This window comes from Perca flavescens, chromosome 3 (assembly GCF_004354835.1).
Source record: "Perca flavescens isolate YP-PL-M2 chromosome 3, PFLA_1.0, whole genome shotgun sequence".
Classification (NCBI taxonomy): domain Eukaryota; kingdom Metazoa; phylum Chordata; class Actinopteri; order Perciformes; family Percidae; genus Perca; species Perca flavescens.
This window is the reverse complement of record NC_041333.1, coordinates 41,061,464-41,133,552: the sequence shown is the minus strand read 5'-3', so window position 1 is coordinate 41,133,552 and position 72,089 is coordinate 41,061,464. Positions and strand designations below refer to the sequence as shown.

The following is a 72,089-nucleotide window of genomic DNA, read 5'->3' as shown; positions in this document are numbered from 1 at the left end:
AAAAGTATCAAATCAACAGATGAAAACTCATCAACCTAGAATCAGCTCAGCAGAACAAAACACAGATTTCTTTGTGTTTCTGCTCATTTAAACAAAGGAAGGAAAGTATGTTAACACGTTCTATAGTTCATTAAATCTGAGTCTCTCCACATCTGTAAAGAAAACAGACTGTTTAAAACATCAGTGGGGTTAAGATGAAAAACTACTGATCAGGAAACATGAGTCATCAGTTTGATCAAAGCTTTAGAGAAACAGACTAAACCCTCAGACACAGTTTTCATTAAATTAAACAATTAAACAGTTCATCTGAACAAACCACAAGGAAAGACATCAAATATGCTTCAACATTTCACTCTGTGAACCAATCAGAAGCATAAAAACAGTGATGTTGACATGATACAAGACAAAAGGAGATTAAACGTATTACCTACTGCAGCAGCAATTCTTATACGCCTAAAACTGCACACAGACAGGTACACAGCGACAAAGCTGAGGCCTCGCCCCTCCTGATGAACACGTCACACATTCATATTTTCAACAATGGATGTTTAATTGAATAATATTAAGGCAAGAAATCAGCTCACAAGCTGTCAATGTTAGAAATCAACCGTTATGGGTTTTTTAATGGCTTAATGGCCCATGATGATGATGCTATGTTGTTTTTTGCAACAGATGAATGATAAAAATTTTGACACAAAATTACCAAACGTTTCATTTTGGTACTTTTTCGATTATTCCATGTACTGGTGTCTAAGCGTCTAAGGCTGATTACAATCTGTACAACACTTTACACTCTGTCCTTAAGACATATTTTGAATAAACAAAAACTCTGTTTAACAGAAAATTGTGTGAGAAATGTCAGTCAACAGGTGTGGTCTATGAACATCCTGTGTTTCCCATATAAGTGTAAAGGCCAGAAAATATTATGATCTTTTAAATGGAAAGGAGTTTGGGTTCCCCTGATGGAGCAGAGTGTAATTTTTTTATATGTGATTCACAGACGCACAATCTGTGATTTGGGTCTTGGGGCACTCTGTAGTTTGGGGTTTTCGGAAGCCATGCAGCAGTGACATTGTGGATGGCTAGCAGAAACAAAGCTGCTTGAGCAGAAATGGATAAAGAAAAGGCTCTTTTTAATTAAATTCAATTTTATTTATAGTATCAAATCTTAGCAAGAGTTATCGAGACACTTTACAGATAGAGTAGGTCTAGACCACACTCTATAATTTACAAAGCCCCAACAATTCCAGTAATTCCCCCAAGAGCAAGCATTAGCAGTGGCTATTGCGACAGTGGCGAGGAGAAACTCCCTTTTAGGAAGAAACCTCGGCAGACCCAGACTCTTGGTAGGCGGTGTCTGACGGGGCCGGTTGGGGGTGTGATGAACAGTGGCAAATAATAGTCACAATAAAGATAATGGAACAGTGACTTCAAAGGTAGTTGTTGTAGTTCATGTCATAGCAGGGCACATCGTGTCATACTGAGTAGTGCAGTCTCCAATACCGGATCCTGACTACTCTGTGCGTATGAACATCACAGCAGGGCGTTGCGGGATGTAAAGTGGCACTGCAGAGCATGGGTGGATGCGGCGGAGGCAGCAGGACACAGCAGGACGCGGCTGGGCATTGTAGGGAATCGCAGAGCGTAGCTTAAGATCAGTGACCTCAAATAATAGTAGTAGTAGTAGTTCATGTCATATCAGCGCGCTGCGGGGCGTTGCAGGATGTAGCGTGGCCCAGCAGAGCATGGATGGATGTGGCAGGAAGCAGCAGGGTTCAGCAGGAAGCAGCATGACATTGCAGGGCACCGCTGTGCTCAGCAGGGAGTGCAGCAGGACCACGGCGACAGCTGGAACCAGGATCTTGGTGCCAACGTTCTCCAAGGAAATACGCTGGGTGAGAAAAAATAAAAACACAAGGACTCTGGGGAGTAATCTCCTCAGAGCTAGGTTAGTAACAAGCATTTCTGGGACGGGATGCACACAAATGGAAAGGGAGAGGAGAGAGCAGTCAAAGGATGAAGAGGAGAGGAGATCAGTCAAAGGAAGGAAGGAAGGAAGTCCCCCGGCAGTCTCGAACTATAACAGCATAACTAAGAGAGACAGGCAGTTTAAGGAGAGGAGCCTGTTCGGGCTTGGAGCTCTCCCCTGCCGGATCGGGTTGTACTGGCCTGCCTCCCTCTACTGTTGTTATATTATTAATCTGACGACTATGAAGAGAAGCAGGTGGCCGGGCTAGGCGGACGCTGCAACTCCTCACTCCCTAACTATAAGCTTTATCAAAGAGGAGGAAAATATATAAGTATGGGTAAAAAGGGTCAACAACGCCATCTAGGTTTTCTTGAGGCATAGGACCTCTTTAAGACTAACAATTCCAATTAAAAAGTCAAGATTCAACCAGGTCCTTTGTTCTGGGGGAGAGCAGTAAAAATGGTGTATTCAAAACAATGAATAAAAACAAGTTAAGGAACCACATTTATTTTAACAAAAGGATAAAACAATAAACTTAAAAAAAAAAAAAAAAAAAAAAAAAAAGGATTTAAAAAAAACTAAAAACAACTAACTAAAAATCAACTAAAACAGAACGGGAGTCTTGACTTTACAATGTCCACAGGGTTCTGCTGGCAACCAGTTTCCTCTCCTTGTGCGGCCTTCCTCAGGCATAACCTGCAACAGAAAAACTCCGGCCAGTAACACGTCCTCAGCAACGGCTACCACTTCATCACGTTTACCACCACCTAACACCGGTCTCAAAAAGGGACTTACACGGGAGGGAGAGTGTGAAAACTCTCCCTCCAGGTCGGTGTTTGTGTTTCTTCGCTGTAGCTTCAGGCCAGGTTGTTTTTCTTTGCATTTTCGTCTGATCTCCTGTCTGCATCACCGTCTTTTCCGGGTGCTCTGTCGTATCTCAGCATCTTCCTTGATGTGTGTTCTCAGGCCTCCCTCATGTTCACCATGGCCTCTCCTTTTCCCATGTGCCTCTCTCTCCTGTTGCTGTCCTCCCCTTTTATTTGAAAACCAGTCAATCTTATCTGGCTCCCAGGTGCGAGTGATTTAGCCTGATTAGGCCTGCTAAAATGTTCACTGGCGGAAGTGACCGACATTAAAAACACTCACACATTTCAAAATAAAAGCATGCAATAAAAAGATGATAAAACCACAGCAAACAATAAAAACACAGCAAATCCAATAAGAGCATGCTCAAATAAAAACGTCCACTTCCGCCTCGTGACATCGGCGTTAAAGGATATATCCTGATCAAAAATAACTCCTAGATTTCTGAAAGTAGTGCTGGAGGCCAGGGCAATACCATCCAGAGTAGCTATGTCTTTAGATAATGAGGTTTGGAGGTGTTTAGGGCCCAGCACAATAACTTCAGTTTTGTTAGAGTTTAACATCAGAAAATTGTAGGTCATCCAAGATTTTATATCTTTAATGCATGCTTGAAGTTTAGCTAACTGACTGGTTTCATCTGGTTTGATTGACAAGTATAATTGGGTGTCATCTGCATAACAGTGAAAGTTAATTGAGTGATTCCTAATAATATTACCAAGAGGAAGCATATATAAGGAGAATATAATTGGTCCAAGCACTGAGCCTTGTGGAACGTCATGGCTAACTTTAGCGTACTTGGAGGATTTATCATTAACATTAACAAATTGAGATTGATCAGAGAAATAGGACTTAAACCAGCTTAGTGCGATTCCTTTAATGCTAACTAAGTATTCCAAGTATCCCACTAAGGTCTAGTAAAACAAGTATGGAGACAAGTCCTTTGTCTGCAGCAGTTAGAACGTCGTTAGTAATTTTCACCAGTGCCGTCTCTGTGCTATGATGCTTTCTAAATCCTGATTGAAAGTCCTCAAATAAACTATTGCTATGTAGAAAATCACATAATTGATTAGCAACTACCTTCTCAAGGATCTAGGAGAGAAAGGGAAGGTTAGATATAGGTCTACAGTTTGCTAAAATGTCAGGATCGAGGATGGGTTTTTTCAGAAGAGGTTTTATCACAGCTACTTTAAATGACTGCGGTAAATAACCTGTTAATAGAGACATATTGATCATTTCTAGTAATGAAGTGTTAACCACGGGTAATGCTTCTTTGAGTAGCCTCGTTGGGATGGGGTCTAAGAGACAGGTAGAAGGCTTAGCTGAGGATATCTTTAACATTAATTGTTGAAGGTCTATAGGATAAAAGCAGTCTAAGTATATGTCAGGTCTTGTCATTCTTTCTAGCGGTCCTGCATTTAAAGGTGAACCGTTAGAAGTTAAGGGCAAAATCCAGTAATGAGTTGAAGGCAGTACTAAGGCTATCATTGTCAACGTCCACATGGATATTAAAATCACCTACAATAAGTACTTTGTCTGATTTTAGGACTACACATGATAAAAACTCTGAGAATTCTGATAAAAAATGTCTTGTCTTGTTTCAGTAAGACAGAATAAATCAATTTGATTATAGTTTACCAGTACTCTCTTCCTGCTTCTTACAGTGCAGACGCTCTACTGCTTGCTCCTGCTTCTGCTTGCATATTTCTGCTGATAATCTTGCTTTTCCTCTGAGAGAAACTATGAGCAGCGGCTCTTGGATACTTATAAATCACTGGACTATACATTTTTTGTAGGCTATTGTCATATTTGAAAATTTTTCTGCGTGAGCGTGGCCTACCAATAGCTCAAGCCTGTCCTAAAGTGACTGTAGCTAAAGCTAATTAACAGCAAGATGCCACCCTTCTCCATAGAGGACTACTACAAACTCCTTCAGAAGATTGCAGTTCTGGAAACCAAAATGTACCGGTTAGAAGTAAACGTGGAAGTGAACGGATCATGTGGAAATGACACCACTTTAGCACTGAACCAAAACAATCGACAAAAGCATGCTAACACACGGCTAACTAGCACCAGCAAGACCACAAAGAAACAGGAGGGCTGTGGAACGGATAATAAATCTACAAGCGGTAGTCCTCCGTGGAACTCTTTTGGTGCAAAGAGTAAATCATTTTCCTGGGAAATGGGAGGACGACTAACGGGCAGGACACAGCGCCCTGAGATTTGTGATACGACCGGCTGGCCTGCATTACCACCCAGGCAGAGCACCTCTTCAACCCCTGTACTTAGTAGGACACAGCCGTGGACAACTGCAAAAGGGAAAACCACCAACAAAATGCCTCCCCAACAAATGAGTGTTCAGGTGAAGAACAGATTTGCTCCTCTGCTCCAGGACCCTGGACATGACCTGGATTACGTCTCATCGTCACACAGCAGGGTAAGGACTGAGAGCAATTCTAAAAGTAAAAAGCTACAGGGAAAGCTAATGACTGGGCCCCAAACTCTGATTGTGGGTGACTCTGCTGTGAAAGATATAAAAAGCAGTAAAAACACCAAAATACTCTGTTTTCCCAAAGACATGGTGTCTGACTTGGCCCAAAGAATCCCAGATATCATAGCAGCACACCCAACTGTGAAGAACATTATACTGCATATAGGGTCAAATGATGTTGTAAAGCAAGAGTCTGAAGTGCTGAATCGTGACTTTATGAATCTGCTGAACGCAGTCAGCTCCCTAAACGCAAAGGTGTTTGTCAGTGGCCCTGTACCGCCAGTCAGAGGAGGAGCTGAGAGATTCAGCAGACTGCTGGCACAGATGGCTTTCAAATGCATGTACCAACTATTCTCTGCAGTTCATTGACAATTTTAACATTTTCTGGGGGTGCAGACATCTTTTTAAAGCAGATGGACTCTTCCTTAACAAGCCAGGAGTAAAGCTGTTCACCTCTAGCCTACTTTACTTTCTGCGCCACACATCTGCTCCCTTTGCCAAGGACTCGAGACAAGATGAACCAAATCAAGAGGAAGACACAACAAAGTGCGGCAGTGATCCACTACAGCCCCCACCTGAGCAAAGATTTGACCATGGGATACCAAAGAGCGGAGATGAGAAATCTCAACCCCCATTCTCACCCGTCCAACACTCCTCAAACCCCTTTGACAACCACGAAAGCTTTGAGGACCTCTTTAAGGATACGTTGCTCTCCCCTCTGAAAACACACTAACACTAGCACTACTAAACGTTAGGTCTTTGGCGGGAAAATCCTTTTTAATCAATGATTTTATTATTAAGCACAATCTTGATTTTATGTTTTTAACTGAAACCTGGTTGGACCATAATAACAGTGCTGCTGTTCTCATTGAGTCAGCCCCCCCTAACTTCAGTTTTATGAGTGAGAATAGAGTGACTAAGAAAGGAGGTGGAGTCGCCATTTTGTTTAATGACTCATTCCAATGTACGCAATTATCTTATGGAAATTTTGCTTCTTTTGAATATGTGGCTCTTCAGCTAAGATCCTCCCCTCAAGCTATACTTCTAAATATCTACAGGCCACCTAAATACTGTGCAAACTTCTTTGACGATTTTAATGAACTGCTGTCTATGATCTGTATTAACTTTGACCGTGTAATTATTGCTGGTTATTTTAACATTCATGTTGACAACCCCCAGGACCGAGGGACCAAAGAACTGTGTTGTGTTTTTGAGAGTTATGGACTGACTCAGCATGTTACACAGCCCACGCACAATAAGGGGCACACTCTGGACTTGATTATCTCAAAGGGTCTAAACATTTCCAAGGTTGTGGTGACTGATGTTGCTCTCTCTGATCATTCCTGTGTTTTCTTTAACGGCACTATCTCTGTGTCCAAAAGTGTTCAAACAAAGTTAATTAGAAAACTGTATATCACTGAAAACACCAGTGAATCATTCATTCAGCTTTTCTCCTCTACACCCACCCTCACTGGGGCCTCAGTCACTGAGCTTGTAGATAATTTCAACTGTAAAATTACGAATGTTATTGATGCTATTGCTCCCACTAAGGTCAAAGCTGTCTCTGGTAAGAAAAGATCTCCATGGAGAAATTTTATAGTTGTGAGAACAGAAAAAAGAGAGTGTCGAAAAGCTGAACGCAGTTGGCGAAAATCTAATCTCCAGATCCATTATAACACTTATAAAGAGAGACTTCGCATTTATAATCTGGAACTAAGGAATGCAAGGCGGTCCTTTTTCTCTGACATTATTGCCAGAAACAATAATAATTCACGTGCTTTGTTTGCTACTGTTGATAGATTAACCAACCCTCCAGTACCAGTAGCATCTGAACTGTTGTCTACCAAGGCTTGCAATGACTTTGCCTCCTTCTTCACAGACAAAATTCAGAAAATTAGACAAACAGTCAGTGCTTCCATATCAAGTACAGGATATGTGTTGTCACAGTGTGCACGCAAAACAAATTCCAACATGACACAATTTCATACGATCAACCTTAAAAACCTGGAGGACATTATACAACATCTGAAAACCTCCTCCTGTTGCCTTGATATTCTACCAACGGGTGTTTTCAAAAATGTTTTGAATTGTTTGGCTTCTGATCTTCTAAATATTGTAAATACATCTCTGCTCTCAGGTATCTTCCCACAGGCCCTGAAAACTGCAGTCATCAAGCCACTCCTAAAAAAGAACAATCTAGACATGTCACTAATGACCAACTATAGGCCAATATTAAACCTTCCATTTTTAAGTAAAATCATAGAAAAAGTGGTTTTTCAACAACTCAACTTTTTCTTATCGCTAAACAACAGTTTTGATGCCTTCCAGTCAGGTTTTCGACCACACCACAGCACTGAGACGGCTCTTGTCAAAGTATTTAATGGCATCCACTTAAACACAGATAGTGGCAAAATTTCAGTCTTAGTATTACTTGATCTTAGTGCTGCATTTGATACGGTAGACCATGACATATTGCTTGACCGATTGGAAAACTGGGTTGGTCTTTCTGGCTCAGTACTAAAGTGGTTTGAATCCTATTTAAAGAATAGGGACTACTTTGTGTCTATAGGTAATTATACATCTGAGCATACAAATATGACGTGCAGAGTTTCCCAAGGCTCAGTTCTGGGGCTTCTTCTGTTCAACATCTACATGCTTCCACTGGCTCAGATTATGGAAAACAACAAAATAAGTTACCATAGTTATGCGGATGACACACAAGTTTACATAACCTTATCGCCAGGGAACTATAGCCCAATACAACAATTAAATATGTACATTCAACAGATTAATGATTGGATGTGCCAGAACTTTCTTAAATTAAATGAAGAAAAAACAGAGGTTGTCATTTTTGGAGCAAAAGAGGAACGATTGAAAGTCAGTGCTCAGCTTCAAACGACAATGTTAAGAACAACAGACAAAGCCAGAAATCTTGGTGTAGTCGTGGACTCAGACCTGAATTTTAAAAGCCACATTAACATAATTAAAAAATCAGCCTATTATCACCTTCAAAATATTTCAAGGGTTAAAGGACTTATGTCTCAGCAGGATCTGGAAAAACTTCGTCCATGCTTTTATCTTCAGTAGACTTGACTACTGTAACGGTGTCTTTACAGGTCTCCCTAAAAAATCAATCAGACAACTGCAGCTGATTCAGAACGCTGCTGCTCGAGTCCTCACTAAAACCAAGAAAGTGGATCACATCGCTCCAGTACTGAAGTCTCTACACTGGCTTCCAGTGCCTCAAAGAATTGATTTCAAAATACTTATACTGGTTTATAAATCACTAAATGGTTTAGGGCCAAAATACATTTCTGATCTGCTACTACATTATGACCCACCCAGACCTCTCAGGTCATCTGGGACAGGTCTACTTGTTGTCCCCAGAGTCAGAACTAAACAGGGGGAAGCAGCGTTCAGTTTTTATGCTCCACATATCTGGAACAAACTCCCAGAAAACTGCAGGTCCGCTGCAACTCTCAGTTCTTTTAAATCTAAGCTAAAGACCTATCTTTTTGATGTTGCTTTTCTTTAAATAATCTATTTTATTAACTTTAATTTCTTATACTGCACTGTAACTTTTATTCTTATACGGCACTATCAATTTTATTCTTGTCTTTTAATGTTTTTAATTTGTTTATTAATGTTTTTAAATTGTTTTTAATTGTCTTCTAACTGCTTTATGTAAAGTGTGGTGGCAAATTTTATTCTAACCATTTGTTTAATGATATTGACCATTTGTTTAAAGATTGTTTTAAACCTCCACATAATCCTGTTCCTAATTCCTAATCCTGTAGACTTAAAGGCACCAGTGAGAGAGCTGGCCTTGTAGACTGTGAGCAATAGCATAAGTTATTTTCGCTAAAGAAATTGCAGCTCCTCATTTGTTTATTTCTCGCAGATAAAGTGAAGAAGGCTATAACACTGTGTGAACCGTATCTCTTTCTGTCTCCTGAGATAAGCAGGTGTTTAGTCTAATGTAGGAGACACAGGAGCAGAATGGAAGGTTGTAAAATCATCTGACTGTCTATGGTATTTTTTAGAAAAGTGGCAGCATGCTAAAGATATTTGAAGAGGGGTGGCTTAACGAGAGTTTCTTCACTATAAGATGTTTTGATTTTTAGGTTTCTAGTTAGGAAAAGACCTTTTCAGTTGTGTTTTCTCCATTTGCAAATGTAAATAAATACTCAAAGACCAAACTTTGGTTAAATTCTCAAACGGTCGTTATTCGTTTTCATTTGATCATTGATATTTCTAAACGCTGCTGCTTCATAGGAAAACTTCCACCACAATTTGGCGTTGTCGGCAGGATGGATGAGTTAACAGAGAAAAGAGCTCCGTTGGGTCGCTGATGACTGGCTATCCAGGGATCAAAAATCACCTGCCTCATACCTCTAACCTTAAAAAGGTTTTTCAGACAGAAGAGGGTTAGGACCGCGGAGAGCTCTTGACTGTTTTCCACTCCGTCAAAAACGAACAGGAAGAGATTTCAAGCAGCACGGTAAGATAAAATTGATTAATTACAATTGGATTGTGAATTCAAGGTTTTGAACAAACCTTCTAAACAAGCAACCGTTGCTGAATGAATTAAGTAATGAATAATTGGCGAAATCATTCTCTTAACTAAAGAGAATAAATGAAACTAATTCTGACTTTTGGGAAGTAACTGGGTATTTTTTTTGGGTCATTAGATAGGACAAAGATATAACTGAGGTTATGAATGACATCTTTTGGCAGACACGGACAACGTCGGACATATTTATGATTGAATTCTCATATGGTGATAAGACAATTGATTGACGGACATGACCAGTAAGAGAACTGGCAGAACAGTAGGCAAGGCCTAAAGAATTAATCTACGAAACTGATAGCACGTTTTTTGATTAAAGAGGCGGATTGCAGAGTAAAACAAAACAAAAAATAGTTAACTATTTAAGAGATTTTTGACTGCAGGGTCGCACCGGGTTTTTCATACAAGTTTCCCGAGCAAAAAAAAATAGTCTAAACTCTAAACGAGTTCTGGACCCTTTAAGGACAACCTGCAGGATGGTCTGGGTTGTAATGATACTCTAAACAAGTTCTGGACCCTTTAAAGACAACCTGCGGGACGGTCTGGGTTGTAACATTACTCTAAGAGAGCCTCTTGATTATTTAGAGACAGACTGCAACAAGGCAAAACATACTAAATAGGTCGAGTTATTTGACTATTAAGTTGATTTCGTCCGCAGGGCTGTACGCGGGTTTTCACGTAAGTTTCCCGAACAAATAACCTCGCGGTGTGGTGACGATCACATCGACCAAGACATAGTATACTATAAAGTCCAAGAATCAATTATGGGAAATGAAATTTCCCGTTCCAGTGGTGCAACTGGACCCATAGTGGGTGAAATGACTCATAAATATGGACCGGAATGTTTGCGATGTCTGTCATAACTGGTCATAAAGCTTTGGCTTTCCGAGAAACGGATCTTTGTGTACAAAGACACTGAGAATGTTAAAGCAAGATTTTAGAAGAAGTAGAAAGAAAATTAATGGGAAAATCAATAATTAAGACACAGGATTTAAAGCTACTGAGAAGCCTACAGGAAAAACAAAGAATGTTTTAAGAAAACAGTGATCTAGGGAAAGAATGCAAACACACACGCACCAATAACCTCATCAGTTCTAACCAAAGCCTATTTCTGAGCTTTCTCTAAAAATCAGGAAGACAAGCTGGAGAAACGGAGGGACGAAGAGGACATAGACTCAACAATCGGACAGGACCAACAGCACCGTCACACCTGCATCGGGTGGAAAGACCAACGAGTACGTGAGAAAACATGTTTGAAGCGTTTGTCTGCATGTTACAACAGGCTGGTGGGCAACATATGGAGCGCGGACCCGAAGAAAAAAAAGGCCGCTCCCACAAAGGACGTGGTCGAGCCAGAGAGAGGCCGAGGCGGGTACCGTGGGCAAAATGGTGAGCCCTACAACCGAGACCAGTGTTTGTACTGCAAGGACTTTGGACATTGGGTATGTAAATGCCCGAAGAAAAAACAAAAAACACCTCTGACAAAGAACAACACTTGTCCCTCTGTCTGAGTCCAACAGCTGATGAAGAAGGTAGTGCTAACACACACACTCGCTTCATGCAATGAAGAAATGCTTTGCACTGATACACTGTTTTTGTTTTTGCTATTAGGGACAATTGATAGGTTAGAAAGTTCTGACAATAATCTATCAGTTAAACCATTAACCCTTACTTATCTTCTGAAACCTAGAAGAAAATGCCTACTACTGAGTGTAAAGTTAAAGGGGTTCCACTCACATAATTTGATTATTAGAGCTATAGATTTGACACTGAAGTTTATTTGGTCATTCTTTTTGGTCAGTTGGGGTTACAGATCAAACAGTAAGAGAACAATTCTCTGTTCCTCTCTCCTGTACATGGGAAAAACAATTCTTGGTGTATGAAGGTTCCACTTATTTCGTTTAGGTAGTGATTTAATGTGCACTTTTAACATTGGTTTAACCTCAACACCTGACGGATTGAGAATTTCTCCTAATGTTCAACTGACGTAACCACGTTAATTACAGTGTGGCTGAAATGAGCTCACTAAGGCGGCATCTGTAATCAGCCCTGCCTCTGACTGCATGAAACCTGACAACCAATACATCACTCAAGGCTGCATCTGCTTTATATCCCTCATGAAAAGTTTTTTGGTGCAGTGCTGTTTTCATGTAAAATGAACAGAATAGCAGCTTGATCAGTTTAGTGTTAACAATTAGATTTTTACTTGAGCCGGTCACCTAGAATGTCTGTACACGTTCCTGATGTCACTGTAAGACTTTTGCTGCCAAAGCTATTGAAGCGTTCGTGAATATGACACTGGCTCTGCAGTCTTCCCCGATGCTGGGACTGCCAGATCCCTAAAAACAGTTCATACAGACATACACGTACATACACATGCTTGCAATTAAGACATGCTTTTTGCACGCTACAAACACTCCCCACACGATAGACAAATCAAATTAGACGCAAAAACAGCACGACAAACAGAAATAACTTTTGGAAAATATGTCCAAGTATTCAATGTGTTTGTCTGGTGTGTATACAAATTGCCAACCATGGTGTTAATTATACAAGGGAAGAGAATTGGATTTTTAGTTGATTCGGGAGCAACAATTTGGGTTTAGTGAAGTTTTTTTCTTCAAATCAGAAGCTCTCTGGTAAACTAGGGTTTTTTTTCCCTTAGAGAAATGGTTAGAAGAATGGTTATCTCAGAGAAGTTCACCATTCTTATGATTTGAGTATATTCAGACCCTTAGGATCCTGAACTAGATAAGAAAGGAAAATGTTCATTGTTTCTTTCTCCCTTCCATCTGAGTGTCCTGTAAATTTGTTATGCAGATTGCATTTGAAAATGTCTATTTGAAATTGAAGACATTCTTTAACCCACGGGTCTTAGGAATGTTTATTCTTTTGCCCACTGGCTTTAAAGTTGTGCGGTTTGATAAAAATCACTCTTTGGCTGACATATTTTTGTTGCAGCCTAAAAGTACGTATTTGTTTACAAATTTTAACGTAACACGTACCATGTCAGTCTGTTAATCTCCTGATTACGGTAACAAATTGGGACACCTGTAGTTAAGTTTCAGGAATCACAAATATTACATGCATTCCTTTTGTCACCTTTTGACCCTGATGAAGACTACGTTGAAAAGTTCTTTTTTAACAAATCAAAGGACGAGTATGAGTTTTCTTTTGTCTACTGGCATATACGCATGTCCAGTGGCTGTCACCTTGACTGATAAACTACAGAAGTTTTTCAGAAATTCTAACTCAAAAGCTCACATTCATGTTTCTTTGTCTCCAACAGAAGAGGAGACAGACCTAGGACACCTTGTGACTATTTGTAAAAATTGACTGACTGGACTGACATTACTGATAATGTTTTTATTTGTCTCCATCGACAGGAGACTATAGAAAACCTATACGACAGTGTAGGCCTTGTATTCACAGTGTTTTACATATTCAGTGAACCTGTGACTACAATAGATGCATATTCACACGGTAAAAACAACATTTTATCTACTGATGTTTCACCACCTTTTGTCTCAGGTACAGCGTTATCTCTGGGCAAAACACACAAATGTGACGTGGATTGATAGACAAATTGTTAACCTGTAGTCATCAAGCTGCGTTCGGACTACAGGCCCCAGAAACATCAGTACACGCTAAAACAGGAAGTAATCCACAGAAATCCGACCGTGTTTTTAACTCTTTATTGACGGATGGGGTTTATAGTTCCATGTTTAGATTCTCCAACACGTACACTTATTCTCTCAAGTAACATAAATAAGAAGAATCATTTTTATTACAAATGTTAAAGTTTGTTTCATTCAGGACCTTTAAGCAGTAAATGCAGTAGGTCTATGCTCAAGCACCTAATGTCTCCCACAGCTAAACATAACATTCTGCAGGGAATGTTAAAGGTTTTGATTCTCTGTTGTTTCGTCTAACCTTTTTCTTTCCTCGGTGTTCCAGTAGAAAAGACAGTAAATATCGTTTTATAGTTCTGGGTGATGGTAAGCTGTACACCTTGACACACCTTTCAGGAATACATTGAGTTGTTAATTAATGATGCCATAAATTACAGAAAGAATAACAGTGTGTTTATATGTACCCTGGAGAAATCCTTCTTTCTTTGACAGAGGACAGCCAGAGGAGGAGACACACACACACCACACAGATAAGGCACAAGCTAAAACCAAACATGAGTGGTACAAGTGAAATTTTGGTTTAAAGAAAAAATATGTGATATGTTTCCCGTAACAGGTAACGATTTGGATAAATAGATGTTCAAAGTACACGTGATTAGGTGTGCTTTAGAAGGCTAAAAACTTTAATTTGTAATGATTCTTGGAACTAGCAGATAGTAATTAGTGTTACTTTGGTTTGTAAACTGGAGATAAAAAAATGACATAAACAATGTATTTTGGGTAATTCGTCTTAGTTTAATGGTGATATTGAATAAATGAAGGTTTAAATGAGATTTAATCCTAAAAGCAGTACGTTTCATGTCGTACTCTAATGAGTTTTTGAGTTGCTATATCACAAATTGTTTTAACTAAATTAGTTGATGTTGAAAACTTTACTGAGGTGAAAATTCCCCTAAAGAAATTATTCATTGAACTTTGGTTACTGATAAACAGGATTTGCTGTAAAACCTAGAACAATGTTAAGGATTAGAATATTAAACAGATTATCTATATTGCTTTTGAGTCATGAGCTTTGTCATGTCTCAAAAAGGGGGGATATAGTAGCAATGATAAATAAGGGGTTTAATAAAGTAGCAAGGGAAATAAATAGTGTTAAATAATTTTTTTAAAGACGTTTGAAACACTTGTTGTGACATCACTGTAGCTCCAGTTTAAAAGACCTTGAATAACCAAAGTGCTAGAATAGTTAACAACTGTACATTTAAAGAAAAAATCTGCTTAGCTGAGAACAAAATTGACAAAATTGATAGTTCAACTGTAAACAAAAGGATCATCTACCCCATAATTGACACAGTAGTGTAAGGGGATGCAATAGTAATTGTTTTTGTTTTATTGGTTCCGATTTGCTCCAAAGAATTTTGCTCTAAAGATTTTTTTTCTTTATTTATACATAGGTAGGGAGAGGCCCATTATAAAAAACACCTATTTCTTCCACGGCAGTATAAGGGAAATGATAGGTTAGGTTAGGTTATTGCGTGAGAATTTTCTTCTGCTCTTTTGGCCATGAGAATCCAGGTTTCAAGCCTGGGGATTCCATGGTGATAACAACTTCAGGAGGAAGGATTGGCAGATAGACGGTGAAAGAGACCATCGCGATCGTTCCAGTGACACAGGGCAGTGAAAGGTTCCAGGGAGAGTCACCTGGATACACGCATCACTACAAAAGGTTCCGGAGGAGAAGAGGAGGACAGGTTTTTCTACAACCTGCAACAAGTGACGAGCAGATCTTCTGCTGAGTCACCTACGAGGGAAATCGATTCAGAGATCAGCCTGACAGACGGTGTTTCTGTGCTATCTCTGAAATCAATCGGGGAAAACTGGAGTTTTTCTCACTGTTTGCAACACATTGAGAGAGGAGAAAAACAAGGAGCTACAAGGAGGAAGGAGGAAAAACCAGAAGCTACATATTGGTATTGTAGCCTACTGTTTAAAATCTTTTCAGAAGACAGCAGTGATACTGATCTCTTCTCTGACAACCACAGCACATTCTCTGACAGTGACAGCAGAATATACTTCACGATTGTAGAGGACACACCACCTCTCTCTCTCTGAACACACACACACTCACTGCACATTCTTTTGAGGAGCATCTGACATTGCTCTGTGACTCAGAGCAATGTGCTCTGACACACACACACACACACGGAGCAGATGGACAGAAAGGACTGGGACAGGTACCCTTCAAGAAGAACATGGGGGGGGGGTTTCCACATTTGTAGTGTGATTATTATGATTTTCTATTGCATTTATGGTTTTTGCATTTTATTTTGATGAGAGAAAAGTATGATAAATCAGGTGTAACCATTCCTCCCAACATTTGCATACAAAAACACTCTAGGAACAATAGTGAAGAACATGGAAAGAAAGACGAGTGATGCGTACACTACTTTCCATCAATGAGAAAATGGTGGTTGGAATACAATAAGTACGAGTACAGAGCTAATATTACTGTAATGATTAACTTATGTCCACTCTTATGTTCCGATAATAGGCAAAGGGATGTTTGGCATACAAATGCTACTAAATTGTGGCTAATTGGGGTTTTGTACTTTATGTGGTTCCTCATGACCACACAAACTCAACTGATAGATTATTGATAAAGAAAGTAAATTATTCCTAAACAGCAATATTGTTAATATTGAACAAAGTTAAGTATAAAGACCTAGGCCATTTTGTAGTGTGCTTTAGAACTTAGGAAAAGTTCCTTGTGGATCTTTTATTACATTGAAGTAATCTCACCTTCCACATTTTGATGACACATAGACACCACATTTGACTAAGACTCTTGAAAGATTATCTAATAGATACATTTTCTACTAAGGAATGACTTGGGTTTAGTTAGGAAATGTACACGTAATGTAGGTTATGATTTCTGTTTCCAGTGAAACTACACACATAGAATAACTGAATTTTATTTGTGCTGTGACAGCACTTAATGATGTTAGAGACAAGGAGCTGGCAGTGTTATTCTGATTCTTCTCAACTTTCACTCTGTGAGAGCTTTGATAATTGCACTGAGCGTGTTTCAATTGATTTATATTAAAATAACCAAAGGGGGGAAGCATTTGATGGCATTGCATAATTTAATTATCAGCTTTATGGAAAATTTGACTTTGCCTTATGGGTAGATATGAAATTAGTAAATGTTCACACTTCACACCAGGTTATTTTAATGTTTAAATACATAACACATTCTTTACACAAATTATAAGGCAGTAGTCTGATGTGACATTAACCAGTGACATATATGTCCAGGGTTTTTAGCAGATTATGTTTGGTCTTCAGATTTGTTTTGTTTGCTATGTCGTTACCCTAATCAAGAAAAAGAGTTCAATTCATTCTTATGGTAAATATGATTGAGCCTTCTGACGTATTCCGTCTTTCTGAATATGATAATAATGTTTGGACACCGTCTCTGATACTGTGGGAGATTGATTCATTTTGTTTTATTCTTTGATGTGGATGCTTGCTACTATTTAAAAGAGGGTTTTTTGATACCTTTCCATTTAACAGGTAAGAAATAGACATGAATATCCATAGGGTTGAATCTTTAAAAGTAAAATTTATTTTTGTGATTATTTTGTAATCAAAAGGGTGAACTGTGGTGGCAAATTTTATTTTAACCATTTGTTTAATGATATTGACCATTTGTTTAAAGATTGTTTTAAACCTCCACATAATCCTGTTCCTTCCTGTAGACTTAAAGGCACCAGTGAGAGAGCTGGCCTTGTAGACTGTGAGCAATAGCAGAAGTTATTTTCGCTAACTAGCTAATGTGTGGTGAGCGTTCTGGCGTCTGGCGTCGCAAGGCGTTGTATGGCTGCCGTGCATCACCCAGGTGGGTGCTGCACATTAGTGGAGTTAGAGAGCAGTCCCCACCCCCCCTCCCCCCAAAATGCGCTTTGAGTGTCTATGATAAAGCGCTATATAAATGTAATAAATAATAATAATAATAATAATAAAGAAATTGCAGCTCCTCATTTGTTTATTTCTCGCAGATAAAGTGAAGAAGGCTATAACACTTTCTGAACCGTATCTCTTTCTGTCTCCTGAGATAAGCAGGTGTTTAGTCTAATGTAGGAGACACAGGAGCAGAATGGAAGGTTTTAAAATCATCTGACTGTCTATGGTATTTTTTAGAAAAGTGGCAGCATGCTAAAGATATTTGAAGAGGGGTGGCTTAACGAGAGTTTCTTCACTATAAGATGTTGTGATTTTTAGGTTTCTAGTTAGGAAAAGACATTTTCAGTTGTGCTGTGTGTACCTTTGAAATTGTGTTTTCTCCATTTGCAAATGTGAATAAATACTCAAAGACCAAACTTTGGTTTGATTCTCAAACGGTCATTATTCGTTTTCATTTGATCATTGATATTTCTAAACGCTGCTGCTTCATAGGAAAACTTCCTCCACAAAAGCACTTTGAATTGCCCTGTTGCTGAAATGTGCTATACAAATAAAGCTGCCTTGCCTTGCCTTGCCTACCAGTACTGCTTTAGAAGACAGAGATCTAATATTTAATAGTCCACATCTAATTTTCCCTATTTTGTTCTGTTGTTGCAGAGGTTGTTTTAATTCCAATTAGGTTGTTAAGTATAGCCCCTCTTTTGTTTACTTTTGATTTAACCGATCTGAGTCGGGGGAAAGACACCGTGGTTATTAGACTGTGAGTGGGCGACTGATCTAACGGAAGCACAGAGGGGTGCGTATCACTGCACCTCTGATTGCTAATATCAAACTTGGGATGTCATGGTTTATGACCGATAATAGATTCGGTCAGATTTTTAGATATGGGAGCGGCTCCGTCCCAGGTGGGATGAATGCCGTCTCTCTCCATCAGACCAGGCTTTCACCAGAACGCCCCCCAGTTATTCACATAGCCCACATCATTAGCTGGGCACCACCCCGACAACCAGCGGTGGAAGGATGACATGCGGCTGTACATTTGATCACTGATCAGGTTTGGCAGGGGTCCAGAGAAAATTAGTCCAACATTGTCTTTGCATATGCACAAAGTGACTCAAGATTAATTTTAGTGATCTCCAATTTACATAATCGGGTATCATTACCACCTACGTGATGTATGATCTTACTGTAATTACGGTTCTTTTTAGCCAGCAGCTTTAGATTAGATTCTATATCGGCCGCTCTGGCACCGGGGACACATATAGAGTATAGAGCTCCCAATAACCAGAGTTGGCTTCTCAGAAGGTGTATCACACAGCCCTGTTGTCACAGACGATTGTGATCTGTCACATGACATTAGATGTGGCCCGTTCGGTTGGAGAGGTTGTTTTTGAGGAACGTTGTCATTTGGCGGATCCGGACACTACCGCATCCCTCACAAGCTTACGCTGCGAGGCAGAAGTCCTTTTCTGTGGGGACGGCTAGTCAGTCGGCTTTGAAGCGGGGCGGGCCCGGCGAACCACCTCAGCCGCTACCGGTTCTGACTCCGACAGGGCATTGAAATGGTTGTAGAGGCTTAGGGCAGGAGGCAATGGAGCCCTGCTCGGGGCGATCTTTTGGCCGCAAACCACCATAGTCCAGGATGACTTGGTGTCCGGTGTTGATTTTTTATTTTTAATGGCAAGTTGAGTTTGAATTAGGGATACACCGATACCAAGGCCAGTATCCGGTATCGGTCCGATGCCGTGCGCATGATAGCATGCTGTAATCATAAAATTACTCCGACACTACCACACCCGATACCACCTTATAGCAACGCGACATTTACTTGTAAATGTGTATCAGGTATAGGCGTTGGAAGAGGAGCAATCATTGCCAGCTTTTCAGAGATTTTTGGCTGTAAAATTAACAGAGGCCCTTAACCAATACCAGGGGTGAGTCTAGAGGGGGGGACGTGGGTGGCAACCGCCCTACCTGAAATATGATTGGCTCCCCCTGTCTATCCATGAGGATAGAGTGCTGTCAATCTGACAAATGTGATTTCCATTGGATCAGAGTACTGTCACTTTGCTGCCTGTCCTGCAAATAGCTGCCTTTCCATTTGGTTAATGGATATCTACTTTAAACACACATTTAATGGCAACTGTGTACTTTGTTAAAATTTTAAGGCCGATTTAAAAGTATTGAACTCTCTGGAGAGCACTTGTTGCTGTAAGAAATAAACTGTCTAATGCACTTTATTTCTGTTCTGTTTCCTATTATCTGAAAACTGTGGACAGCAAGGTTTTCTTTGTTGAAGTTTTTTGTGACTGTATTGCACTTTATTTTTATACAGTAAAAAAAATCTTCCCAGTCCTTGTCACATGACCTATTATTGTTTCCATGACGACTATCCAAATGTTTGCCATAAGAGCCCATAGAAAATATGTATTGTATTTGGATATGCATTTTGTTGAAAATAAAAACAATTGAAATTAATAGTGAATGTGATGTGTTTTATTTAGCAAAATGACATTGTGTTGTTCTATCATATCCAATATTTCCTAAATTTCCAAGCAGATTTTCTGTTCTGTATTCTGACGAAATCCCCTGGGCCCCCCATGACTGATTATTGCCCCCCTGTGCCACCCCACTTGAAACATCCTGGAATCGCCCCTGCCCAATACATTGTACTTGACGCCATTGTTATTCGTTAATAATACTGTCTTCTCAGTGTACTGGAGCCAAGGTATGAGATTCCCAGCCGTCAACTATGGAGGAAATATTTATTCATAATTCAAATTGAAAGTCCAAAGACAAATTGAAACTCCAAAGAGAAAACAAAGCGAGATCAAATCCATTTGGCTTTGGCTTTTGAATTTAATATTTGGCTTTTGAATTTCAATTTATCATTGGTTTTTAATTTTCATTTAATATTTGGCTTTTGAGTTTCCATTTAACATTGCCTTTTCGTTTGGACTTGACACATGTCAATGTAAATGAGGAGGCGTGGCCCAAAGGCTGGTGGGAGGGTCTGAAACCAAAGGAGTGCAGAGGCACCTTATGAGCAGCAGGGGGAGCTTACTGCTGAGGAGCACACTGTTAAGCATCTGTCTGCAGATTCACCACTAGGCTGGGTCTTGTATCACATGATAGAAAATGATGATGTAAGCTAAACACAAACCACATTTCATGCTACAACAGTGAAACATCGGAGAAAATGTGCAGTTGGCCATCAACGTTTGTAAAACTGCCCATATTCAAACTCTACACAGTTAATTTATTGCATAAAAAAGTCTCAATAGTGAATTCAGTGGTGGAATAGCAGATGAAAATTTTAAAACGTTTCCAGTTGTTTGCTGCTGCTACTACGACAAACTCCCGATCTAGATTATAGAATTGATTGCTTTTTTATAATTTCCATCTGCTATTCCACCACTAAATTCACTATTGAGACTTTGTTATGCGATAAATTAACTGTGTAGAGTTTGAATATGGGCATTTTACAAACGTTGATGGCCAACTGCACATTTTCTCCGATGTTGTCAGAAGCTTCAGTCTGATGGGACAGCCAGCTGGTGGCGGCCGGGATCGCCTCCCTGCTGGTCGGCCAGTGATGCTCACAGACACCGCTGTTAGCTGGAAGTCTGAAAAAGTAGCCTACACGGGCTGTACTAAAGGCCGTCAGTCAGGAGAGATTGTTGTGAGTAGGCTACATGTTGGAGAATAGCGCGGACACGCACCTCACACCGCGCGCACCACCCGGAGAAAAAAGTGAGAGAAAGAAAAAGGAGAGGTCGCAGTTCGGACGATGACTATCCGGTTGAGATTGTGTGTGTGTGTGTGTGTGTGTGCATCCTCGAAATCTGACCACACACAAACACACGTAAGCAGAGCTACCCACACCCATGTTTCTACTGTTGCTTAATTAAATATAACATCAAAAGAGAGAAGTTGTCTGAGTCGTGTTTTAAACAGACACACGTGGGGCGAAGTTGGGAACCAGAATCAGCTTTAAATCCAGTCCTAATCTAGTCCTCACTAACACAGGCCCAATTATAGTAACTACATGAAAACTTCACGGTTGTAGCATGAAATGTGGTTTGTGTTTAGCCTACATCATAATTTTCTATCATGTGAAACCAGAACCAGCCTAGTGGTGAATCTGCAGACAGATGCTTAACAGTGTGCTCCTCAGCAGTAAGCTCCCCCTGCTGCTCATAAGGTGCCTCTGCACCCCTTTGGTTTCAGACCCTCCCACCAGCCTTTGGGCCACGCCTCCTCATTTACATTGACATGTGTCAAGTCCAAACGAAAAGGCAATGTTAAATTGAAATTCAAAAGCCAAATATGAAATGAAAATTAAAATCCAATGTTAAATTGAAATTCAAAAGCCTAAAATTAAAAGCCAAATATGAAATGAAAATTAAAATCCAATGTTAAATTGAAATTCAAAAGCCAAATATTAAATGAAAATTAAAAGCCAATGATAAATAGAAATTCAAAAGCCAAATATTAAATTCAAAAGCCAAAGCCAAATGGAAAATTTAAAAAATAATAATATTTTTAATTTGATCTTGCTTTGTTTTCTCTTTGGACTTTCAATTTGAATTATGAATAAATATTTCCTCCATAGTCAACACGTCACAGAAACCGTGATCCAAAGCTGCATGACAGCAGCCTGCAGGACATTCCTGTCATAAGCTTCACCACTGATATTTGGAGTAGCAGTGTCCGCCCAATGTCTCTCATCAGCTTAATGGGCATTAACATGAAGAAAACATGTTAAAATCTGCTGTGTCTGCAAGTGGTCTCTTCACAACGAAATCTGTCGGTTTGTAGTCTAACTGCTAGTGCAATTAACTTGTGATTATTCACGAGTTAAATATGTACAATGATGCTATTAATAGTGATGGCCAAATGAAGCTTCGTGAAGAATTTTCTTTAGTTCTGAGCCCACTAGATGGCGCTCTTTGTTCAACAAAGGGTTGAAAGCACACTGAGCTGCCATTCCTTCAGTGTTTTACTTTGAACCGAGAGTGTCATGTAGTAGGCTCAGTAAATAAAGAAAATGCCTCACGAAGCTTCATTTGGCCATCACTAGCTATTAATCTTAATTAATTATATATTTTAATGGATTGACAGCCACAGTATTGTTGACTACAACTGAGCAGATGTTTTAAGCAATTTTGTAATTGTATTCACTTTTTCATCTGATATAGTGAGTCATGAAAAAAGTTGTTCCATGTTGTTATGAAGCATAAAACTTAATATTTTATAGAGTAAATAAGTGATATACCGTATACATGATATATATTGACTTCCTGAACACAAACAGACAGCAGGTCAAGTTTAAAACTGTTTTATTTTATTTTTATTTACATAGATGTCCACAAATAACTTCCTGTTTTGTCTCTATTTCTTTTATTTTGTATTGTCTGTTAACAGGCAAGTTCTTCAGCTAAAATGTTCAGATAACCAACTTCTCTGAACGCTGTTTCAACAGGATTTTCTACTCTCGGCTAAGTGTTGCGCAACTCTAAGCCGGTCTTCTATGATTGGTCATCTGCTCCAGGTAGGCAGGACTGAAGTGTTTTTTTTTTTAAGCTACTGCTACATGCTAACAGCAGTAAAATATGAAATCTTGGCTGCTAGTGTTGTTAAATTCTCCCCAGTTCTGGGTCACATTAATCCTGAAACATTACCGGTTATGTAGTATTTGGTTTAAAAGCCTTTATCAGTGATGTTTTACTCTGTATTCTATCAGTGTCCACTGCTAACTAAAGGAGCTACAGGCCATAGGCAGTAAACAATCTCAGCTGGGCTGCCAATGTTGTTAAATTATCCCCAATTTCGTGTCTCGTATTCCTGCTGAAACGTCCGATTGGTAGTGTTTGGTTCAGAAACCTGAAACCTGAAATCTGTGATTTTTGACGGTAGAAAGTGCTGCATCGTTCCACTACAATCTAACGTTAGCATACTGCTAAAAATTAAGTATCTGCATACTAACTGAGATCGCTGTAATGTCAGAGGCCAATGTTGGTAATTTCTCCCCAATTTCGGGTCACTTTACTGCTGGATCATAGCCTGACGTCGTCATACTCAGACTCTAGTCAGAATATGAGTCTGATATTGCTCCATTGGGCTGTGATTATGGGGCGAGTTAAAACTGAACCAGGAAAGAAAATGCCTCTGCACTCATTGGATATACCTACAACCAATCAGAGCAATGGAGTATGTGACATTTGATGTGCCCCATCTTCTTAGTGATCATCGGTGCTATGAGGTGCCGTTTGTAAAGCGGCTCACGATGAAAATAACAGCAGCATGTTGTCACATTTAGCTTCAAACAGTGTTTAAAAAACTGGTACGAATTTTTGAGGGTCACTTTTTTTGCACATTTACAACAATATTTGTCAACTAAGAGATATTTTAAATAGTTAAATCCAAATATTGAATGTTCCACCTAAATGTTAAATGTTAAATCTAAATGTTAAATTTAAATCTAAATGTCAAATTTAAATATAATTGTTAAATGTAAATGTTAAATCTAAATTTAAATGTTACATCTAAATGTTAAATGTAAATGTAAATCTAAATTTAAATGTTAAATCTAAATCTAAATGTTGAAGCTAAATGTTAAATGTTAAATCTAAATGTTTCGATATGCATTTTTAATTTTCTTATTAGTTAAATATTTAGTTTCACCCGAAACATTTAGATTTAACATTTAAATTTAGAATTAGTATTTAGATTTAACATTTAGATTTAGATGTAACACATTTAACATTTAGGTGTAACATTTAATATTTGGATTTAACAATTTAAAATATCTCTAAGTTGAAAAATATTGTTGTAAATGTGGAAAAAAGTGACCCTCAAAATTCATACCAGTTTTTTAAACATTGTTTGAAGCTAAATGTGACAAAACGTTGCTGTTATTTTCAGCGTGAGCCGCTTTACAAACGGCACCCCGAATGGTTCCAGCTGATAAATTCAACTTTTGCCAAATCCCTTAGGAAGGATGGCAAAAACATCTTTCTGATCGACAAATGCCTTGATCGCGGTTGTCTGTTCCTCTTTTAAAATGAATTTGCTGTCGAAATTGTCTATAACAGACACGATGGAGAAATCTACACATCTCAATTCTCCAGCCGCAGCCGTCTTTGTTTTAAACAAATTCAACCCAAGCGCTCTTTGGTGACTTGGTTGATTCCGTTACTGTTGATCATCTGTCCGTCATCGTATAAAGCCCACCCTGACAATTTGATTGGTCCAAACAGCTCTGGTTCGAGCATAGTTGCTCCACAACGGATAAATTCCAGACCGAACTTCCCAGCCTCAAATATTGTGTGCAGGGCTAAGTTCGAAGAAAGAAATGGTACATGTCCTGCTATATGCTTCGTTGCAGTCAGGCTCTGGAATGCAACAACAGCGGCGGCTGCTGAGACTAAGAGTTTCAGAAAAACGCTGGCTGATCAGAGAAGACTGGGCTTTTTTGAGAGGGGGGGCTAAAGAGACAGGCGCTCCTAAATAGCGTCTCATTCAGAGGGTGAATCCAGGTAGAGCAGCCATGGGCGGTATGAGAAAGAAAGTGTTTTTTGAACATTAAAGCATGTAAACGTGTTTTAGTACAAGCACAAAATACAAGTATTAAGCTGAAAAGGCTATACTGTAGTTCCCCTTTAAATCAACATTATAGTATCTGGTTAAACATTAATATTAAGGTTTCTCTTATTAAGTGGACTATTGGTCAATGTAATTTAGTTTTTCATTAATGTTTTTTATGGATCTCTCGTTTGTGGGAGAAGTTGAGGATGATCCTGGACCTGATCTGATGCAAGTTGATGCCGTAGATGATTGGGTTGATGAGGGGCGGGACCACCAGGAACTCTGCGGCCAGCAGGTTCTGCACCACCTGTAGCGTGCCGCTGTCGCCACCATATCGAGCGTAGATGGAATCGAACATCAGTGAGCTTGCAAAGATGATCAGTGTGGCCAGGTGTGGCACACACGTCTGTACGAACTTCTTCCGGTTGGACGCCAACCTGAGCGAGGCTCGGACCAGGTAGATGTAGGACACCAGGATGAGTCCGGTCTGCGAAGAGTGCGAAAAAATTAGCACCAAGCTGTATATACTGTTGACGTTTGTGTTGGCGCACGACAGCTTCACCACCTCCCAGTTGGTGCAGAAGATCTTGTTGATGTGGCGCCTACACAGCGGCAATCTGGTGGTCAGTATGACGCCGATAATCGCCTCCAGCAGCGAGAAGCACCAGGTGAGCAGCAGCAGCAGCGCCACCCTCTGCACCGGCATCAGCATCGGGTACTGCAGCGGCTTACAGATGGCCAAGTAGCGGTCGTATGCCATGACGGTCAGACTGGTGAACTCACAGAAAACGTAACAGTAAACCACAAATATCTGAGTCAAACAGCCGGCATACGTGATGACGTTAGAGTCTGACAAAAGGCCGTGAAGCAGCTTTGGGTAGAAACTCGACGCTCCGCAGATACCGTTAAAACACAGGTTGCACAGGAAGATGTAGATCGGCTCATGGAGCGTTCTCTCCAGGCAGACGGTGACGATGAGCGTCAGGTTGACGAAGATGGTGAAGAGGTACAACATCAGGGCGAAGACGAAGTACATCTGACGGTTTGTCAGAGAGTCATTCAGACCCTGAAGCACAAACACCACCTCAGAGTTATTCTCCATCACAACTGCTGATCACAAAACAAAACAAAATTGGGCATTAATGATTTCCCGAATTCCTATTCACAGGGTCCTGATTACATTTCTGTTTCAGTATAAATTATAATAGGGGAATTTCAGTTACAATACCAGTTTATCTTGGACATAAAATAGATTCTCACATAACTGTGAATTGTATTAAGCAAGAAGCAACCCTCAGATATTTGGATAATGCACCAGATTATTATCTACATTAAGAACTGCCTCTCCCAAAAAAAAAGCTTAAAGTATTTTTTAATGGGAAAAAGGCAAATATTGAAAGATTTATTCCAAGATGTTAGTAATAGATATCAGATCACTTAAACAAAGATGGACTTTTTAATTGATTAATATAAGCCAGCCCTGCTATAAATGTACACCTTCAAATTTCAAACATATTTTAGGATCCAAAACCGAATACAATATCTGAAGCAGCACCAAAAATGTCCATCTTAAGTTCATAGTGATTATTTAAACAGTTCAGAGACACAAACAGGTTCAGTTTGTATTGACATGAAAACAGAAGAGCAGCAAATCCTCACAGTGTAGAGCTGGAATCAGAAATGACTGAACAAGTAGAACATCAGCACTGCAACACAGTTGTTCAGCAGACAGCAATGTAATTTGAGTTATTAATTCTTTCTGATGCTGTTTGTTTAAAAATGTTCATTTAAAATTCAGTTGTTTCTCTGGTGGGAAAAAGAAAAGCATCAAGTCAACAGATGAAAACTCATCAAACTAGAATCAGCTCAGCAGAACAAAACAGAAGATTTCTGCTCATTTAAACAAAGGAAGGAAACTATTGTAACATGTTCAATAGTTCATTCAATCTGAGTCTCTCCACATCTGTAAAGAAAACTGACTGTTTAAAACATCAGTGGGGTTCAAAATGAAAAACAGACATTTAGTAGACAACAATGTCATCTCAGTTATTAATTCTTTCTGATGCTGTTTGTTTAAAAATGTTCATTTAAAATCAGCTGACAAACACAAACATGATTGAGCTTTTTCTTCATCAGATGAACTCAGATATAAATGAACTCAGACTCTTGTGAGGATCAGTTCCAGTTGATTTCAAACCTTAAAGTGACTCATTCTCTGCACATTTCTTAGTATAACAACTTTCAGCTGGATGTATGAGTGAGAAATAGAAAAGTATCAAATCAACAGATGAAAACTCATCAAACAATCATCTGCTCATTTAAACAAAGGAAGGAAACTATTGTAACATGTTCAATAGTTCATTAAATCTGAGTCTCTCCCCATATGTAAAGAAAACAGACTGTTTAAAACATCAGTGGGGTTAAGATGAAAACCTACTGATCAGGAAACATGAGTCATCAGTTTGATCAAAGCTTTAGAGAAACAGACTAAAACCTCAGACACAGTTTTCATTAAATTAAACAATTAAACAGTTCAGCTGAACAAACCACAAGGAAAGACATCAAATATGCTTCAACATTTCACTCTGTGAACTAATCAGAAGCATAAAAACTGAGTCACAGTGAAGTTGACATGATACAAGACAAAAGGAGATTAAAGTTGTTAATGCATGAAGGCCGACACTGACTTCAGTTAACGACATTACCTACTGCAGATTGGAGTCGTCTTTCACTTTGGACCCCTGAATAAATGTAACATCATCAACAGGACAAGTTAAGAAACAATAAGCGATCAGACACATCAACACCAGAGACAAACGAGCAGCTGAAACTCTGCCGAGCTGCTGGAAAACAGAGTCAGTGAGCAGCAGCTCTTATACGCCTAAAAACTGCACACAGACAGGTACACAGCAACAAAGCTGAGGCCTCGCCCCTCCTGATGAACACGTCACGCATTCATATTTTCAACAATGGATGTTTAATTGAATAATATTAGGTAAGAAATCAGCTCACAAGCTGTCAACGACTGTTAGTAATCAACCGTTATGGGTTTTATCAATGGATGATGCTGATATTTAGACAGCAGAGCAGCCGACGATGATGCTACGTTGTTCTTTACAACAGATGAAATTCAACAATTTAACAATAATAAAAATGTTGACACAAAATTGCTAAACTTGTCATTTTGGTACTTTTTCAACCTAGAACCTATTATTTCATGCATTGGTGTCTAAGCGTCTAAGGCTGACTGCAATCTGTACAACACTTTACACTCTGTCATATTTTGAATAAACAAAAACTCTGTTTAACAGAAAATTGTGTGACAAATGTCAGTCAACAGGTGTGATCTATGAACATCCAGTGTTTCCACTATAAGTGTAAAGGCCAGAAAATATGATCTTTTAAATGCAAAAGGAGTGTAGTGGCGAATTGTCCTCAGACTGAACAAAACAAACTAAAAACTCCAAGGTCCAAAAGCCACTGAGGCACCGAAGGAGTGAATCTTACGCAGAGATAAAAACGTTCATTGTCCAGGCAGAGATGGCATTTCTGTGAGGTTCATTAATCCAATTTCTGGTCTTCGTTTGGAGGCACACAGAATGAACCAATGCCTTGCAGTCAGACTTGGTACTCAGAACTCGGCCCATGATCCAGGATCCTCTTGGAGCAGTAGCGTCAGCAATAATGACAATATCACCTGGAGAGAAGCTTCTTCTTGCCTGAGCCCATTTTTGTCTTTCCTGCATCACAAGTAAGTACTCCAATGTCCATCTTTTCCAAAAGCTCTCTGCAATGTACTGTACTTGCTTCCATCTTCTTTTTATGTACAAGTCACTCTTCGCAAAGATTCCTGGTGGAAGAATGGGTTTTCCTTTCAGCAGAATGATATGATTTGGCGTGAGGGCCTCAAGGTCATTTGGATCATCAGAAACCTTTGTGATGGGTCTGTCGTTCAGTATTGCCTCCACCTCACAAAACAACGTCTGCAGATCTTCATCATCCAAAACTTGCTGTCCAAGAACAGAGGTAAGTATGCTTCTCACTGAGCGAATCAGGCGCTCCCAAACTCCGCCTTGATGTGAGGCTGCTGGCATGTTAAAGCTCCACTTAATTCCATCTTGAATCAAAGCACCCTGAATTTTCACATTATTCAAAGCAGCAAGGCTTTGTTTTAACTCCTTGTTCGCTCCAACAAAATTCGTGCCATTGTCAGACCTTAAACTTGACACAGGACCTCTTCTACAAATGAATCTCCGCACAGCATTAATGCAGGAGTCCGTATCGAGAGAGTGTGCCACTTCCAGGTGTACTGCACGACTGGGCAAACAGGTGAAAAGCACTCCATACCTTTTTGGAAGGCTTCTGCCTCTTTTAACCACTAGGGGGCCAAAATAATCAACTCCCACATCTGTGAAAGGAGCCTTGTCTGGCATAACTCTCTCCTCAGGTAAGTCCGCCATCTTTTGCTCTCCAAGTTTTCCTCTGTAACGTTTACACACAATACATTATGTAATTGTCTTCCTTGCGGCAGAGTTGGCATTAATTATCCAATATCTCTGTCGAAGTCTGTTCAACATTTGGTTTCTACCAGCATGTCCTAGTTGTTGATGGATATGACGTAAAATCAGCTGGGAAACATGCAGGTCTTTTGAAAGGATAACAGGATGCTTGGTTTCTGCTGGTAATGCTGACCTTTGCAAGCGACCACCAACTCTGAGAATGCCATCCTCCCGTATAGGATCAAGCTTGTACAGTGGACTGTCCTTGGAGACATTACCTGAGCCATGGTTTAATGAGGCAATTTCACTCTTGAACTTATCTTTCTGGATAAAACAAATTATTGCCTTCTCCGCTTCATCACAATTTTCCAAAGTCAAGCATTTTACTCTGAGTGTTGCTTTGAATCTCTGAATTTTTTGTTCAACGCAATCTTCATCTCCTGTATTCTTGTCACTCTCAAAAGCAAAACAACTTCTTTAAGCTTGAGGAACCAGGCAACAGATGTTTTAAGTTTCCTCCAAGATGAGAAGTAGTTGAGATGAGATGATTTGTGGGATCTTCTGAGTTCTTGACAATGGCATTCACTGATGCTTCTCTTTTGACCTCTGGGTCATCACCTGAAATCACAATTAAATCCATATCAGATACAGGCCACTCCTTCTCTGGCAAATAGATGAAATCTGGGCCTTTTATCCATTTTCCACGTGTAAGAAATTATTTGGATCTCAATCCACGAGATGCTTCGTCTGCAGGATTGACCTTGGAGCCCACATACTTCCACTGGTCAACATCTGTTGCTTCTCTAATAACAGAAACTCTGTTAGCAACAAAAGTATGGAAGCGTTTAGTTTTGTTGCAGATGTACTTGAGGACAGTTGTGCTCAGTCCAAAACCTTGACTTCTCCAGCTGACACTGCATCTCCCTATGAAGCATTCGATCCATCCGAACAGCGAGAACCACTGCTGTCAGCTCCAGCAGAGGAATTGTAATTGGCTTTAGAGGCGTAACTCTGGCTTTTCCCACAAGAAATGAAACATGCACATTATTACAATCTTCCAGTCTCAGGTAAGCCACCGTACCATAACCAACTAGACTGGCATCTGAAAAATGATGGATTTGTGCTGTTACAGATGTACTGAAGGTCTGGGGTTTAATGCAACGATCCACCTTGAATCCACTTATTCTTTGGAGGTCACTTAGCCAATCAGACCATTGTTTGGAGAAGAAAGGGGGAATTTGTTCATCCCACTTCAGCTTTCTCCTGCAGAGCTCCTGCAACATTAACTTGGCTGGCATGATAAAGGGGGCCAAAAATCCTAATGGATCATACAGTGAGCTCACCACTGACAAAATACCTCTCCTGGTCTGAGGTCGTTCCTGCAACAAAGCCCTGAACCCAAATTTGTCAGATTCCGTCCAGTTACGTCCAAGTGCTCTTTCCATAGGAAGCTGGTCCGTGTCCAAATCCAGCTCTTTCATCCCTGTTGCTCGGATGTCATTTGGAATTGACATCAACACGGAACGTCTGTTAGTCACCCATTTCTGAAGGTCAGCCATAACTGCAACAGGTTCTTTCCTAAATCAAATAAGGACCACAATAAGAGAGTTGGTGAGATCTGGGCCTGGTAAAAGCTGGCAGTTCAGTGAGGTTCCTTTATATGTGGCTCCACAGTCAAACACAACTCTTAACTTTCCTTTGATGGAGTGATGTACTCCGTGATGGGGAATATACCACACTTTTCCATCGTCTTGTTCCAACTGATCAGTGGGTACTATTTCAGCATAGCCTTGAGCCAACATATCACTGAGAAATGAGATGTATTCATCCTTGTACTGGACATTTCTTTCAAATTTCCTCTTCAAACCTTGAAGCCTCTGCTTTGCAACACAACGATTGTTTGGCAGGACATGGTCTTTGGCTCTGAAAGGTAAATCAATGAAGTAATGTCCATCTATCAGTTCTGTTGTTCTACTCACGGTTTGCATGAATTTGATGTCCTCTCGACATTTCCAACTGCTCCGCAGATGTTCTTTCATTGAAGTCATGATTATATTGTTTGATGAGCATCTCTTCCAGATGTTCCACAGAAATTCGATTGGTTGTAACAGAGCTGCCAGTCTTGACTCCATTGTTATCTCCACTGCGCAGTGGTCCATTAATTACCCAGCCAACTCTTGTTCTGACTGCATAGGGTCCTTCTCCTTGGCTGTTAATCACCTCCCAAGGTTCCATCACTTTTGCAGCATCAGTTCCAATGAGCAAATCAACATCTGCATCCACATCATGAAGCTTTATCTTCCTCAGGTAGGACCATTTTGCAACATCCTCATGCCGTGGAATGTTCAGCCTTGAAACTGGCATAGTCTTTTGAGTTAGGACGTTCGACAACTCCATAAAATCATCCATATCCATGCCGGAAATTTCCAAACCAGTCAGTACTGTGGTACTCACAATCTTCTTTTGACCCATTGTTCTCAATACAATGTTGGCTGGTTTGCCTCCCAAGCCCAGTCTCTTTGCCAAACTGACAGTACAGAATGTACCTGAACTCCCTGGATCCAAGAGTGCGTATGTATGCACAACTTTATTACTCTTCTGGCCTTTAACCTGAACTGCAACAATGGAGAAAACAGCATTATCCTCATCACCGGCCCCTATATGACCACATGTCTGTGACAGTCCAGGTAAATCTCTTAGTGGAGGGCTCACACCTTTGGCTCCTTTTAAAGGACGTACTTGTATCCTTTTCTTCAATATGAAGGACTGATGGATGCTTCCGGTGACACACACTACAATCCAAACGACTCCTACAGTCTTTGCTTATGTGACCAGGCTTTAAGCAACCAAAACAAATTCCATTTTCCTTTATGAAACTTATCTTGTCAGGTTGCATTTTTACCTTGAAGCGTGAGCATTTATCCAGTGAGTGACAAAATAAACAGCATCCAAGGTTGCTTTCAGAAGACGAAAACTTGATCTTTTATTTCCCTCTTTCACTGCAGTGACACTGGTGGCAAAGGTGCTCCCCTTTCTCCTTTGCTGAGGTCGACTAGCATCAGAAGCTTTAGCGTAGATGGTAGATTTTGAATCCTGAATATTTCCAAAGAGTGGGTCAGAGGCAATTTTAACTTGTTTTTCCACAAAGGTCACAAGGTCAACAAACATAGCTCTGCATCCAATTCGCTCCTGTAAATCACATGCATCATTTCTCCATTTTCCCCTTAACTTATAAGGCAATTTCATTACAATATTTCTGAGGTTAGATGGCATGTTCAACTCATCCATGTAGCTGATTTGCTGTGTTAAGTTGGAGCAACCTTGAAGAAAAAGAGAAAATGATTGCAAGGCAAGGCAAGGCAAAGCAGCTTTATTTATATAGCACATTTCAGCAACAGGGTAATTCAAAGTGCTTTACATAAAACATTAAAGAGCAGTTAGAAAACAATTAAAAAACAATAATAAACAAATTAAAAACATTAAAAGACAAGAATAAAATTGATAGTGCAGTATAAGAATAAAAGTTACAGTGCAGTATAAGAAATTAAAGTTAATAAAATAGATTATTTAAAGAAAAGCAACATCAAAAAGATAGGTCTTTAGCTTAGATTTAAAAGAACTGAGAGTTGCAGCGGACCTACAGGTTCCTGGGAGTTTGTTGCAGATATGTGGAGCATAAAAACTGAATGCTGCTTCCCCCCGTTTAGTTCTGACTCTGGGGACAACAAGCTGACCTGTCCCAGATGACCTGAGAGGTCTGGGTGGGTCATAGTGTAGCAGACCTGTCCCAGACCACCTGAGAGGTCTGGGTGGGTCATAGTGTAGCAGACCTGTCCCAGACCACCTGAGAGGTCTGGGTGGGTCATAGTGTAGTAGCAGATCAGAAATGTATTTTGGCTCTAAACCGTTTAGTGATTTATAAACCAGTAAAAGTATTTTGAAATCAATTCTTTGAGGCCCTGGAAGCCAGTGTAGAGACTTCAGTAGAGGGTAAATGCTGACAACTCTTTACAAGGTCTCTTGGCTGACCCCTAGTGTACTGCTCCAGATAGTGCAAGCAGTCACTAAAGTTGCTGGTTTTTCCTTCCACACCATTTTCAAAAGCTCTAATAAACGATTGAAACTCAAGAGGGTCACCATCAAAAACAGACAGTTTTGTTTCCAGAGCCAACTTTTCCTTTTCCCTTCTTAGTTCCTCCTCTTTGGCTTCCAATGAATGTTTCTTTTTAATGCAGCCATGTGCTCCTCAAGTGCTGCCTTGTTAGCTTCCGTTTTAATTCTTGCAGATGAGGTGGATGATAATCTGGATAATTGAGAGTGTGGCCTGGAATGAATTTCTGTCACATATGAAATGTTTGAAGCACTGTCCTGTTATCAGAAGGTTCAACATCATTGTCCTTTAATTCCACATATGGATGGCCAGCATCAGCACACCAACTCTTTACCTCTTCAAGGAAGTCATAAAACATGGCTCTTTTTTCATGAAAATATTTCTTTTGTTTTTCAACTTCATCCTCTGGTAAATTCAGATTTAATATGGATTCATGCATGTCATTAGCTTCCTCATGACATTTGATGAATTTAACCAGCTGAGATTGCACACATTTTACATTGTCAGGGAATTCCATCAAATCATGCACTTGCTTCATGTACCTCTTGGCTTGTTTGCATTTTAAAGACCTCTTTTCTTGACACATTTTCACATAAAATGCCAAGCCTTTCACTGTAAGCTTGACGCTCCACTTTTCAGAGCGTGCAGACGCTGTTTCGCTCATTGCCTTTGATGCAGTGTCGGACATTATCTCCTTAACTTGGACCTTCAAGGCTCCTATAATGTTATTACTTTATTTGCAATATTTCATAAAACACAGGGAAACATTTTTTGTTTCATGACATGTCTCCACGTCGGAGCTTTATTAATGCATGTGGCTCCGGTGAAGTATTGCGCAATCTGGCTGCGCGTCATCCAAAGTACAACTTTCCTTTCTTTAAAAGTCCCAATATTCATCAATATGCAGTGAAACAATGACTCAAGTACTCCAATAGTAAAGCTGCTTTCCAATACAGCATCCTGAGTTAATCTTTTCACATACCGATGCTGTTGCGTGGCTTTAAGCGTTGTCCGTAGGCCGCTGATTCTCCGTGCACCGACGCATCTTTCCACATACTCCAATAGTTGTGTCTGTTCCTCGTGAGAGATCCAAAACTTCCACAAAGTCCATCAACAAAAATCCACTTCAAGGGCAAGGTTTTTTACTTGTTTAGTGGCGAATTGTCCTCAGACTGAACAAAACAAACTAAAAACTCCAAAGTCCAAAAGCCACTGAGGCACCGAAGGAGTGAATCTTACGCAGAGATAAAAACGTTCATTGTCCAGGCAGAGATGGCATTTCTGTGAGGTTTATTAATCCAATTTCTCAGCAACAAACATTTCACACAAAGGAGCAATGGCGTCTCTAGGCTCTGACAATAACAAAACAATGAATAGCTCCAACAAGGAGTTTGGGGTCCCCTGATGGAGCTGAGTGTAATTTTTTTATGTGTAATTTAACGCACGCACAATCTGTGATTTGGGCCTCGGGGCACTCTGTAGTTTGAGGTTTTAGGAAGCCATGCAGCAGTGACATTGTGGATGGCTAGCAGAAATGGATATGGAAATGGACAAAGAAAAGGCTCTGTTGAATGGCAAGTTGAGTTTCAGCACCGATACCAATGCCAGTATCGGGTATCAGTCTGATGCCCTGCGCATGATATCATGCTGTTTTTTCCTTAAGATTGGTTTATATCTTTTCAGACACAGTATACATTTTGTTGTAAACATTTATTTAGTTTTAAATAACTTACAGGACACTGGATTTGGTTTACATATATACTTTATTAGTTTTGGATTGGTTTTCTAATATAACTGTTTTCTTTGAGCTTACCAGTGTTGCGGATTCCACACCCTGGAATGAGGCATGCAGGCTGCTGGGACAAAGGGGTGGCATCTGGAACAACAGCAGCTTTATAGGGGTGTTGGCCAAATTGTACTCTACCACTACTTGTTATGTCAGGGGGGGGAGTTAGCTTTATTTTTCCTCAAGATATTTGAATTTTGATTTGTATTGTATTTAGTACATTTATTCAGTTACCGTTAATTAAGATTACATTTCTTGTGGAGTAAGTGTTTAGTTGTAGTTGTAGTTTACGTATTAGTGTTATTGTTAGTCTCCCCCTGGGTGTCAAACCTGGTCCAATCGGCCAGTATATAAGTCCCCTTTGTTTCTTGTATTGGAGGTCAGTTGTATTTTTGAGTTTGTTATGTTCAAAGCTTAAGTTTAGATTGTTTGTTTGACCTCTTAAGGGCACAAACTTTATCTTTATTTGTTGTAATGATTTTGTGGGTAAAATAAAAACACCTTTTTTGAAATCTCCTTGTGACTCCTCATGCCTAACTGCTTGGTTCCTGATTTGGAGAATTGGTCCACCACGGTAAGTATGACTGTGTTGCCTTGGGAATTGGGCAGGCTGGTGACAAAGTCCAAGGGCGATGTGGGACAAGGGCCGACTGGGGACCGGGAGGGACAGAGCAGACCGGCGGGCGGCTGATGGGAAGGCTTGGCGCGGGTGCACACCTTACAAGCTGCCACAAAGTCCCGGCAGTCCTTTTCAGCGGTGGGCCACCAGAACCATTGGCACAGCAGGAACAGGGTTCTGGCTGTACCTGGGTGACGGCTAAATCTGGAGGCGTGCGCCCACTGAAGGATCTGAGAGCAGACACTCGGCGGGACGTAGAGGCGATTGGACGGGCCGGTACCAGGGCCGGGGTCTGTGGACTGGGCACGGCGGATTCCACTTCCCAGACCAGGCAGGTGACGATGCAGGAACGGGGAAGGATGGTGTCTAGCTGGTCAACCGGGTCGTCGGGGGAGTGGAGACCAGACAGGGCATCAGGCTTGGTATTGCGGGATCCAGGGCGATAGGATAGGGTGAAATTGAACCAGTTGAAGAACAGGGCCCACCTAGCCTGGCGGGAGTTGAGTCTCTGGGCTGTGTGAATGTAGGAGAGGTTCTTATGGTCAGTCCATACCAGGAAGGGCTGTTCGGAGCCTTCCAACCAGTGCCTCCACTCCTCGAGGGCCAGTTTGACGGCTAGCAGCTTCCGGTCTCCCACGCTGTAGTTTTGCTCTGTGGGGGTTAGGCGGCGAGAGAAGAAGACACAGGGGTGGAGTTTCTGATCAGAAGGGGAGCGTTGGGACAGGGTGGCCCCACGTCCGAGGGATCCACCTCAACCACAAACTGAAGGGAGGTGTCGGGGTTGGTGAGAATGGGGACAAAGGTGAACCGAGATTTAAGGAGGCTTTTTCATTTAAAAGGCTGCAGCGGCCTTTTCCCAAAGCCTGGTCTTTACTAAAGACAGGCTGTGCTCCAATTCCTGATCTTACCCCACGCCTTGTCCACGTTGGGATTGTGGTGGATAAGCCAGGTGAGTCCGAGGACAATGGGTAAGACATTAGGTGAAATGACAGTGACGCTTGGTGGTTACCGGAGGTGAGGAGCTGGAGCGGAGGAGTGCAGTGGGTGACGTGGTGAGTGACTGGCTGTTGAGACTGATGGCGTGAAGGGGCATGTCCAGGGGGATGAACGGAATGGCGAGCTGTTTAGCAGTGTCTGGCACCGGAGTCTACTAATGCCCCCAGAGGAAGTGTTATATCCTGCCATGACAGGGAGACCTCCAGCAGGGTTGGGAGAAGTTCGGCCCACCAGAGCTTTTTTGGGCGAACGGGGGCAGGAGGAGACGTAATGACCGGGTTTACCGCGGTAAATACACACGTTCCTCTGGGGACAAGTGGGCACAACCTAACTGCATGGGTTCAGGGGACGGCGGGGAAGGCGAGGGAGCAGAGACCCGAGATGGCGGAGGGCAAGATTAGGCAGAGGAAGAGCCATGAGGGGCGTGCTCCCTCTCCCGTTCCTGGAGGCGATTGTCTAAATCAATGGCATTGTCAATCAGACTATTGAGGCTCTCCAGTTTGTCCCTGGCAGCCAAAAGATCCTTTATGCACTCACTGAGCCCCGCCAGGAATGCGCAACCGTGAGAGCCGGACTGTTCCAGCTCGACCTAGCGGACAAGATGCGTAAATCAACCGAATACTCCGAGACACTGCGATCCCCCTGACGGAGAGACATGAGCCGGGAATTGGTCTCGGCCCCCTGCACAGGACGATCAAACACTCCTCATCTCCTCCACAAATACTCACTGAGGTGAACCAAGAGAGGGCCCAGTCGGGGAGCAAACCGGCGATGAAACACACCCTGGCCTCGTCCGAGCTGTAGGTTACTGGCTGCCTCCTGAATACCAGGGTACACTGCACAAGGAACCCCTCGCATATTCCCAACACGCCGGAGAATTTGTCAGGGGAAGGAACCGGAGATTCGAGGGGAGCGAGCGGAGCCGGATTAGTCGCTGAGGAGTGAGAAGGGGAAGCGGACAGAGTGGAGTCACTGGAGGAACCGATGGGAGGGGGCTGACGAATCAGAAGCCGGACCTCCTCGGCCAGGGAGCGAAGGAAATGGCCGAGTCATGCTGACCGAGCAACGCTCCCTGGAAGGCCACAGCGAAGGATCTTGTGGTGGGGAAGCGGAGGGGGTCGGGGGGAGGGGGTGAAGACGGTGATGTACAAGGGTCTCGAGGAAAAGCTTGCGTGAGTGTTCACCAGGGTGACTGGAGCAACAATCAAGCGAAGATGGTCTGTCGAGCTGGGGTTGAAATACTGATCTTGATTGTAGATCGGAAGCAGGTGCGAGCAGTGGGAGAAAGTGATGGTGGAATGAAAACCAGGTGCGCTCAATCAGCTGGCAGCAGTAGTGGCATCAGTAGTGGGAGGAGAGAGGGAAAAAACAACAGACGCAAGGCAGGGCCAACAGAGAACTGACAGTGGGAAAAAACAAATAGAAAAATAGTAAACAAAACAAAAACTCACAGCCAGCCGGCCCCAACCATCACACTAGATTCCGGATCGGGCCGAATTTTTCTGTCCGAGCCTGGCCCGCGTCCGAAAGAGCCGTGTCCGACGTCGGCCCGAGCCCGACAGGCATTAAGAAATTTATGTCCGAGCCCGACCTGAGCCTGACACAGTTAAAATCTCATCTTTTTTCCTCTCATACTAATGACAGATGTAGGCTACGTTTATTTGTGTGGAAAGCCCTTTTTTATTAAGCAACTGTAGGAAGGCATTCAGTAATGTCAACAGATGAGGCATCAGCGCATACGGGGCAACAAGCGCACGTTAATAAGCTGTTAAAATGTTCAATGTGTTAACCTTTCCTGTTCGCTTTGTTTCCGACCGTGATCAGAAAACCAAGGGAGACTCGTTACCTCCAGGGCCGACGTTATAACATGCATAACCACTAACTCTGCTCCGGTTGCATCTACAACAGTCTGCTTCCTCTTTCTCTATCTCTCTTCTGCCCACTTACCACACACCCTCACACACTATATTTTATTAGCGTCCACTGCTAATTATAGTAGCTACATGCTATTGGCAGTAAACAATGTAATCTGGGCTGCCAATGTTGTTAAATTCTCCCCAATTTCGGGTCGCGCATTCTTCCTGAAACATGTCCGATTGGGTAGTGTTTGGTTCAGAAGCCTTCATCTGTGATTTTTGACAGTATAAAGTGCTGCTTCGTTCCACTAGAATCTAACGTAAGCATACTGCTAAACATTAAATATCTGCATACTAACTGGATCGCTGTAATCTTAGCGGCCAATGTTGGTAATTTCTCCCCAATTTTGGGTCACTTTACTGATGGAACATGTCCGGTTGTGTGGTATTTGGTTAAGAAGCCTTTATTGGGGATTTTTCACTAATGTGTGTGTATGGGGATTCGCTCAACCAATCAGCGCTCGTCACTAAGGTGTGTGTATGGGGATTCGCTCAACTAATCAGCGCGCAGCTCATCTAAATATTCATGACCATACCATATTTGGAAGAAAAGCTCTTGTTACAAATAGGGCCAAAACACAGGGATGCATAAGGGTCAATAAAATATCAACCAGGACATTTTCGGCCCAAACAATGTTCCATACCCCATTAGGAGACCATAAGGAACAGTGTGAAATATATCACCCCTTTAAGTAGCTGCATACTAACTGGAGATCGCTGTAATCTTAGCAGCTAATGTTCTCCCTAATTTCGGGTCACTTTACTGCTGGAACATGTCCCGTTGTGTGGTATTTGGTTAAGAAGCCTTTATTGGTGATTTTTCATGGTACAGAGTCCTGCTATATGCTCCGTTGCTGTCAGGCTCTGGAATGCAACAACAGTGGAGGCCGCTGAGACTTACAGTTGCGGAAACACGCTGGCCGATCAGAGGAAACTGGGCTTTTTGGAGAGGGGGGCTTCAAGAGACAGACACTCCTAAAGAGCATCTCATTCACAGGGTGAATCCTGGTAGAGCAGCCATGGGCAGTATGAGAAAGAAAGTGTTTTTTGATCATTAAAGCATGTAAACTGTTTAAAAAATGTTTTAGTACAAGCACAAAATACAAGTATTAACCTGAAAATGCTATAGTTCCTCTTTAAATCAACATTATAGTATCTGGTTAAACATCAATATTAAGGTTTCTCTTATTAAGTTGGCTTTTGGTCAATGTAATTTAGTTTTTCATTAATGTGGGTGTTAGATCCTTGGTTTGTAGGAGAAGTTGAGGATGATCCTGGACCTGATCTGATGCAGGTTGATGCCGTAGATGATGGGGTTGATGAGGGGCGGTACCACCAGCAACTCTGCGGCCAGCAGGTTCTGCAGCGCCTGTAGCGTGCCGCCGCCATAGCGAGAGTAGACGGAATCAAACACCTGCGAGCTGACGAAGATAAGCAGCGTGGTGAGGTGCGGCACACATGTCTGTATGAACTTCCTGCGGTTGGACGCCAACCTGAGCGAGGCTCCGACCAGGTGGTAGTAGGACACCAGGATGAGTCCGGTTTGCGAAGTGTGTGTAAAAAGTAGCACAAAGCCGTAGATGTTGTTACCGGTTGTGTCAGAGCACGACAGCTTCACCACCTCCCAGTTGGTGCAGAAGAGCCTGTTGATGTGGCGCCTACACAGCGGCAATCTGGTGGTCAGTATGACGCCGATAATCGTCTCCAGCAGTGAGAAGCACCAGGTGAGCAGCAGCAGCAGCGCCACCCTCTGCACCGGCATCAGCATCGGGTACTGCAGCGGCTTACAGATGGCCAAGTAGCGGTCGTACGCCATGATGGTCAGACTGGTGAACTCACAGAAAATGTAATAGTAAACCACAAACATCTGAGTCAAACAGCCGGCATACGTGATGACGTTAGAGTCTGACAAAAGGCCGTGAAGCAGCTTTGGGTAGAAACTCGACGCTCCGCAGATACCGTTAAAACACAGGTTGCACAGGAAGATGTAGATCGGCTCATGGAGCGTTCTCTCCAGGCAGACGGTGACGATGAGCGTCAGGTTGACGAAAATGGTGAAGAGGTACGACATCAGGGCGACGGCGAAGTACATCTGACGGTTTGTCAGAGAGTCATTCAGACCCTGAAGCACAAACACCACCTCAGAGTTATTCTCCATCACAACTCACAAAACTGGCTGGATAGCACCAATGATTTCCCCAATCGATTCACTCTTATTCACAAGTTCCTGATTCGATACATTTCTGATATTTCAGGTACAATACCAGTTTATCTTGGACATAAAAGAGATTCTCTGCAAATATTAAAAGATCTATTTCAAGATGTTAGTAATAGATATTGGATCACTTAAACAAAGATGGACTTTAGTTGGATAATTATACTTATAATATATTTTGGACATAAAAGAGATTCTCACAGAACTGTAAACTGTTTAAGCAAGCAGCCCTCAGATATTTTTATAATGCACCAAGTTAATGTTTACATTAAGAACTGACACCCCCCAAAAGTTTAAAGTATTATTTACTTGTATTTCCATGGTGAAAATGCATATATTAAAAGATCTATTCCAAGATGTTAGTAATAGATATCAGATTACTTAAACAAAAATGGACTTTAGTCTGAGAATTATAAGCCAGCCCTACTAAAACTGTACAATTTAAAATTTCAAACATATTTTAGGTTCCAAAACCGAATACAATGTCTGAAGCAGCACCAAAAATGTCCATCTTTAGTTCATAGTGATTCTGTAAACAGTTCAGAGACACAAACAGGTTCAGTTTGTATTGACATGAAAACAGAAGAGCAGCAAATCCTCACAGTGTAGAGCTGGAATCAGAAATGACTGAACAAGTAGAACATCAGCACTGCAACACATTGGTTCAGCAGACAACAATGTAATTTGAGTTATTAATTCTTTCTGATGCTGTTTGTTTAAAAATGTTCATTTAAAATTCAGTTGTTTCTCTGGTGGGAAACAGAAAAGCATCAAGTCAACAGATGAAAACTCATCAAACTAGAATCAGCTCAGCAGAACAAAACAGAAGATTTCTGCTCATTTAAACAAAGGAAGGAAACTATTGTAATATGTTCAATAGTTCATTCAATCTGAGTCTCTCCACATCTGTAAAGAAAACTGACTGTTTAAAACATCAGTGGGGTTCAAAATGAAAAACAGACATTTAGTAGACAACAATGTAATCTCAGTTATTAATTCTTTCTGATGCTGTTTGTTTAAAAATGTTCATTTAAAATCAGCTGACAAACACAAACATGATTGAGCTTTTTCTTCATCAGATGAACTCAGATATAAATGAACTCAGACTCTTGTGAGGATCAGTTCCAGTTGATTTCAAGCCTTAAAGTGACTCATTCTCTGCACATTTCTTAGTATAACAACTTTCAGCTGGATGTATGAGTGAGAAACAGAAAAGTATCAAATCAACAGATGAAAACTCATCAAACAATCATCTGCTCATTTAAACAAAGGAAGGAAACTATTGTAACATGTTCAATAGTTACAATAAATAATAAACATCAGTGGGGTTAAGATGAAAAACTACTGATCAGGAAACATGAGTCATCAGTTTGATCAAAGCTTTAGAGAAACAGACTAAACCCTCAGACACAGTTTTCATTAAATTAAACAATTAAACAGTTCAGCTGAACAAACCACAAGGAAAGACACCAAATGTGCTTCAACATTTCACTCTGTGAACCAATCAGAAGCATAAAAACTGAGTCACAGTGAAGTTGACATGATACAAGACAAAAGGAGATTAATGGTGTTAATGCATGAAGGCCGACACTGACTTCAGTTAACGACATTACCTACTGCAGATTGGACTCATCTTTCACTTTGGACCCCTGAATAAATGTAACATCATCAACAGGACAAGTTAAGAAACAATAAGCGATCAGACACATCAACACCAGAGACAAACGAGCAGCTGAAACTCTGCCGAGCTGCTGGAGAACAGAGTCAGTGAGCAGCAGCTCTTATACGCCTAAAAACTGCACACAGACAGGTACACAGCGACAAAGCTGAGGCCTCGCCCCTCCTGATGAACACGTCACACATTCATATTTTCAACAATGGATGTTTAATTGAATAATATTAGGTAAGAAATCAGCTCACAAGCTGTCAACGACTGTTAGTAATCAACCGTTATGGGCTTTTTAATGGATGATGCCGATATTTAGACAGCAGAGCAGCAGACGATGATGCTACGTTGTTGTTCTTTACAACAGATGAAATTCAACAATTTAACAATAATAAAAATGTTGACCCAAAATTGCTAAACGTGTCATTTTGGTACTTTTTCAACCTAGAACCTATTATTTCATGCATTGGTGTCTAAGCATCTAAGGCTGACTATAATCTGTACAACACTTTACACTCTGTCATATTTTGAATAAACAAAAACTCTGTTTAACAGAAAATTGTGTGACAAATGTCAGTCAACAGGTGTGATCTATGAACATCCAGTGTTTCCACTATAAGTGTAAAGGCCAGAAAATATTATGATCTTTTAAATGCAAAAGGAGTTTGGGGTCCCCTGATGGAGCTGAGTGTAATTTTCTTATGTGTAATTTAACGCACGCACAATCTGTGATTTGGGCCTCGGGGCATTCTGTAGTTTGAGGTTTTAGGAAGCCATGCAGCAGTGACATTGTGGATGGCTAGCAGACATGGATATGGAAATGGACAAAGAAAAGGCTCTGTTGAATGGCAAGTTGAGTTTCAGCACCGATACCAATGCCAGTATCGGGTATCGGTCTGATGCCCTGCGCATGATATCATGCTGTAATCATAAAATTACTCCGACACTACCACACCCGATACCACCTTATATCAACGTGACATTTACTTCTCCGTGTATCAGGTATAAGCAACAGAGGAGCAATCATTGCCAGCCTTTTGGAGATTTTTGGCTGTAAAATTAACAGAGGCCCTTACCCAATACCGGGGGACCTGGGTGGCAACCGCCCCACCTGAAATATGGCTCCCCCTGGTGCCCCTCCCCCACCCCAATCCATGGGGCTAGAGTCCTGTCAAATGTGATTTTGAAGTTTCAGGAAAGTTTATTGTGACTGTATTGCACTTCATTTTTATGCAGTTCTGTAAAACAATGTCTTCCCAGACCCTGTCACATGTACTATTATTGTTTCCGTGACGACTTTTTTTGATCTCTTATGTTTACCATAAGAGCCCATAGAAAATATATGTATTGTATTTGGATACACATTTATTGTTGACTACGACTAGGGTTGGGTATTGTTTGGGTTTTATCCGATAATGGTGCCTACTTTGTATTCTTTAAATGGTTCCGGTTTTCACGTCTCGTCTCTATTTCAAGTTTCTGTGTTTAGTTGGTTTCATGTTTTCTGTTTTATTTTGTAGTCTCTCTGTTCTCTTATGTGTGGTCTTGTTTTACTTCCTGTCTTTTGGTTTTCCCGCCTTTGTGATTGTCTGCTCCGCCCTGATGTCTTTCACCTGTCCACCAGCCCTTGTGTCACCTGCCCCTTGTTAACCCTCATGTACTTGTGTATTTAGTCTCTGTGCTTTCTGTGTCTGTTGTTGGGTTATTTTCATTCGTCAGTCTTTTGTGCAATGCGCCGGCCTGTCTTCTTTTGTATTTTTGTGTTCCTGGATTGGTTCCCTGTTCCTTCCGTGTTCCTGCTTTTTTCTGGATTACTCACCTGCTCAACTTACATCTTTGTAAGTCTCTTTGTATTCTCAATACATTTTTATTTCTAACTGCTGCCTCGTCTCGCATCTCTGTACTTGGGTCCAAGCCACACCTCTGACAGAATAACCCAACCATCATGGACCCAGCAGAGACTGAGAGAGCAGATATTTCTGATGGACTTTATGACCTAGTGTGTGACCTGGTGGAGCTTAAAGACATGTGGAGGAGGGCTAGCAGTGATTGCCAGAAGGAGGCAATTTTGTCAGTAGCTCATGAGAAGGTGTCAGTAAAACCCTGGTTAAAGGACTCTGTTCCTAACTGGGCTATGCGCTTCATTTTCACTCCAGCTCCTCCACCTGCTAATGGATTGTGTTCATTCAGGCCTTGTAGCTCCTCAATCTCTTCTCACAGTCAAATACCAGCTCCTCATCAGATCCCTGGCCTACGTCAATGCCAGCTAGCACCCACCAGCCTGCCTGTTTCTCGGCCTGCCAGCATCTTGGCTACAGGTTTTCTGTTTATGACCTGGTCTGCCTGCTTCCCCTGAACTCTTGTCAGAATGCCATACTGCAAGGTGGTCAGTGAGTACCCCCGACGACCAGCAGACCTTTGAGGGTACCCGCCTGGCCATATTCCCTGGGACCTGTAGAGGTGTAGAAAGGGTAAGGGACAACATGGCTCCCGACGCCATGCCTGGCCTCAACCTATCCTCACCCCAGAGCCTTCGCTGGCCAGCTGCCTGGTTCTCGTACTGTGCTGCGGCCCCAAGCCTCAGCGGACCAGCCTTCCAGAACCCTCGTTGCCATGCAGCAGACTGGATGTTCTCCCAGAGTCTTCACATACCGGCCTCTCAGTGTCGTCGCATACTGGCCTCCCAGAGTCTTTGCCATTGTTTGGCGACCCAGAGACTTTGCCGTTGTCCAGCACCCCAAGCCTCAGTAGACCAGCCTTCCAGAACCCCAGCTGACGTGCAGCGGACCAGAGCCGATGGCAGATGGCAGGATTCCCCGTTAACATAATTGATGTGAATTGAAGGCAAAGTTTACACTCACCTGAAGGATTATTAGGACAACCTGTTAAATGTCTCGTTAATACAATTATCTAATCAACCAATCACACGGCAGCCGCTTCAATGCATTTAGGGGCGTGGTCCTGGTCAAGACTCCTCAACTCCTCAACTCCAAACTGAATGTCAGAATGGGAAAGAAAGGTGATCTAAGCAACTTTGAGCGTGGCATGGTTGTTTGTGCCCGTCAGGCTGGTCTGAGTATTTCACAATCTGCTCAGTTACTGGGATTCTCACCCACAACCATTTCTAGGGTTTACAAAGAATGGTCTGAAAAAGGAAAAACATCCAGTATGCTGCAGTCCTGTGGGCAGAAATGCTAGAGGTCAGAGGAGAATGGGCCGCCTGATTCCAGCTGATAGAAGATCAACTTTGACTCAACCACTTGCTACAACCGAGGTCTGCAGCAAAGCATTTGTTAAGCCACAACACGCACAACCTTGAGGCGGATGGGCTACACCAGCAGAAGACCCCACCGGGTACCACTCATCTCTACTAAAAATAGGAAAATGAGGCTACAATTTGCACGAGCTCACCAAAATTTGACAGTTGAAGACTGACATTTCTTTCGCCTGGTCTGATGAGTCTCGATTTCTGTTGAGCCATTCAGATGGTAGAGTCAGAATTTGGCGTAAACTGAATGAGAACATGGATCAGTCATGCCTTGTTACCACTGGGCAGGCTGGTAGTGGTGGTGTAATGGTGGGGGGGATGCTATCCTATCAATATGGGCCAACATTTCTAAAGAATGCTTCCAGCTCCTTGTTGAATCAATGCCACAAAGAATTAAGGCAGTTCAGAAGGTGAAAGGGGGTCAAACGCGGTATTAGTATGGTGTTCCTAATAATCCTAGGTGAGTGTATTTATATAGGCCTAGCACAATTCATACACAATGTTAGTTCAAAGTACTTTACAGATGAGCAGTAGTGTGTATTTATTTAAACAAGCAAACTTATAATTATGTGTAAAATAATGAAACTAATTAGTTACAAAATGGAGAGAAATGTTACATTTTAAATTTGAACGGACAAAAACGGTATAGCTACTTGTTTTGCGCATGTCAGCTCTAAATTGTGCGTAAGAGTGCTCTTGAGTGTGCGTAATTTGTTCTTACCTAAGAACAAATCCCAAATAAGAAAACATTTGTGAATGCCAGAATCTTCGTGAAAACTGTGTTTGGTGAATGGGGCCCAATGTCATCGGGGCTGCCAATGTTGTTAAATTCTCCCCAATTTCGGGTTTCGCATTCCTGCTGAAGCATGTCCGATTGGGTAGTGTTTGGTTCAGAAGCCTTTATCTGTGATTGTTGACGGTAGAAAGTGCTGCTTCGTTCCACTAAATTCCATTAAAGGGGTGATAGAATGCAAAACCGATTTTACATAGTCATAGTTGAATAACGACAGTGTGGTGGGTAAATAGGACATACAGAAAAGCTCAAAATCCCATTGACACCCCTTTACTATGAAAATCTCATATTTTGAAACTGAAAACGGGCAAATCGCAACAAAGCTGGAAGCTTATATAAGCATCCCAAGACCTTTGTCAGCCCATGGATGTATTAAGAGAACGGTCACGCCCCAACATTTACATAGGCTACACAACTGACCTGAGATCAGGTAGTCTTCTGAATCTAGGTCGTGCAGATCTCTGCTATTCCATTACAAAATTCACTTTTTTATGCAAGAAATCACCTATGTAAAGCTCAAATATGGGCCGCTTTACGAAAATGGATGGCTAATTGCAAATTCTGTCCAACTGTGTGTCGGAGTTCAGCGGCTGGTGCTGCCTGGGTTGCTACATCGCCGCTCTGCCTGTCCTCCGTCATAGACCCCGGCCTGCTGTGAGCTCGATTGAGCTCCGTCACGCCCGGCAGCCCGCAGTTCTCCATACCCGCGCAAACTCACCGTTTCCTGGGTGACTGGACTACCACACGCCGCTGCCCTGACAGAGCTCCAGGGCCTGCAGCTCGCTGTTCTCCCTCCCCTCTTCCTGCTAATTGGGCGGTGCGTGACTTAGAGCGCGGTCAGCGAGCTTGTTACGCCCGCAATCTCTTACCGCAGGTTCCAGTTAGTCTTATAATAGATATGTGAGTTGAGTTATTTAAACAAACGATTGGGGTCTCATTGATAGAGCCCGCGGTAAACTGGAGTCCATCAATGAGAGCTAGCTAGCCTCCTCCTAACGAGACCTCTGACATTCACAAAAATGCATTAAATCCAAAATCGGACAAGTGATAGCTAAGCTTTGTAAGACCTTGGGGAACCTGTAATATAAATGCCGTGACGAAATTGTAAATATACTATAGTTATGCCGAAAGTGTAGCTAGCTAGCCGCAATCGTTTCCCATTGTATTCAATAGGACACATAGCTAGCTAGCTGCTTCTCCTAACAAGACCCTCGGCGTTCACAAAAATGCCTTAATTTGAAATCGGACAGAAGAGTTAGCTTTATAAGACATTGAAGTAGATGTTATATAAGTGGCGTGACGAAATTCAAACTGTAAATATACTATAGTTATGCCGAAAGTGTAGCTAGTTAGCTGCGATATTTTCCCATTGTATTCAATGGGACACATAGCTAGCTAGCTGCTCCTCCTAACAAGACCCCTCACCTTCATAAAAATGCCTTAAATTCAAATCGGACTGTTAGCTTTTGTTAGCTTTGTAAGACCTTGGGGTAGCTGTGATATAAGTGTCGTGACGAAATTCAAACTGTAAATATATTATAGTTATGCCGGCAGCTGTCCGCGGAGCCCCGTAGTGCAGTATCCACAAAGGGTGACTTTACCCTGGGTATGGTGCCCAGCAGGCTGTCGCTTTCTCGTCAGACTGTTTGGACCTCCTATAGTCCGACACGTCTTACCAAATTTGCAATTAGCCATCAATTTTTGTAAAACGGCCCCTCTTTGAGCTTTATATAGTTGATTTCTCGCATAAAAAAGTCTCAGAAGTGAATTTGGTAATGAAACATTGCAGTGTTTGGAATATGAGATTCTGTCGTTTCTCTAATGTGTGTGTATTGGGTATTCTCTCAACCAATCAGCACGCGTCTCTAATGTGTGTGTATGCGGATTCGCTCAACCAATCAGCGCGCAGCTCATCTAAATATTCATGACCATACCATATTTGGAAGAAAAGCTCTTGTTTCAAATAGGACCAAAACACAGGGATGCATAAGGGCCAATAAAATATCAACCAGGACATTTTCGGCCCAAACAATGTTACATACCCCATTAGGAGACCATAAGGAACAGTGTGAAATACTCTATATAATCATTCTATCACCCCTTTAAGTAGCTGCATACTAACTGGAGATCGCTGTAATCTTAGCAGCTAATGTTCTCCCTAATTTCGGGTCATTTTACTGCTGGAACATGTCCCGTTGTGTGGTATTTGGTTAAGAAGCCTTTATTGGTGATTTTTCATGGTACAAAGTCCTGCTATATGCTCCGTTGCTGTCAGGCTCTGGAATGCAACAACAGTGGAGGCCGCTGAGACTTAGAGTTGCGGAAACACGCTGGCCGATCAGAGGAAACTGGGCTTTTTGGAGAGGGGGGCTTCAAGAGACAGACACTCCTAAAGAGCATCTCATTCACAGGGTGAATCCAGGTAGAGCAGCCATGGGCAGTATGAGAAAGAAAGTGTTTTTTGAACATTAAAGCATGTAAACTGTTGTTTAAAAAATGTTTTAGTACAAGCACAAAATTCAAGTATTAACCTGAAAATGCTATAGTTCCTCTTTAAATCAACATTATAGTATCTGGTTAAACATTAATATTAAGGTTTCTCTTATTAAGTGGGCTTTTGGTCAATGTAATTTAGTTTTTCATTAATGTGGGTGTTAGATCCTTGGTTTGTAGGAGAAGTTGAGGTTGATCCTGGACCTGATCTGATGCAGGTTTATGCCGTAGATGATGGGGTTGATAAGGGGCGGTACCACCAGCAACTCTGCAGACCGCAGGTTCTGCACCACATGTAGCGTGCCGCCGCCATAGCGAGAGTAGATGAAATCAAACACCTGCGAGCTGACGAAGAGGAGCAGTGTGGTCATGTGCGGCACAGATGTTTGTATGATCTTCCTGCGGTTGGACGCCAACCTGAGCGACCAAGTGGGTGTAGGACACCAGGATGAGTCCGGTCTGCGAAGTGTGCGTAAAAATTAGCACGAAGCCGTAGGTGTTGTTGCCGGTTGTGTCAGAGCACGACAGCTTTACCACCTCCCAGTTGGTGCATAAGATCCTGTTTATGTGGTGCCTACACGGCGGCAATCTGGCGGTCAGTACGATACCGATAATCGTCTCCAGCAGTGAGAAGCACCAGGTGAGCAGCAGCAGCAGCACCACCACCCTCTGCACCGGCATCAGCATTGGGTACTGCAGCGGCTTACAGATGGCCAAGTAGCGGCCGTACGCCATGATGGTCAGACTCGTGAACTCACAGAAAACGTAACAGTAAACCACAAACATCTGAGTCAAACAGCCGGCATACGTGATGCATGGACTTAACTGAGTTTAACATCAGAAAATTGTAGGTCATCCAGGATTTTATATCTTTAATGCACGCTTGAAATTTAGCTAACTGACTGGTTTCGTCTGGCTTGATTGACAAGTATAATTGGGTGTCATCTGCGGAACAGTGAACGTTAATTGAGTGTTTCCTAATAATATTGCCTAGAGGAAGCATATATAAGGAGAATAGAATTGGTCCAAGCACTGAGCCTTGAGGAACCCCATGGCTAACTTTAGCGTACTTGGAGGATTTATCGTTAATATTAACAAATTGAGATCGCTCAGAGTAATAGGACTTAAACCAGCTTAGTATGATTCCTTTAATGCCAACTAAATGTTCCAGTCACTGTAACAGGATTGTATGATCAATAGTGCTAAATGCAGCACTAAGCTCTAGTATGACAAGTATTGAAAAGTCCTTTGTCAGCAGCAGTTAGGTCGTTAGTAATTTTCACCAGTGCCGTCTCTGTGCTATGATGCTTTCTAAATCCTGATTGAAAGTCCTCAAATAGACTATTCCTATGTAGAAAGTCACATAACTGATTAGCAACTACCTTTTCAAGGATCTTGGATAGAAAGGGAAGGTTAGATGTAAGAGAGGACCTCAGGATCGAGGGAGGGTTTTTTCAGAAGAGGTTTTATCACAGCTACTTTAAATAACTGTGGTACGTAACCTGTTAATGGGACATATTGATCATATCTAGTAGAGAGGTGTTAACCATGGGTAACGCTTCTTTAAATAGCCTCATTGGGATGGGCTCTAAGAGACAGGTAGATGGCTTAGCTGAAGAGACCTTTACCATTAGTTGTTGAAGGTCTATAGGGTAAAAGCAGTCTAAGTATATGTCAGGTCTTGTTGTTCTTTCTAGCACTCCTGCGTTTAAAGGTGAACCGTTAGAAGGTGAGGGCAAAAGGTGATGAATTTTATCTCTAATTGTTATAATTTTATCATTTAAGAAGTGTAAAGGAGTGAGAGCTTATGGGAGAGTGTGACTGGGAAGTGTGCTTGTGCGTGTGTTTACGGAATGCAAACAATCAATCATGGCTCTGAGTCAGCGGAGCGTGCCGCAAATTTCCACGTAGCATCTGGTTTCCGCGTGTATTGGGATACAGATTAAAATTGTCAATAAAACCTATCTTGTGAATGCTGCATGTAAGCTGGAGCCAGGTATTAAGGGAGAGGAGTCTGCTAAAAAGGCATGCTCCGCGTCCTCGAGATGGAAGTGGGCCCGAAATAAAAACAGACTTCCCAGTACTTTTTAAAGCCTCAATGAGAGTTTTAAAGTCTTGCTTTGTGCGCTCACACTCCTGATAGGACATGTCATTGTGTCCACAGTGGACCACAATTTGTTTAATAGAGGTCGGGAGTGAGGGTACCAGGTCCACAACTTTAGCCAGGATGTCTGCAACTTTGGCTCCAGGAAAGCAATGTGTGACAGCATTAAAAAAATGTATATCCCGGGTGATGGAGTCACCAATAATTATTGTGGTTGGGGGGAAGAGCGGACGAGGAATGGGGGGGGTGTGGATGGCCGGTGACAGGAACGAAACAGTCAGTATCGGTTTCAGATGGACAAGGAAAAAGGATATATCCTGATCAAAAATAACTCCTAGATTTCTGACAGTAGTGCTGGAGGCCAGGGCAATACCATCCAGAGTAATTACATCTTTGGATATACAGTGTGACAACAGTGTGATAATTAACAGAACATATTGACACGCTAAACAAACATATGCAGGCAACCTTTGCACTCAGTCTTTGTAAAATAAAATAGGTAGGGCATCGCTACCTTGACGGCAGCTATGCGCCCCGTCACAGCCTGTTTCATTACTGGTTCTGTAAGGGTTTGCTTGCTTATCTGAACATTTCTTGTATTGCCACCTCGTAGTCCATGGGGTGCTGCTGTAATGTATATTATGCTTATCCTGGAAAAACTCAATAAAGAGATTTGAAAAAAATAAAAAATGAAATAAAAATAAAGAACATAGTGTTTGTTATAAGCTATCAATGACCAGCACAGAAGTGTGACAACGAATGACCGCACTTGTGCGTTGAAGTCTCCCAGCAGAACTATGGAGTTCCTACTGGAGCCCCATGCAGGACTCCATTCAGGATCTTCAAGAAGGCTAATTACTCCTAGCTGTGTTGTGGTGCATATGCACGGACAACAGTCAGAATATTCCCTTCAACAACCCACCGAGGTAGGGAGGCGACCCTCTCATCTAAACTCCAATGTAGCTGCGCTCAGCCGGGGGCCTGTGAGTGTATTGTTTAGGGTCCTCGCCACCATGAGACAAATCGGCATTGAACAAATTAAACATGTAGTTGGACTTGAATGGCCTTCTTTTGACTGAAAGTACTGCCAAACTACACTTTTTCTGCTCACCAGTTCCATTTTCACTTTCTCACAGCCTACTGCATTGAACGCTCCACCTACGTAAACACCTTCCCGTAATCAACGGCGGCATCATTACGTCGACCAGCGTAGCGCACGTAGTGTAAGTGTAGGGTTCTGTATAAACATTTATTTAAAGGTTTATTTTGGTATCTTTCAACCTGGACCCTATCTCCCCATGCACTGGTGTCTAAGTGACTAAGGCCAGGAACACACTAGCGACAGAAACGCCGTGAGGTGGAACTACTTCCATTTCAAAGCCTTTAACTTCAGTCCACGAAAAGTGTGGTTTTTGACACTGACAGGCTATATAATTATTCTATTCTATATTATTCTTCTGCTCACCAGATTCTATTTGTTTTAATTCTCAGGATTTTAAGCCATGCAATGAAGCAACTTAAATGTCAAATTCCAGTTTCATTTATTCTGAACATGTTATTAGAACAGAAACACCTGTACACACTGGTTAACTTGGAAGTTGACCTCTCAGTTACAGACAGACAGGCAGTGAAAAGGCTCCATGTAAACATGTATTGATCAGGTTTGATGGTTTGTGGGAGAAGTTGTGGATGATCCTGGACCTGATCTGATGCAGGTTGATGCCGTAGATGATTGGGTTGATGAGGGGCGGGACCACCAGGAACTCTGCAGCCAGCAGGTTCTGCAGCGCCTGTAGCGTGCCGCCGCCACCATAGCGAGAGTAGATGGAATTGAACATCAGTGAGCTTGCAAAGATGAGCAGCGTGGCCAGGTGTGGCACACACGTCTGTATGAACTTCTTGCGGTTGGACGCCAACCTGAGCGAGGCTCGGACCAGGTGGGTGTAGGACACCAGGATGAGTCCGGTCTGCGAAAAGTGCGTAAAAATTAGCACAAAGCCGTAGATGTTGTTGCCAGTTGTGTCAGAGCACGACAGCTTCACCACCTCCCAGTTGGTGCAGAAGATCTGGTTGATGTGGCGCTTACACAGCGGCAATCTGGCGGTCAGTATGATACCGATAATCGCCTCCAGCAGCGAGAAGCACCAGGTGAGCAGCAGCAGCAGCGCCACCCTCTGCACCGGCATCAGCATCGGGTACTGCAGCGGCTTACAGATGGCCAAGTAGCGGTCGTACGCCATGATGGTCAGACTGGTGAACTCACAGAAAACATAACAATAAACCACAAATATCTGAGTCAAACAGCCGGCATACGTGATGACGTTAGAGTCTGACAAAAGGCCGTGAAGCAGCTTCGGGTAGAAACTCGACGCTCCGCAGATACCGTTAAAACACAGGTTGCACAGGAAGATGTAGATCGGCTCATGGAGCGTTCTCTCCAGGCAGACGGTGACGATGAGCGTCAGGTTGACGAAGATGGTGAAGAGGTACGACATCAGGGCGACAACGAAGTACATCTGACGGTTTGTCAGAGAGTCATTCAGATCCTGAAGCACGAACACCACCTCAGAGTTATTCTCCATCACAACTGCTGATCACAAAACAACACAAATTGGGCTGGATAGCACTATTGAGTTCTCAAATTGTTTCAATTCCTATTCACAAGGTTCTGATTACATTTCTGTTTCAGTTTAAATTATAATAGGGGAATTTCAGTTACAATACCAGTTTATCTTGGACATAAAAGAGATTCTCACATAACTGTGAATTGTTTAAGCAAGAAGCAACCCTCAGATATTTGTGTACATATATAATGCACCAGGTTAATGTTTACTTTGAGAACTGACACCCATAAGTTTAAAGTACTTTTTAATAGAAAAAAGGCAAATATTAAAAGATCTATTCCAAGATGTTAGTAATAGATATCAGATTACTTAAACAAAGATGGACTTTAGTTGGAGAATTATAAGCCAGCCCTACTAAAAATGTACACGTTCAAATTTCAAACACATTTTAGGTTCCAAAACCGAATACAATGTCTGAAGCAGCACCAAAAATGTCCATCTTTAGTTCATAGTGATTCTGTAAACAGTTCAGAGACACAAACAGGTTCAGTTTATATTGACATGAAAAAGAAGAACAGCAAATCACAGTGTAGAGCTGGAATCAGAAATGACTGAACAAGTAGAACATCAGCACTGCAACACAGTGGTTCAGCAGACAACAATGTAATCTGAGTTATAAATTATTTCTGATGCTGTTTGTTTAAAAATGTTCATTTAAAAGGGAAACCGAAAAGCATCAAGTCAACAGATGAAAACTCCTCAAACTAGAATCAGCTCAGCAGAACAAAACAGAAGATTTCTGCTCATTTAAACAAACGAAGGAAACTATTGTAATATGTTCAATAGTTCATTAAATCTGAGTCTCTCCACATCTGTAAAGAAAACTGACTGTTTAAAACATCAGTGGGGTTCAAAATGAAAAACAGACATTTAGTAGACAACAATGTCATCTCAGTTATTAATTCTTTCTGATGCCGGTTGTAAAAATATTCATTTAAAATCAGCTGACAAACACAAACATGATTGAGCTTTTCCTTCATCAGATAAACTCAAATATGAATTAATTCAGACTCTTGTGAGGATCCGTTCCAGTTGATTTCAAACCTTAAAGTGACTCATTCTCTGCACGTTTCTTAGTATAACAACTTTCAGCTGGATGTATGAGTGAGAAACTGAAAAGTATCAAATCAACAGATGAAAACTCATCAAACAATCATCTGCTCATTTAAACAAAGGAAGAAAACTATTGTAACATGTTTAATAGTTCATTAAATCTGAGTCTCTCCCCATATGTAAAGAAACATCAGTGGGGTTAAGATGAAAAACTACTGATCAGGAAACATGAGTCATCAGTTTGATCAAAGCTTTAGAGAAACAGACTAAAACCTCAGACACAGTTTTCATTAAATTAAACAATTAAACAGTTCAGCTGAACAAACCACAAGGAAAGACACCAAATATGCTTCAACATTTCACTCTGTGAACTAATCAGAAGCATAAAAACACAGTGATGTTGACATGATACAAGACAAAAGGAAATTAAATATATTACCTAGTGCAGATTGGACTCGTTTTCCACTTTGGATACCTGAATAAATGTAACATCATCAACAGGACAAGTTAAGAAACAATAAGCGATCAGACACATCAACACCAGAGACAAACGAGCAGCTGAAACTCTGCCGAGCTGCTGGAGAACAGGGTCAGTGAGCAGCAGCTCTTATACGCCTAAAAACTGCACACAGACAGGTACACAGCAACAAATCTGAGGCCCCGCCCCTCCTGATGAACACGTCACACATTCATATTTTCAACAATGGATGTATTAATTAATAATAGTAGTAAACCAAGAAATTAGCTCACAAGCTGTCAACGACTGTTAGTAATCAACCGTCATGGGTTTTTTAATGGATGATGTTGATATTTAGACAGCAGAGCAGCAGACGATGATACTATAAAATTCAACAATTGAATAATTATAAAAATTTGGACACAAAATTGCCAAATGTGTCGTTTTGGCAAGCTGAGTTTGAATTAGGGATACACCGATACCAATGCCAGTATCGGGTATCCGTCCGATGCCATGCGCGTGATATCATGCTCTAATCATAAAATTACTTCGACACTACCACACCCGATACCACCTTATGGTAACGTGACATTTACTTCTCAGTGTATCAAATATAGGTGGTTGAAGAGGAGCAATCATTGCTAGCTTTTTGGAGATTTTTAGCTGTAAAATTAACAGAGGCCCTTACCCAATACCAGGGGTGAGTCTAGAGGGGGGGACCTGGGTGGCAACTGCCCCACCTGAAATCTGATTGGCCCCCCCCAATCCATGAGGATAGAGTGCTGTCAATCTGAAAAATGTGAATTCCATTGGATCAGAGTACTGTCACTTTGCTGCCTGTCATGCCAATCGCTGCCTTTCCATTTGGTTAATGGATATCTACTTTAAACACACATTTAATGGCAACTGTGTACTTTGTTAAAATGTTATGGCCAATTTAAAAGAAGAAACATATTGAACTCTCTGGAGAACACTTGTTGCTGTAAGAAATAATGTCTAATGCACTTTATTTCTGTTCTGTTTCCTGTTATCTGAAAACTGTGGACAGCAAGGTTTTCTTTGTTGAAGTTTATTGTGACTGTTTTGCATTTTATTCTTATACAGTTCTGTAAAAAAATGTCCCAGTCCTTCTCACATGACCTATTATTGTTTCCATGACAACTATCCAAATGGTTGTCATAAGAGCCCATAGAAAATATGTATTGTATTTGGACACATATTTTGTTTGAAATAAAAACAATTGAAATTAATAATGAATGTGATGTGTTTTATTTAGCAAAATTACATTGTGTTGTTCTATCATATCCAATATTTCCTAAATTTCCAAGCAGACTTTCTGTGCTGTATTGTGACGAAATCCACTGGGCCCCCCCTGACTGATTATTGGTATATTATTAGTATTGTCTTTATTTCTGAGCCCACTAGATGGCGCTCTTTGTTCAACAAAGGGTTGAAGCACATTGAGCTGCCATTCCTTCAGTGTTTTTCTTCTAACCGACAGTGCCATCTAGTAGGCTCAGAAAATAAAGAAATTAGTTTGTGAAGCTTCATTTGGCCATCACTAGCTATTAATGACAATTATTTATTTTAATGGATTGACAGCCACAGTATTTACATATGTGTTGACTATGACTGAGCAGATGTTTTAATCAATTTTGTAATTGTATGCACTTTTTCATATGATATAGTGAGTCATGAAAAAAAGTTGTTCCATGTTGTTATGAAGCATAAAACCTAATATAATGGATTGGAAAGTTTGTAAGTACACCAGAAGTTTATGAACACTTGCCTGTTGGCTTCTGCTCTCTGCTGTTGTTGCTGCTGCCGGCAGTAAGACGAGTGCTTAGGGCCGTCTACAAATTACTACACCGAAAAGAGACGCAACAAAAATATATTTTTTTGCATTTTTACTTTAGTACTTCCTTACGCAAATGATTTGACTTCTTCTTCTGCTCTGCCTATCTGCATTTTCTTATTCTGTTGCCTAAGATCGACTACAGTGAAATTATTCCTTCACTGTTGTCAGAATAAATTACATCACTATGGAATCAGAGGAGTAGCACTTGGTTTTTTTTGTTGGTTTACAAGTTATTTATTTGGCAGACAACAATATGTAAATATTAATGGACAAATTTCCATAAGCAAACCCATCAAAGCTGGAGTCCCCCAGGGATTCATCTTGGGCTTTCTTCTTTTTATATTATATATTAATGACTTTGAAAATTCCACCATGATTTTACACAAAGTCTTAATTGCCGATGATACAAATTTATTTATGTCACATAAGAATCCAGTTGAACTACAAGAAATAGTGAATAGACAGTTAAGAAAGGTAGAAATTTGGTTTTGGTGTAATCCTAACATCAAAAAGACAAACTACATTGTGTTTCATTCCAACAAAAATGAAATGAAAAACAGACATGTTTGTCTTAAAATAAATGACCAAATTATTGAAAGAGTAAATACCACTAAATTCCTTGGTGTTCATATTGATGAATGTTTAAATTTCAAATGTCATATTGATCATCTAACAAACAAATTATCTAAATATGTTATAGATTATTATTAGGTTATTTTTTAAGTTAAGACATTTTCTCCCGCACTCAGCACTTCTCACCTTATACAAAACATTGTTTGAGCCTCACTTAAACTATTGTAATGTCATATGGTGTAATACTTTTCCCAGCCACTTGAAAAACCTACAGATTTTACAGAAAAAAATCATACGGGCATTAATGTGGTCTGAGCCTAATACCCCCACTCGTCCTCTATTTCGTCGTCTTGGCATATTAAGGCTTACTGAATATAATGTCTATCAGAATGCCTGCATGATATTCCAGGTTATCCATAAGTTAAATTACCGTTTGTGTGAGCTTATTCCAATAAATCGTCCACTGCACATTTATGACACAAGGAAAAAATATCTAATTACTGGCAAAAAATGTCGGTTGAAGTCTACGAGCTTGAGTATAGTTTGTAGGGGACCGCAGATTTGGAACGAGCTTGAGGAAAACTTGAAAGTGTTGTATTCTGTCTCCATCTTCAAGAAAAGCCTAAAGGAAAAATTGCTCATAACATATGATTGCTAATTATTCTTTAAATGTTTAGTTTGTGCTGGAATCGTTTGTGGATTGTTTGTAGTATATTGTCTATGTTAGTTTAAGTATGTCTCTATTTTGTTGTATTTTTTATTATTTATTTTATGTTTTTGTAAATTGAGTTTTTGGTTTGTATATTTTTTGTTGTTGTTTATTGTTATTGGGCCCCCTCCGAAAAGCTTTTAGTAGCTTATTTGGGGTTCCCTATTTCACGCACCCTGTATATGATGATCATTGTACTTTATGAGATTATGTTAAATGATACATTCATGACTTTTGAAATAAACGTAAACGTAAATGTAAGATCAGACGTAGACTGGCTGCGCATTCGTATAGCATGGAGGAACTCCTCCTTTCTTTACCAAACGCTCTGAAGATGCTATTTCTCACACGACACAGACACAAAGCGTTTCCCCCCTGCAAACCTATTTATAATTATATATATATAATTGTTAAAACTGAGTGGGGCAGGCTAATACAGGAAAATGAGTCACGGACTGATTGGAATGACATTTCCAAGTTGATAAATGATCTACTGTATGACGGTGACTAACAGTTGCTGTGGGTTGTATAGTCTCGCAGTGCTGACAATTACACTCAGACTCCTCCCTGTCGTGCCTCCATCTGTCTCAGCTGTGTTGAGGTTTGCTTAGTTTTGCAAATGATAACTTATATATATATATACCTGTGCCTCCCAATGTCTACTTCATTTCATACTCTTTTCTTGTTGCTTATTGCTCTGAGTTGTGCTTAGGTCAGGAAAAGAGGGTTTTAAGTTCAGAGATACAATGGCTGTCTCATACATGGATATTATCAGGACCTAGTTGAGGGTTTAACTTGCTTTTATTTAGTTTTTATTTTTAGATTGGGACACTTGTGTCAAACTCAAGCCAGGAGGCCAAATAGATTTTTATCTAGCATATCACTTTTGGTTTAAAATACATTTTTGGCCACCTAAGTTTTGTTGCTTTTTCTTTGTATTTTTTTGCTTTTTTCAAACTTTTGGCAACCTTCTTCTATGATGGCTAACAACATATTTGCTGACTTTTTTACGACTTCATGTCTATCTAACTGTGTGGGAGGAGACTATACGAGATGATTACATAAAAGCTTGTCCATAACCTACATGTCTGGCCCTTGATGTGGTTCTCATTTTCCTGTGTAGTCCTTAGTAAACTTGATTTTGACACCCCTGGTCTACATTGTAAGTTGTGTGCTGCTCGGTTACTTCCCAGTGCAGCGGCTCAGATTTCAAGGCTGACTACAAACGGGGTGTGGTTTCTTAGTGAGCCTTCTGGGAACTGTCAGGGTGAACCCTGAACCAAAACGGCTACCACAGCATTTTGCAGCGTCATGCAGTACCGTCTGGTATGGGCCTAGTTGGTCAGGGGTTCATCCTACAGCAAGATAATGACCCAAAACATAAGTCCAAGCTATGCCAGAACTACCTTAGCAAAAAAGAACAAGATGGTAAGCTTAAAAACATGGAGTGGCCAGCACAGTCACCAGACTTAAACCCCTTGACGCCTGAATTTATTCACAATTATATAAACAAAATATTATTTGTGTTTCTGTCTCCAAGTTGATGCTAAATTAAGTTGAGATTGTTAATTTGTCTATAGCATATGGAATAGATATAAATTTAGGTATGATGCAAATTAGCGACAACAGGCATTATGGTAAAATTCTTTATAAAATGGTAAAATTAATAAAACACATAGTAGATTTCATTCATGTCACAAAGTTGTTAGAACTTCTAAACTGTAAATGACAAATACATGGATCTTGACAACAGCATGAAAGAAAACACTCTCCTACTCCCTAACATTGACAGTAGTTTATTTAGGGTTAGGGGTAGGGTTAGGTTTAGGGGTAGGATTAGGTTTAGGGGTAGGATTAGGTTTAGGGGTAAGGTTAGGGTTAATTTCGCTTACGTGAACCGGATGTATCTCCCACTCCGACCGGTCCTACGAGAAACCAGCGCATGCAAAAAGGTTCCTAGGTATGTATCTCATGTAAACAAACCGGCATTGGGGGGAACACACATGCTATCTCGCCTGCAGTCGGAATGGAAGGGGTTTGATGCAAATTAGCGACATTCGGCGTTAAGGGGTTATACCCCATTGAGATGGTTTGGGATGAACTGGACAGAAAAGTGAAAGCAAAGCAACCTACAAGTGCCACACATTTATGGGAACTTCTGCAACAGAGTTGGGAAGAACTTTCTGAAGAGTATTTGATTTCCATTGTAGAAAGAATGCCACGAGTGTGTTCAGCTGTTATATCTGCCAAAGGGGGCTACTTTGATGAGTCAAATATTTAGAATACATTTTGGTTTATAAATTGATTCCATGATTTCTTTTTTAACTTAAATTGTTCATTTGTTCTATTCTTTCATTTCAGAGTACAATAAGACATTGAACTGCATGAATTTCCATAAAAACCTGGAAAAATTGGGGTGTTCTAAAACCTTTGATCAGTAGTGTATATTCAATATTAACATTAACCTCATAAATCTGGTGTGGTGGAAGTTTTTTCGTGAAGCAGCAGAGTTTAGCAATATCAATAAAACGAATAAAGACTGTTTGAGAATTAAACCAAAGTCTGGTCTTTGAGCATTTACTATAATTTGCAAAATAGAGAAATACAGATTCACAGGTACACGCAGCACGACTGAATGAGCATTTCTAACCTAAAGTCTAAACATCCAAACATCCTATAGTAAAAACCTCTGTTAAGCCACCCCTCTAAATGTATCTTTTTAGCATGGCCATAGTTGACAAGAGGACATCATTAACAGTCACACCATTGTCTCACCTTCCCCTCTGCTCTCTGTTCTTAACATTAGCCTAAACAACAGATTATCTCAGGAGACAGAAACCTACGTAGTTCTCACTGTCGTAAACAGTCATTGGCCTTCTCCACTTCTATCTAAGCAAAAAGTTAAACAAAAATGAGAAGCTAGGGTTTCTTAAAAATAAAACTACTAGCTACTACTACTAGCCATGAGAGTTCATGGCTGCAGCTGTCCCTCTCTGGTCTTTAAGAGTCTAAGAGGAAGGAACAGGATTATGTGGAGGTTTAAAACAATCTTTAAACAAATGGTCAAAATCATTAATCAATAATGGTTAAAATAAAATTTGCCACCACACTGGTGCCACACCTTCCAATACACACAGACATAGGCTGAACTCATCTGGCTGAACTCGATCCCCCAAATGACTTGATGTGATTTCACAAGCCACCTGTCAGTTAAGGTGCCCCCTATCAAAGATGGCAGCCGGCTAACATGAAGTATTCGATTTTTGTTACAAACAATTACATTTTATTTATAGTATCAAATCATAACAAGAGTTATCTCGAGACACTTTACAGATAGAGTAGGTCTAGACCACACTCTTTAATTAACAAAGACCAAACAATTCCAGTAATTCACCCAAGAGGAGTTACTATCGCTCTGGAGTTATTGTGCAAAGTCTCCGAAAAGTCACCGTCTTCTCGGCCAGATTGTTAAACTTCTGGAAGGGCTACAAAGACACAAAGGACTCTTTAGAAAGGTCTAGCTGTCGGTAACGAGATACAGCTCCGGGGAGACAATGGGTCCAAAGGGCTGCGAAGCAAACGGAACATTCGCAAGTTGATTTTTGGATTCAGTATCATTTAATTATGTTACAGAGACACTGTAATTTCATGATGGATTCAAAAAGCTTCTGGATGGCCAACAATTGTCAGAGGACCTTGTTGAAATGCCAAATTTCTCAGTATGTTTCTCCTGTCGCAGGCAACAGCGCTGACCTACATGTGCTAGGGTTAACTGAATGTTCTCTGGTCCAGCTCAGATTAAAACACAAAAACACGTTAGCATGGTGCTCACTACTGTAGAAATATTTTATTAACAAAATGTGTGTATGTGCTTGTTGCAAAAGAGCTGCGTTAGTCTTTGAGGAAGTGGTTAAAAGTACCTCTGATGCACATAAGTCATAAAAATAGTTTAGACTTTTATGGCATAGAGGTGCATTGTTTGAAGGTTGCGAGAATACCATACCGATACCATGAATTTGTGCGGAAACTTAGTGGTGCCAAGCATGAAAAAGAAAAAAAAGGTATCAATATCATATTATTACTTTAAAAGATATTTTTAAGTTATTACAAAATACAAATGTATCAAGTTATAACAATAAATGTTCTATTACAATATTCCTCACCTTATTATGATACTTTTTCTAAACCACATTTTAGAAAATCCAGTTTTGAACAAAAAGAAATTACAGCAACCTCCCAACACAGAACCTGAAAGCAGACTTTGACACACGATGCGTATTTTGGACATGTTGAGGCCGTAAATTACAGGGTTAAAGATCGGTTGGCACGTCAGAAAATACAATGACAACAATATCCGTAACATTTTGGGTACACTGTTCATATCAAACCTGGAATGTAATATTTCAAAGGAAACCCCCAAAAAAAAGTTGATCAGAGAAGCGAGGTGAGGTGTGCAGGTACTGACAGCTTTTTGTCTGGTCTGTTTAGAACCAGAAAAACACACTTTAAGGATCTTAATGTAAGTGTAAAAGATTACAGATACAGGAACACAGACTATTAGAGAAGCAGCAACAAGTTCATAGACATTATTAACTCTTGTTTCATAGCAAGCCAATTTTATGATGTAATAGTTGTCACAGTAAACTTTATTAATGATGTTCCCACACAGCTGTAAGGAGGCACTCAATAATGTTGTGACAAAAACAGCAAAAAAAGGAAGAGACCATGTCACAGCAATAAGCACAACGACCTTATTAGATGTCATATGTACGTGATATTGCAGAGGATAACAAATAGCAAGATATCTGTCATAAGAAATGAGGGCTAAGTTAGTAAACTCTACACCGCCATAAGTATACACACAGAACATCTGCAGGAAACAGAAGGGAGCAGAAACAGTGTGAATGTCAGAGAGGATCTGAACCAGAAGGAATGGAAACAACCCTGTACTACCATACAGTTCATTTACAAACAGGCTGCACAGAAAAAGGTACATAGGTTCATGTAAGCTCCTGTTGATACAGATAACCACAATCAGCAACAGATTGGTACAAACTATTAAAATATATAAAGACATAATGAGCAAGAAATAAAAAAATGTCAACAACTTAGTGTCAAAGTAAGCAGCAAGTATGAAATATGAAACAAATGAAGAGTTTATCATGATTCTCTTTTTCGGTTCAAAGCATTTTATCACAATATGAGTATTATAATGTCACATGTTGTCTGTTACAAGTTTGCAACAGTTTTAAATGTTAACATGTATCACAAAGTGCAGCTGAAGCATCAACACAAAGTATTATTACAGTCAACAAATGAGTGAGGAATCATGTGTGACAAACATCTTACAACTTACCACTCTTATTTAAAGTCAACACAATGGTTAGGAGAGAAACTACAAACAGTTTGTGACATTGTGTGAATGATACTGTGAGTCCATCTGTACTGAACTATAACTCTGCTTCTTCTAAACGTTTAGAGTCAGTGGACGCCCACAGCAGCAGACTGACGTCATCGTCAAAGAAACCAGCTACTGATTTTCTAATTGATGCGTGGATCATTTTAATGTGTTGGTATTTGAAAACAATTTCATTTACAAGCAATCTAAAGAAATATTAAAATATTTAAAATGGTTGAATCACTTCACTTCACTTCAGTTTATAAGTCATGTTCAGAGAAAGTAAGATGTAAGATGACGTAGTATGAAGAGTGACAACAGTAGAGAGTAGTATGTAGAGAGACAGCAGTAGAGAGTAGTATGTAGAGTGACAACAGTACAGAGTAGTATGTAGAGAGACAACAGTATAGAATAATAATACCCTTGATCAGGGTAGAGGTGTTGAGGATCCAAGAGAGGTCCTCAGAGATGTGGACACCCAGAAACTTGAAGCTGGTGACACGCTCCACCTCAGTCCCGTTGATGAGGATGGGGGTCTGTGTGCTAGCTTTAGACTTCCTGAAGTCCACAATGAGCTCTTTGGTCTTCTTGGTGTTGAGAGCCAGGTTGTCAGTGCACCACGATATTAGGTGCTGGACCACCTCCCTGTAGCCCTTCATCAATGATGCTGATGAGACCAATCACCGTAGTGTGTAATTGTCTGAAAACTTGACAATGATGTTAGAACCATGTACAGGTGTGCAGTCGTAGGTGAAGAGGGAGTACAGGAGAGGGCTCAGCACACATCTGGTACGCCGGTGTTCAGGGTGATGGTTGAGGAGGTGTGATTATCTAACCTAACAGACTGAGGTCTTTTGATTAGGAAGTCCAGAATCCAGTTACAGAGGGAGGTATTGATGCCCACTTCACTGAGTTTAGTGATCAGTTTGGAGGGGATGATGGTATTGAATGCTGAACTAAAGTCAATGAACAGCATTCTCACATACAGTAGGTGTTGCTATTGTCAAGGTGTGACAGGGCAGAGTTTAGTGCCGTAGAGATGACATCCTCTTAATTATGAATTATTAGAATTGTTGGGGCTTTGTAAATTATAGAGTGTGATCTAGACCTACTCTATCTGTAAAGTCTCTCAAAATAACTCTTGTTATGATTTGATACTATAAATAAAATTGATTTGAATTGAATTGAATCCTCTGTGCTCCTGTTCTGATGGTAGGCAAATTGGAAGGGGTCCAGTGAGGGTTTAAGCAGGTCTTGAGATGGGCCAGGACCAGCTTCTCGAAGCATTTCATAATGATGGGGGTGTGCAACTGGATGGGAGTCATTAAGCCTTGATGTAGTGGAGTGTTTTGGCTCTGGCATGATGGAGGTGGTTTTAAAGCATGGGGGGACAGATGCCAGGGCTAGTCACTAAAATGTAAGATTAAAAACCTCAGTCAACTGCACAGCACAGACCCTGAGTAGTGAGAGTGAGTGAGAGACACATCGGTGGTGGAGAGTGTGAGGGGCTGGTGATCTGCAGAGACCACAGCTTTGATGGCCACCTTCTTACTGACACTATCAAAGCGGCCATAGAAGTGGTTCAGCTCATCAGGCAAGGAGGTGTCGGTGACAGGGGGGGTGGAGTTAGTAGTTCTGTAATCTGTGACGGCCTGGATGCCTTGCCACATCCGTCGGGGGTCAGAGTTGTTCTTGAAGTGATCCTCAATCTTTATCTTGTGGTTGTGCTTGGCCTTTTTGATGCCTCTTTTCAGGTTAGCCCTGGATGAGTTATAGGCTTGAGCATCACCTGATCTGAATGCGATATCTCGTGCCTTCAGCAGGAGTGTGACCTCACTGTTCATCCATGGCTTCTGATTAGGGAAAGTGGTAATCCGTTTGAGAGTGGTGACACTGTTGATGTTTGAGTTGATAGAGTCCAGAATGGAGGAGGCACATGAATCATTGTCCGTGTGGGAGTCATGGGTGGCCTGATCTGCGAACACTCTCCAGTCAGTGTTTTCAAAATGCTGCTGAAGTTTAGATTTCAGACTCAACTGTCCTGCTGTTACAGACGTGAACTAACAACAGGCAGCTGCCTCGTTCACAGACTCGACTTGAAATGGTTCAAAGGTAAGTGATGAACTGCCTGAGGTTAAAAAATAGTAAGGTTACCCAAAACTGAAAAATAATGTACATTTCAGTATTTTACAAAAAGGCCTTTTTTCAGGGAACAAGAAATGGGTAAACAATGTAAAGCTTTTCTGCAGCATTGGAGGTTGATCAAGCTTTGAAAGTTGGTGCTACCAATTCCCACAGGTGTTCCAACTTGTCTGGATTACTTACAACCCCCTCTGTTTGTATAAAAGTATTGTTGGAAAACACTGTGGTACCATACCCTCTTGAGCATTATTTGAACAGTATTGTATTGTATTGTATAGTATTGTACTGTCACGGTTTCAGGAAAGGCTTGGACCCAAATGCAGTTAGGAGGTAATTTATTAACAAAAGAGTCTTACACAAAGTCCTCAGACAAGTAGCCAGGCAGGAACAAATAAAAGAGAGACTAGACACACAGAGACTAAATAAACCAGGTAACGAGGACTAACAAGGGACAGGTGACACTAGGCTAGGCAAACAGGGGAAATACATTAGGGCAATCACAAGGGAGGGAAAACTAAAGACAGGAAGTAAACCAGACAAGACAAGGGAGACAATAAGGACTTCAAAATAAAACAGGAAACATAACATAAAAGAAACCACAATCATGACATGTACTGCAGAAAGTAGTGTGTTGCTATAAAAATGGCGGGAAAAAGACAATTAACAATGGAAGAAAGACAGACCATCATAACACTTAAGAATGTTGGTCTTTCCTACAGAGAAATTGCGAAGAAAGTCAAGGTGTCAGTGAGTACAGTATTCTTCACCATCAAAAGGCACTTAGAAACTGGGGGAAACTCTGACAGGAAGAGGTCTGGCAGACCCAAAGCCACAACAGAATCAGAAGACAAGTTTCTGAGAGTCAACAGCTTGCGTGATAGGCGGCTCACAGGACAACAGCTTCAAGCACAGCTTAATAGTGGTCGTAGTAAGCAAGTCTCAGTTTCAACTGTAAAGAGAAGACTTTGAGTTGCAGGTTTGATAGGTCCAGTTGCAGCAAGAAAGCCATTGCTAAGACATCAGAATAAGACAAAGAGGCTTGCCTGGGCCAAGAAACATCGCCAGTGGACCACTGAAGACTGGAAGAAGGTGTTATGGACTGATGAATCAAAATTTGAAATCTTCGGTTCATCACGCAGGATTTTTGTTGGTCAGGGGTTCATCCTACAGCAAGTAGTGACCCAAAACATAAGTCCTAGGTATGCCAGAACTACCTTAGCAAAAAAAGAACAAAATGGTAAGCTTAAAAACATGGAGTGGCCAGCACAGTCACCAGACTTAAACCCAATTGAGCTGGTTTGGGATGAACTGGACAGAAAAGTGAAAGCAAAGCAACCAACAAGTGCCACACATTTATGGGAACTTCTGCAACAGGGAGCTGAGTGAATTTTTTTTATGTACGATTCACGCATGCACAATGTGTGATGTGGGCCTCGGGGCACTCTGCAGTTTGGGGTTTTAGGAATCGATGCAGCAGTGACATTGTGGAAGGCTAGCAGAAACAAAGCTCCTTGAGCAGAAATGGATAAAGAAAAGGCTCTTTTGAATGGCAAGTTGAGTTTGAGTTAGGGATACACCGATACCAATATTGGTTATCGGTTCTGATGCTGTGCGCATGATATCATGCTGTTATCATAAAATTACTCCGACACTACCAGACCCGATACCACCTTATAGCAACATGACATTTTCTTCTCAGTGTATCAGGTATAGGCGGCGGAAGAGGAGCAATCATTGCCAGCCTTTTGGCTGTAAAATTAACAGCGGCCCTTACCCAATACCACGGGTAAGTCTAGAGGGGGGGACCGGGGTGGCAACCGCCCCACCTGAAATACAATTGGCTCCCCCTGGTGCCCCCCACAGCTCCACCCAATCCATGGGGCTAGAGTGCTGTCAATCTGACAAATGTGATTTCCATTGGAGATACTGTCACTTTGCCTGTCCTGCCAATTGCTGCCTTTCCATTTGTTTAATGGATATCTACTTTAAACAAACATTTAATGGCAACTGTGTACTTTGTTAAAATGTTGAGGCCGGTTTAAAAATAGAAACATATTGAACTCTCTGGCGAGCACTTGTTGCTGTAAGAAATAAACTGTCTAATGCACTTTATTTCTGTTCTGTTTCCTATTATCTGAAAACTGTGGACAGCAAGGTTTTCTTTGTTGAAGTTTATTGTGTCTGTATTGCACTTTATTTTATTTTTTTTCCCATAACCACTTCCCATGTCACATAACCTATTATTGCTATTATTGTTTCCATGACTATTCAAATGTTTGCCATTAGAGCACATAGAAAATATGTATTGTATTTGGACACACATTTTGTTGACATAAAAACAATTGAAATTAATAATGAATGTGATGTGTTTTATTTAGCAAAATGACATTGTGTTGTTCTATCATATCCAATATTACCTAAATTTCCAAGCAGATTTTCTGTGCTGTATTTTGACGAAATCCACTGGGCCCCCCCTGACATATTTTAGAGAAATACCCGTGAGCTAAAACAGTCAGATAACCAACTGCTCTGAACGCTGTTTCAACAAGATTTTCTACTCTCAGCTAAGTGTTATGCAACTCTAAGCTGGTCTTCTATGATTGGTCATCTGCTCCAGGTAGGCAGGACTGGAGTGTTTTTTTTAAGCTACTGCAGTGTTAACATTGTTGCATGTAGCTACTTGCTAACAGCAGTAAAATACGTCATCTTGGCTACCAGTGTTGTTCCATTCTACCCAATTCTGGGTCATGTTACTCCTGAAACATTACCAGTTATGTAGTATTTGGTTTAAAAGCCTTTATCTGTGAGACAATGTTGGTCATTTCTCCCCAATTTCGGGTCACTTTACTGCTGGAACATGTCCGGTTGTGTATTATTTGGTTAGGAAGCCTTTATTGGTGATTGTTCATGGTACAAAGTCCTGCTATATGCGCTGTAGCAGTCAGGCTCTGGAATGCAACAACAGTGGAGGGCGCTGAGACTTAAGTAAGTTAGTTAGTTATATTTTATTTCTTTGTCATGCCAAACATCTTGGCCCATCCCACATGGGATTACAAGACACCACAAATTCACTTATTCAACAAACATCTTCCCGTTGCATATACAAATCCTTCGAACAAATACATGAATACAAATATATAGACAAACACATACATACATGTATATACACGTACACACATACCACACACAAACAACTAGTTCTCATCTACACTCGATAAAGAGCTTTTTTCCTCTTCTCCCAGGCTTTATCTAAATAATTAGCCAATTTATTTGTTTGGTTTTGTGAACAGCCATCTCAATCTTTGAGCATCATCCATATTTACCAAATCAATCTCTGCTTTCATCCTACAAAAGAAAAACTCACGCTGCTCACGATAAAAAGGACAATAGAAAACAAAATGGAACTCATTTTCTACATCATTCAAACAGCACATAGGACAAATACGTTTTTCCTCTTCTACATTAACACATCGTCCTGTTTCAATAGTCAAAGGCAAAACACCAGATCTCACTTGAGCGCATAAGGATCTTTGCCTTTTTGACAAATTATATACAACATAATTCTCAGTGCCATATTCTGGTTTTATCATTACAAATATACGCAATTTTGGCTTAGCCCATATATCATCAGCCCACTGCTTTTTGTCTTTAGCAAACACAGATTCTTTAAACAAACTGATATTCAGCTTTTCTTTATTAAGAAACAAATCCCCAAAACCATAATTACAAAACAAAAAGTGATGGTTCAGAGTAATTTCATCCTAGGCTGCTTTGCACCTTGACCTCGAGCCAAACAATCCCCCATAAGCTTTTTTCTCCATGTTATAACGTTGGTCAAGTTAGCGTTATCAGCTGAATAGCTTAGTGCAGGCGCAAATGGATCCACGTTTGTATCTCGTAAATTACCCCACTAATAATGCCCGGAATGATACCAAACTTCTACAGTAGTACAAATAGTTTCTGTACTTATAAAACGAGGCATTAGACAGTTTGTAACTACACCAGAAGTATATTTAAATAACACTTGGCTGATGGATACACCTCTCTGCTGCTACCGTACTATCGTGTGAAATCACGCACAGAGCACAACATCTATTTCCGGAAGAGACTACTGGTAAAGAAGAATAAAGAGACAAAGGAACAGCAGAAGCAGCTACTGCAGCGTGAGGCGATAGTACAAGATGCCACACAGTTGTATATATCCCGGCTGCGGTTTAAAAGCAATGTCGCGCGATAGCAGCTGAGGAGTATCCATCAGGCAAGTGTTATTTAAATATACTTTTGGTGTAGTTACAAACTTTCTAATGCCTCGTTTTATAAGTGCAGAAATGATTTGTACTGCTGTAGAAGTTTGGTATCATTCCGGGCATTATTAGTGGGGTAAATTACGAGATACAAAGGTGGATCCATTAGCGCCTGCACTAAGCTAACCAGCTGATCACGCTAACTCGACCAACGTTATAACAAGGGAAAAAAGCTTCTGGGGGTTGTTTGGCTAGAGGTCAAGGTGCAAAGCAGCCTAGGGTAAACTTACTGTGAACCATCACTTTAAGCGAGCAGTACACCCACCGTTCCCGACGTATTGCGTGCCAATGTAATTTAGTTTTTCATGAATGTTGGTTTTAGATCCCTGGTTTGTGGGAGAAGTTGAGGATGATCCTGGCCCTGATCTGATGCAGGTTGATGCCGTAGATGATGGGGTTGATGAGGGGCGGGACTACCAGCAACTCTGCAGCCAGCAGGTTCTGCAGCACCTGTAGCGTGCCGCCGCCATAGCGAGAGTAGATGGAATCAAACACCTGCGAGCTGACGAAGATAAGCAGCGTGGTGAGGTGCGGCACACAAGTCTGTATGAACTTCCTGCGGTTGGACGCCAACCTGAGCGAGGCTCCGACCAGGTGGGTGTAGGACACCAGGATGAGTCCGGCCTGCGAAGTGTGCGTAAAAAGTAGCACAAAGCCGTAGATGTTGTTGCCGGTTGTGTCTGAGCAAGACAGCTTCACCACCTCCCAGTTGGTGCAGAAGATCTTGTTGATGTGGCGCCTACACAGCGGCAATCTGGCGGTCAGTATGACGCCAATAATCGTCTCCAGCAGCGAGAAGCACCAGGTGAGCAGCAGCAGCAGCGCCACCCTCTGCACCGGCATCAGCATCGGGTACTGCAGCGGCTTACAGATGGCCAAGTAGCGGTCGTACGCCATGACGGTCAGACTGGTGAACTCACAGAAAACGTAACAATAAACCACAAATATCTGAGTCAAACAGCCGGCATACGTGATGACGTTAGAGTCTGACAAAAGGCCGTGAAGCAGCTTTGGGTAGAAACTCGACGCTCCGCAGATACCGTTAAAACACAGGCTGCACAGGAAGATGTAGATCGGCTCATGGAGCGTTCTCTCCAGGCAGACGGTGACGATGAGCGTCAGGTTGACGAAGATGGTGAAGAGGTACGACATCAGGGCGAAGACGAAGTACATCTGACGGTTTGTCAGAGAGTCATTCAGACCCTGAAGCACAAACACCACCTCAGAGTTATTCTCCATCACAACTGCTGATCACAAAACAACACAAATTGTGCTGGATAGCACTATTGAGTTCTCAAATTGTTTCAATTCCTATTCACAAGGTTCTGATTACATTTCTGTTTCAGTTTAAATTATAATAGGGGAATTTCAGTTACAATACCAGTTTATCTTGGACATAAAAGAGATTCTCACAGACTTGTAAACTGTT

At 41.1% G+C, this 72,089-nt stretch overlaps 4 protein-coding genes and 1 pseudogene across 4 annotated transcripts; all 5 read right to left on the bottom strand.

Annotated features, from left to right (window-relative positions):
• Positions 1-25,239: 25,239 nt before the first annotated feature.
• LOC114553010 (olfactory receptor 1D2-like) lies at positions 25,240-31,575 on the bottom strand. Its single transcript, XM_028574101.1, has 2 exons — positions 31,555-31,575; positions 25,240-26,183 (listed from the first exon to the last, which is right to left on the bottom strand). Exon 2 carries the CDS (start codon positions 26,176-26,178, stop codon positions 25,240-25,242), a length of 939 nt encoding a protein of 312 aa, XP_028429902.1. The 5' UTR covers positions 26,179-26,183; positions 31,555-31,575.
• Positions 31,576-40,240: 8,665 nt separating this feature from the next.
• Positions 40,241-41,161, bottom strand: LOC114553009 (putative gustatory receptor clone PTE03). The gene has a single exon (XM_028574100.1). The coding sequence runs from the start codon at positions 41,159-41,161 to the stop codon at positions 40,241-40,243; it is 921 nt and encodes a 306-aa protein (XP_028429901.1).
• An 8,438-nt stretch (positions 41,162-49,599) lies between these two features.
• LOC114553008 (putative gustatory receptor clone PTE03) lies at positions 49,600-52,095 on the bottom strand (annotated as a pseudogene).
• Positions 52,096-53,152: 1,057 nt separating this feature from the next.
• On the bottom strand, positions 53,153-54,124 carry LOC114553007 (olfactory receptor 6N2-like). The gene has a single exon (XM_028574098.1). It carries the CDS (start codon positions 54,122-54,124, stop codon positions 53,153-53,155), a length of 972 nt encoding a protein of 323 aa, XP_028429899.1.
• Positions 54,125-70,978: 16,854 nt separating this feature from the next.
• LOC114553006 (putative gustatory receptor clone PTE03) lies at positions 70,979-71,899 on the bottom strand. Its single transcript, XM_028574097.1, has one exon. It carries the CDS (start codon positions 71,897-71,899, stop codon positions 70,979-70,981), a length of 921 nt encoding a protein of 306 aa, XP_028429898.1.
• Between the last annotated feature and the right edge of the window lie 190 nt (positions 71,900-72,089).

Coding starts and splice junctions, on each gene's coding strand:
- LOC114553007 (XM_028574098.1), bottom strand. CDS start 54,124: ATGGAGAATAACTCTGAGGTGGTGTTCGTGCTTCAGGATCTGAATGAC.
- LOC114553010 (XM_028574101.1), bottom strand. CDS start 26,178: ATGGAGAATAACTCTGAGGTGGTGTTTGTGCTTCAGGGTCTGAATGAC.
- LOC114553006 (XM_028574097.1), bottom strand. CDS start 71,899: ATGGAGAATAACTCTGAGGTGGTGTTTGTGCTTCAGGGTCTGAATGAC.
- LOC114553009 (XM_028574100.1), bottom strand. CDS start 41,161: ATGGAGAATAACTCTGAGGTGGTGTTTGTGCTTCAGGGTCTGAATGAC.